We start from the raw sequence: 72089 nt of genomic DNA on the forward strand, positions 1-72089 counted from the left end.
AGGACTCAAGTGCCCTTGGGAATTAAGATAAAAAAGGGAGAAAGTCTTTTAAATTCCGTGAGAGGGCGCTTTCAGAAAATACTTCTGACGTCACCAAGAGGGACAGGAGAGAGACGTCCTACCTAGAAAGTATAGATGAGATGCTGCTTGATAGGTTTTTTTGTAAGTATTGACTCAATAAATGGTCATTAAAAGCACTCCAGACAGAAGAATTGAAGGGATACTTAAATCACATGATCACGGAATAGAGATATGCGTATGACGCATTGGCAGTAGGATGAGGTCTGTTTAAATCGCGCTCAAGTGACTTTAAGAAGAGCTACTGCCTGAAATTCGCAAAACTTGTCGAGAAGAAGATTTTCCAGCTAATTATATAGATTTTATGATAAATGCAGGACTCAAGTGCCCTTGGGAATTAAGATAAAAAAGGGAGAAAGTCTTTTAAATTCTGTAAGAGAGGGCGCTTTCAGAAAATACTTCTGACGTCACCAAGAGGGAAAGGAGAGAGATGTCTTACCTAGAAAATATAGATGAGATGCTGCTTGATAGGGTTTTGTAAGTATTGACTCAATAAATGGTCATTAAAAGCACTCCAGACAGAAGAATTAAAGGGATACATAAATCACATGATCACGGAATAGAGATATGCGTATGACGCTTTGGCAGTAGGATGAGGTCTGTTTAAATCGCGCTCAAGTGACTTTGAGAAGAGGTACTGGCCTGAAATTCGCAAAACTTGTCGAGAAGAAGATTTTCCAGCTAATTATATAGATTTTATGATAAATGCAGGACTCAAGTGCCCTTGGGAATTAAGATAAAAAAGGGAGAAAGTCTTTTAAATTCCGTAAGAGAGGGCGCTTTCAGAAAATACTTCTGACGTCACCAAGAGGGACAGGAGAGAGATGTTTTACCTAGAAAGTATAGATGAGATGCTGCTTGATAGGTTTTTGAAAGTTTTGAAAGCACTTGCGAAAGAAGAATTAAAGGGATAGATAAATCACTTGATCACGGAATAGAGATATGCGTATGATGCTTTGGCAGTAGGATGAGGTCTGTTGAAATCGCGCTCAAGTGAATTTGAGAAGAGCTACAGGCCTGAAATTCACAAAACTTGTCTAAAAGAAGATTTTCCATCGAATTATATAGATTTTATGATAAATGCAGGACTCAAGCGCCCTTGGGAATTAAGATAATAAAGGGAGAAAGTCATTTAAATTTGGTAAGAGAGGGCGCTTTCAGAAAATACTTCTGACGTCACCAAGAGGGACAGGAGAGAGATGTCCTACCTAGAAAGTATAGATGAGATGCTGCTTGATAGGTTTTTGTAAGTTTTGACTCAATAAATGGTCATTAAAAGCACTCGCGACAGAAGAATTAAAGGGATACATAAATCAAATGATCACGGAATAGATATATGCGTATGATGCATTGGCAGTAGGATGAGGTCTGTTGAAATCGCGCTCAAGTGACTTTGAGAAGAGCTACTGGCCTGAAATTCGCAAAATTTGTCTAAAAGAAGATTTTCAAACTAATTATATAGATTTTATGATAAATGCAGGACTCAAGCGCCCTTGGGAATTAAGATAATAAAGGGAGAAAGTCATTTAAATTTGGTAAGAGAGGGCGCTTTCAGAAAATACTTCTGACGTCACCAAGAGGGACAGGAGAGAGATGTCCTACCTAGAAAGTATAGATGAGATGCTGCTTGATAGGTTTTTGAAAGTTTTGACTCAATAAATGGTCATTAAAAGCACTCCAGACAGAAGAATTAAAGGGATACATAAATCACATGATCACGGAATAGAGATATGTGTATGACGCATTGGCAGTAGGATGAGGTCTGTTTAAATCGCGCTCAAGTGACTTTGAGGAGAGCTACAGGCCTGAAATTCACAAAACTTGTCTAAAAGAAGATTTTCCATCGAATTATATAGATTTTATGATAAACGCAGGACTCAAATGCCCTTGGGAATTAAGATAAAAAAGGGAGAAAGTCTTTTAAATTCCGTGAGAGGGCGCTTTCAGAAAATACTTCTGACGTCACCAAGAGGGACAGGAGAGAGATGTCCTACCTAGAAAGTATACATGAGATGCTGCTTGGTAGGTTTTTGAAAGTTTTGACTCAATAAATGGTCATTAAAAGCACTCCAGACAGAAGAATTAAAGGGATACATAAATCACATGATCACGGAATAGAGATATGCGTATGACGCATTGGCAGTAGGATGAGGTCTGTTTAAATCACGCTCAAGTGACTTTGAGGAGAGCTACTGGCCTGAAATTCACAAAACTTGTCTACAAGAAGATTTTCCATCGAATTATATAGATTTTATGATAAATGCAGGTCTCAAATGCCCTTGGGAATTCAGATAAAAAAGGGAGAAAGTCTTTTAAATTCCGGGAGAGGGCGCTTTCAGAAAATACTTTTGACGTCACCAAGAGGGAAAGGAGAGAGATGTCTTACCTAGAAAATATAGATGAGATGCTGCTTGATAGGTTTTTGTAAGTATTGACTCAATAAATGGTCATTAAAAGCACTCCAGACAGAACAATTAAAGGGATACATAAATCACATGATCACGGAATAGAGATATGCGTATGACGCTTTGGCAGTAGGATGAGGTCTGTTGAAATCGCGATCAAGTGACTTTGAGGAGAGCTACTGGCCTGAAATTCACAAAACTTGTCTAAAAGAAGATTTTCCATCGAATTATATAGATTTTATGATAAATGCAGGACTCAAGTGCCCTTGGGAATTAAGATAAAAAAGGCAGAAAGTCTTTTAAATTCCGTGAGAGGGCGCTTTCAGAAAATACTTCTGACGTCACCAAGAGGGAAAGGAGAGAGATGTCTTACCTAGAAAATATAGATGAGATGCTGCTTGATAGGTTTTTGTAAGTATTGACTCAATAAATGGTCATTAAAAGCACTCCAGACAGAAGAATTAAAGGGATACATAAATCACATGATCACGGAATAGAGATATGTGTATGACGCATTGGCAGTAGGATGAGGTCTGTTTAAATCGCGCTCAAGTGACTTTGAGGAGAGCTACAGGCCTGAAATTCACAAAACTTGTCTAAAAGAAGATTTTCCATCGAATTATATAGATTTTATGATAAACGCAGGACTCAAATGCCCTTGGGAATTAAGATAAAAAAGGGAGAAAGTCTTTTAAATTCCGTGAGAGGGCGCTTTCAGAAAATACTTCTGACGTCACCAAGAGGGACAGGAGAGAGATGTCCTACCTAGAAAGTATAGATGAGATGCTGCTTGGTAGGTTTTTGAAAGTTTTGACTCAATAGATGGTCATTAAAAGCACTCCAGACAGAAGAATTAAAGGGATACATAAATCACATGATCACGGAATAGAGATATGCGTATGACGCATTGGCAGTAGGATGAGGTCTGTTTAAATCACGCTCAAGTGACTTTGAGGAGAGCTACTGGCCTGAAATTCACAAAACTTGTCTACAAGAAGATTTTCCATCGAATTATATAGATTTTTATGATAAATCCAGGTCTCAAATGCCCTTGGGAATTCAGATAAAAAAGGGAGAAAGTCTTTTAAATTCCGTGAGAGGGCGCTTTCAGAAAATACTTCTGACGTCACCAAGAGGGACAGGAGAGAGATGTCCTACCTAGAAAGTATAGATGAGATGCTGCTTGGTAGGTTTTTGAAAGTTTTGACTCAATAAATGGTCATTAAAAGCACTCCAGACAGAAGAATTAAAGGGATACATAAATCACATGATCACGGAATAGAGATAAGCGTATGACGCATTGGCAGTAGGATGAGGTCTGTTTAAATCACGCTCAAGTGACTTTGAGGAGAGCTACTGGCCTGAAATTCACAAAACTTGTCTACAAGAAGATTTTCCATCGAATTATATAGATTTTATGATAAATGCAGGTCTCAAATGCCCTTGGGAATTCAGATAAAAAAGGGAGAAAGTCTTTTAAATTCCGTGAGAGGGCGCTTTCAGAAAATACTTCTGACGTCACCAAGAGGGAAAGGAGAGAGATATCTTACCTAGAAAATATAGATGAGATGCTGCTTGATAGGTTTTTGTAAGTATTGACTCAATAAATGGTCATTAAAAGCACTCCAGACAGAAGAATTAAAGGGATACATAAATCACATGATCACGGAATAGAGATATGCGTATGACGCTTTGGCAGTAGGATGAGGTCTGTTTAAATCGCGCTCAAGTGACTTTGAAAAGAGCTACTGGCCTGAAATTCGCAAAACTTGTCGAGAAGAAGATTTTCCAGCTAATTATATAGATTTTATGATAAATGCAGGACTCAAGTGCCCTTGGGAATTAAGATAAAAAAGGCAGAAAGTCTTTTAAATTCCGTGAGAGGGCGCTTTCAGAAAATACTTCTGACGTCACCAAGAGGGAAAGGAGAGAGATGTCTTACCTAGAAAGTATAGATGAGATGCTGCTTGATAGGTTTTTGTAAGTATTGACTCAATAAATGGTCATTAAAAGCACTCCAGACAGAAGAATTAAAGGGTTACATAAATCACATGATCACGGAATAGAGATATGCGTATGACGCTTTGGCAGTAGGATGAGGTCTGTTTAAATCGCGCTCAAGTGACTTTAAGAAGAGCTACTGCCTGAAATTCGCAAAACTTGTCGAGAAGAAGATTTTCCAGCTAATTATATAGATTTTATGATAAATGCAGGACTCAAGTGCCCTTGGGAATTAAGATAAAAAAGGGAGAAAGTCTTTTAAATTCTGTAAGAGAGGGCGCTTTCAGAAAATACTTCTGACGTCACCAAGAGGGAAAGGAGAGAGATGTCTTACCTAGAAAATATAGATGAGATGCTGCTTGATAGGGTTTTGTAAGTATTGACTCAATAAATGGTCATTAAAAGCACTCCAGACAGAAGAATTAAAGGGATACATAAATCACATGATCACGGAATAGAGATATGCGTATGACGCTTTGGCAGTAGGATGAGGTCTGTTTAAATCGCGCTCAAGTGACTTTGAGAAGAGGTACTGGCCTGAAATTCGCAAAACTTGTCGAGAAGAAGATTTTCCAGCTAATTATATAGATTTTATGATAAATGCAGGACTCAAGTGCCCTTGGGAATTAAGATAAAAAAGGGAGAAAGTCTTTTAAATTCCGTGAGAGGGCGCTTTCAGAAAATAGTTCTGACGTCACCAAGAGGGAAAGGAGAGAGATGTCTTACCTAGAAAATATAGATGAGATGCTGCTTGATAGGTTTTTGTAAGTATTGACTCAATAAATGGTCATTAAAAGCACTCCAGACAGAAGAATTAAAGGGATACATAAATCACATGATCACGGAATAGAGATATGCGTATGACGCTTTGGCAGTAGGATGAGGTCTGTTGAAATCGCGCTCAAGTGACTTTGAGGAGAGCTACTGGCCTGAAATTCACAAAACTTGTCTAAAAGAAGATTTTCCATCGAATTATATAGACTTTATGATAAATGCAGGACTCAAATGCCCTTGGGAATTAAGATAAAAAAGGAAGAAAGTCTTTTAAATTCCGTGAGAGGGCGCTTTCAGAAAATACTTCTGACGTCACCAAGAGGGAAAGGAGAGAGATGTCTTACCTAGAAAGTATAGATGAGATGCTGCTTGATAGGTTTTTGTAAGTATTGACTCAATAAATGGTCATTAAAAGCACTCCAGACAGAAGAATTAAAGGGATACATAAATCACATGATCACGGAATAGAGATATGCGTATGACGCTTTGGCAGTAGGATGAGGTCTGTTTAAATCGCGCTCAAGTGACTTTGAAAAGAGCTACTGGCCTGAAATTCGCAAAACTTGTCGAGAAGAAGATTTTCCAGCTAATTATATAGATTTTATGATAAATGCAGGACTCAAGTGCCCTTGGGAATTAAGATAAAAAAGGGAGAAAGTCTTTTAAATTCTGTAAGAGAGGGCGCTTTCAGAAAATACTTCTGACGTCACCAAGAGGGAAATGAGAGAGATGTCTTACCTAGAAAATATAGATGAGATGCTGCTTGATAGGGTTTTGTAAGTATTGACTCAATAAATGGTCATTAAAAGCACTCCAGACAGAAGAATTAAAGGGATACATAAATCACATGATCACGGAATAGAGATATGCGTATGACGCTTTGGCAGTAGGATGAGGTCTGTTTAAATCGCGCTCAAGTGACTTTGAAAAGAGGTACTGGCCTGAAATTCGCAAAACTTGTCGAGAAGAAGATTTTCCAACTAATTATATAGATTTTATGATAAATGCAGGACTCAAGTGCCCTTGGGAATTAAGATAAAAAAGGGAGAAAGTCTTTTAAATTCTGTAAGAGAGGGCGCTTTCAGAAAATACTTCTGACGTCACCAAGAGGGAAAGGAGAGAGATGTCTTACCTAGAAAATATAGATGAGATGCTGCTTGATAGGTTTTTGTAAGTATTGACTCAATAAATGGTCATTAAAAGCACTCCAGACAGAAGAATTAAAGGGATACATAAATCACATAATCACGGAATAGAGATATGCGTATGACGCTTTGGCAGTAGGATGAGGTCTGTTTAAATCGCGCTCAAGTGACTTTGAGAAGAGCTACTGGCCTGAAATTCGCAAAACTTGTCGAGAAGAAGATTTTCCAGCTAATTATATAGATTTTATGATAAATGCAGGACTCAAGTGCCCTTGGGAATTAAGATAAAAAAGGCAGAAAGTCTTTTAGATTCTGTAAGAGAGGGCGCTTTCAGAAAATACTTCTGACGTCACCAAGAGGGAAAGGAGAGAGATGTCTTACCTAGAAAATATAGATGAGATTCTGCTTGATAGGGTTTTGTAAGTATTGACTCAATAAATGGTCATTAAAAGCACTCCAGACAGAAGAATTAAAGGGATACATAAATCACATGATCACGGAATAGAGATATGCGTATGACGCTTTGGCAGTAGGATGAGGTCTGTTTAAATCGCGCTCAAGTGACTTTGAGAAGAGGTACTGGCCTGAAATTCGCAAAACTTGTCGAGAAGAAGATTTTCCAGCTAATTATATAGATTTTATGATAAATGCAGGACTCAAGTGCCCTTGGGAATTAAGATAAAAAAGGGAGAAAGTCTTTTAAATTCCGTGAGAGGGCGCTTTCAGAAAATACTTCTGACGTCACCAAGAGGGAAAGGAGAGAGATGTTTTACCTAGAAAATATAGATGAGAAGCTGCTTGATAGGTTTTTGTAAGTATTGACTCAATAAATGGTCATTAAAAGCACTCCAGACAGAAGAATTAAAGGGATACATAAATCACATGATCACGGAATAGAGATATGCGTATGACGCTTTGGCAGTAGGATGAGGTCTGTTGAAATCGCGCTCAAGTGACTTTGAGGAGAGCTACCGGCCTGAAATTCACAAAACTTGTCTAAAAGAAGATTTTCCAGCTAATTATATAGATTTTATGATAAATGCAGGACTCAAGTGCCCTTGGGAATTAAGATAAAAAAGGGAGAAAGTCTTTTAAATTCTGTAAGAGAGGGCGCTTTCAGAAAATACTTCTGACGTCACCAAGAGGGAAAGGAGAGAGATGTCTTACCTAGAAAATATAGATGAGATGCTGCTTGATAGGGTTTTGTAAGTATTGACTCAATAAATGGTCATTAAAAGCACTCCAGACAGAAGAATTAAAGGGATACATAAATCACATGATCACGGAATAGAGATATGCGTATGACGTTTTGGCAGTAGGATGAGGTCTGTTTAAATCGCGCTCAAGTGACTTTGAGAAGAGCTACTGGCCTGAAATTCGCAAAACTTGTCGAGAAGAAGATTTTCTAGCTAATTATATAGATTTTATGATAAATGCAGGACTCAAGTGCCCTTGGGAATTAAGATAAAAAAGGGAGAAAGTCTTTTAAATTCCGTGAGAGGGCGCTTTCAGAAAATACTTCTGACGTCACCAAGAGGGAAAGGAGAGAGATGTCTTACCTAGAAAGTATAGATGAGATGCTGCTTGATAGGTTTTTGTAAGTATTGACTCAATAAATGGTCATTAAAAGCACTCCAGACAGAAGAATTAAAGGGATACATAAATCACATGATCACGGAATAGAGATATGCGTATGACGCTTTGGCAGTAGGATGAGGTCTGTTTAAATCGCGCTCAAGTGACTTTGAGAAGTGCTACTGGCCTGAAATTCGCAAAACTTGTCGAGAAGAAGATTTTCCAGCTAATTATATAGATTTGATGATAAATGCAGGACTCAAGTGCCCTTGGGAATTAAGATAAAAAAGGGAGAAAGTCTTTTAAATTCCGTGAGAGGGCGCTTTCAGAAAATACTTCTGACGTCACCAAGAGGGAAAGGAGAGAGATGTCTTACCTAGAAAATATAGATGAGATTCTGCTTGATAGGGTTTTGTAAGTATTGACTCAATAAATGGTCATTAAAAGCACTCCAGACAGAAGAATTAAAGGGATACATAAATCACATGATCACGGAATAGAGATATGCGTATGACGCTTTGGCAGTAGGATGAGGTCTGTTTAAATCGCGCTCAAGTGACTTTGAGAAGAGGTACTGGCCTGAAATTCGCAAAACTTGTCGAGAAGAAGATTTTCCAGCTAATTATATAGATTTTATGATAAATGCAGGACTCAAGTGCCCTTGGGAATTAAGATAAAAAAGGGAGAAAGTCTTTTAAATTCCGTGAGAGGGCGCTTTCAGAAAATACTTCTGACGTCACCAAGAGGGAAAGGAGAGAGATGTCTTACCTAGAAAATATAGATGAGATGCTGCTTGATAGGTTTTTGTAAGTATTGACTCAATAAATGGTCATTAAAAGCACTCCAGACAGAAGAATTAAAGGGATACATAAATCACATGATCACGGAATAGAGATATGCGTATGACGCTTTGGCAGTAGGATGAGGTCTGTTGAAATCGCGCTCAAGTGACTTTGAGGAGAGCTACCGGCCTGAAATTCACAAAACTTGTCTAAAAGAAGATTTTCCATCGAATTATATAGATTTTATGATAAATGCAGGACTCAAGTGCCCTTGGGAATTAAGATAAAAAAGGGAGAAAGTCTTTTAAATTCTGTAAGAGAGGGCGCTTTCAGAAAATACTTCTGACGTCACCAAGAGGGAAAGGAGAGAGATGTCTTACCTAGAAAATATAGATGAGATGCTGCTTGATAGGGTTTTGTAAGTATTGACTCAATAAATGGTCATTAAAAGCACTCCAGACAGAAGAATTAAAGGGATACATAAATCACATGATCACGGAATAGAGATATGCGTATGACGCTTTGGCAGTAGGATGAGGTCTGTTTAAATCGCGCTCAAGTGACTTTGAGAAGTGCTACTGGCCTGAAATTCGCAAAACTTGTCGAGAAGAAGATTTTCCAGCTAATTATATAGATTTGATGATAAATGCAGGACTCAAGTGCCCTTGGGAATTAAGATAAAAAAGGGAGAAAGTCTTTTAAATTCCGTGAGAGGGCGGTTTCAGAAAATACTTCTGACGTCACCAAGAGGGAAAGGAGAGAGATGTCTTACCTAAAAAATATAGATGAGATGCTGCTTGATAGGTTTTTGTAAGTATTGACTCAATAAATGGTCATTAAAAGCACTCCAGACAGAAGAATTAAAGGGATACATAAATCACATGATCACGGAATAGAGATATGCGTATGACGCTTTGGCAGTAGGATGAGGTCTGTTGAAATCGCGCTCAAGTGACTTTGAGGAGAGCTACCGGCCTGAAATTCACAAAACTTGTCTAAAAGAAGATTTTCCATCGAATTATATAGATTTTATGATAAATGCAGGACTCAAATGCCCTTGGGAATTAAGATAAAAAAGGAAGAAAGTCTTTTAAATTCCGTGAGTGGGCGCTTTCAGAAAATACTTCTGACGTCACCAAGAGGGAAAGGAGAGAGATGTCTTACCTAGAAAGTATAGATGAGATGCTGCTTGATAGGTTTTTGTAAGTATTGACTCAATAAATGGTCATTAAAAGCACTCCAGACAGAAGAATTAAAGGGATACATAAATCACATGATCACGGAATAGAGATATGCGTATGACGCTTTGGCAGTAGGATGAGGTCTGTTTAAATCGCGCTCAAGTGACTTTGAGAAGAGCTACTGGCCTGAAATTCACAAAACTTGTCGAGAAGAAGATTTGCCAGCTAATTATATAGATTTTATGATAAATGCAGGACTCAAGTGCCCTTGGGAATTAAGATAAAAAAGGGAGAAAGTCTTTTAAATTCTGTAAGAGAGGGCGCTTTCAGAAAATACTTCTGACGTCACCAAGAGGGAAAGGAGAGAGATGTCTTACCTAGAAAATATAGATGAGATGCTGCTTGATAGGGTTTTGTAAGTATTGACTCAATAAATGGTCATTAAAAGCACTCCAGACAGAAGAATTAAAGGGATACATAAATCACATGATCACGGAATAGAGATATGCGTATGACGCTTTGGCAGTAGGATGAGGTCTGTTTAAATCGCGCTCAAGTGACTTTGAAAAGAGGTACTGGCCTGAAATTCGCAAAACTTGTCGAGAAAAAGATTTTCCAACTAATTATATAGATTTTATGATAAATGCAGGACTCAAGTGCCCTTGGGAATTAAGATAAAAAAGGGAGAATGTCTTTTAAATTCTGTAAGAGAGGGCGCTTTCAGAAAATACTTCTGACGTCACCAAGAGGGAAAGGAGAGAGATGTCTTACCTATAAAATATAGATGAGATGCTGCTTGATAGGTTTTTGTAAGTATTGACTCAATAAATGGTCATTAAAAGCACTCCAGACAGAAGAATTAAAGGGATACATAAATCACATGATCACGGAATAGAGATATGCGTATGACGCATTGGCAGTAGGATGAGGTCTGTTTAAATCGCGCTCAAGTGACTTTGAGAAGAGCTACTGGCCTGAAATTCACAAAACTTGTCAAAAAGAAGATATTTCATCGAATTATATAGATTTTATTATAAATGCAGGACTCAAGCGCCCTTGGGAATTAAGATAAAAAAAGGGAGAAAGTCATTTAAATTTCGTGAGAGGGCGCTTTCAGAAAATACTTCTGACGTCACCAAGAGGGACAGGGGAGAGATGTCCTACCTAGAAGGTATAAATGAAATGCAGCTTGATAGTTTTTTTGAAAGTTTTGACTCAATAAATTGTCATTAAAAGCACTTGCGACAGAAGAAATAAAGGGATACATAAATCACATGATTATACTGAATAGAGATATGTGTATGACGCATTGGCAGTAGGATGAGGTCTGTTTAAATCGCGCTCAAGTGACTTTGAGAAGAGCTACAGGCCTGAAATTCACAAAACTTGTCTAAAAGAAGATTTTCCATCGAATTATGTAGATTTTATGATAAATGCAGGACTCAAGCGCCCTTGGGAATGAAGATAAAAAAGGGAGAAAGTCATTTAAATTTCGTGAGGGCGCTTTCAGAAATACTACCTAGAAAGTATAGATGAGATGCTGCGTGTTAGGTTTTTGTAAGTTTGAACTCAATAAATGGTCCTTAAAAACACTTCCGACAGAAGAATTTACGGGTTACAAAAATCACATAATTACGGAATAGAGATATGTGTATGACGCATTGGCAGTAGGATGAGGTCTGTTTAAGTCGCGCTATATGACTTTGAGAAGAGCTACTGGCCTGAAACTCACAAAACTTGTATGAAAGAAGATTACCATAGAATTAGAGCCTATATGGATTTCATGAGAAACGGACTCAAGCGCCGTGGGAATTTAGATATAAAGGGAATATATCTTTTAAATTCCACATGTTAATTCCAAAGAAAATCCAATTTCTTAGCCCGTTGTGTAAATTTTAAGTTGTAGTATTTGTTTTGTGTTTTTACCTTATTTAATACAACATTATTCTTGTAACATTCATTCAAACATTCGTCGCTAGGCCTGATTACTGAACTTCACCTTCGGTAAATATACGCGGAGAAACATTAGTAACTTCTCCTTTATTATTTTCTCTCTCGATTTATTTTTTCTTGTTTTCTGTCATCCTTTCCCTTTCTTTCCATTCCCTTTTCTTTTTCTCATCATTCCCATTCGTTCCTCCCTCTCCTTTTTTAATACTCTGCCGCCCGTTCGTTTCTTTATTGTTCCCGCCGATTAATCCGCTTTTCCTTCTTTCCTCTTGATACTTTCCATCATTTCCGTCACTTTCTCTTTTTCGTTTCCTTAGATCTTTCATTCATATTCCTGTTTTGGGGGTTTCTTTCCGTGTCATTCATTCATTTATTCATTCTTTATTTTCTTCTTTCCTGCTCTTTTTTTTTCTCATTTTCTTTTCCTTTTCTTCCTTAAAGTTCAATCTCTCTTTCCCTTTTAATTTTTTCTCTTTTCTTCTCTCTTCCTCTATGCTTTCCCTTTTTCTTTCACTATCATTTTTCTTTTTGCTTTTCCATATTGCTCCTTTATTTAAGTCTTTTCTTCCATTTTCCCTCCTTTTTTCCCGTCTTTTCATTTCTCCCCTTTTCTAGCGCTACTTTAAATTTTCTTTTTCATTTCTTTTCTGCCATTTCCTTCTTCTTTCTTTCCCTTTCTCCCTCCTTTTTCTTTACCTTTCTCCCCTTTTCCCCTCTCACTTTCCTTCCTTTTCCTCGGTGATTTGATGATTTTTTTCTAGTTTAAATCCTTCGGGGGGGGGGCAGTATGTCCCCGATGCTCCCCCCACGACGGTTGTTACGCCACTGCAAACAACCCCCCCCCAAAAAAAAAAAAATCAAAATGAAAGTAGATTAAAAAAAAAAAAAGAAACCGGATTCGGATCAAATTTTCACTGTTGTTATTTAAGGATACTTTATGTAAGTTTCCTGTGCGTGGATTGATATTAAAAGAGTCTCTTTGCATGGTCGCTTCGCTCATTCACCACATAGTTATAGGTCCTATTTGCATACATTATGTTCATACTTATGATTTATTATAAAGTAGGATCTGTCAATACATTGTACTTCAATTTCCTTATCACAACACATCCTCCGACATCCTCCCTAGTCGGGCACTCTTCCCTTCTCCCCCTTCCCACCCCCTTCCCCCCCCCTGAAGTGCGGGAGAATACCTCCTCCGACATCCTCCCTAGTCGGGCACTCTACCCTTCCCACACCCCTCCCCCCCAAAAAAAAAAAATACCTGGTATGAATGATGCAAGACAATTACTGTAATGCACACAGATTCCATTATGGACCTACAATCCAATCTGCAATGCACAGTTTACTGCGGCACATGATTGCACACAGAGCTGCCGTACACACGCATGCACGAGCGATAAATTTTTAGGAAGATAAACGGTCATGTTTACGTATAAGAGATGTTTACGTTTAGACGTGGCACACCCGTCTCTGTGATACATGTAGGCCTACTGGATACCTGGGCCGGTATTCCATAAACTAGATGAGCATTCTTAAAGCCATTGTAACGAGAATTCAAAATTAGGAAAGTCATACGACAAAAAAAAAAAAAAGGAGTCAAAGCAGAAGGAAATGTCTCCTGAAAGAGATCATCAATATGACTTATCATGAATTAATACAAGATATTCGCGCCATTGAGAAATCGCGAGTTAAAACTGATTGATTCACTTCGTAGATTTTCGCCCCGGAACAGCTGTCTTTTGCCAGCTGAAAATTACTACGTCACGGAATGAGCCAAACCCTCTACGAGTGCAGTGGTACATTGATGCAGTCACTCATAAAGCACGTACAACGTATTCTAAAGCGAGTGACTCCACTGTAGATTACACATGAGAGAGAGGGATGCGGTGTGAATCACCCAAAACCTTAATGATGAAGAGGATCGGAGCTCATTTGCATAAACTAAGTGGTAGCTTCCCAAGGTTTTTTTTTTTTTTTTTTTTTTTTTTTTTTTTAGATCCACTCGTTTCAATCTACTGCCAGAGAGATAGGTGTGGATTAAGGTATACACAGATACTTTTATGATTTTTGCATGGAACAGAGTGATAAATGTGCTGGATAATGCATCAGAATCTTAATATAAAGAGTTTTCTTTAAAGCTGGTTTATTTGAAGAGGCAAAACTTTTCTACGAGATCCGAGCGGGGAGTATAAATAGCGGAGAAAATCCCCAGAAGGGTTCAGCGCTACAACCTCAAGGCAGTTTGCATATTCTCTTCAAGTTTTTGTCAAGTCCATTTCGATACACGCGCATTGCCGACAGCAAACACAGTGAGTGTTCTGATAGGCATTGTCCCGCAAGATTTTGCCACAAAGGCCCAAAATATTGTGACACTTGCGGAGATACTTGTTAGCGTGATTTTTTAATATTCATCGAGCAAAGATTCTGTGTTTCAATTCTTCTTCCGTGTCATGAAATTGGATTGAAATATCAATTGTTAGGCTTTTTCGGACTGAATTTTCATAATGAAGCATGAATTTGTCATCAGTCTGCTACTGTAGCTAACGCTAAAAGACATGGTTCTTGTAGTCACTATAAAGAATCCCCGTGGTTGAGGTGAAACCTCGTTTCTTTTCGGACAAGAGTTTTAACTCTCTGGTGATTGTCATAAAATCATGACATCACAATAAATTCAGATTTAGTTCAGGTCGTGTCACAGTCAGGCTGACTGTTGATATTGCGGCCAAATCTCAGAAGCCTAGCCTCTTCCACGCTTATTCTCGTGACAAGTAGACATTTCGTAAGATGAACTCTGTTTGTAAATGACAATTAACGAGTGGTATCTTTTGTCATTAGGTGATCCGAGTATCCTCTCGGATCACCTTCTGTATCTGTACTGATTCTTTAGGTGATCCGAGTATCCTCTCGGATCACCTTCTGTATCTGTACTGATTCTTTGTTCTTCTTTTTAATCTTCTTTATTTCTGGACAAAATTTGTGCAGAGGTTAGCTCAGAAAGTGCATTGCCTCTCAATGTCAAACTTATACCATATATGTATCATGTCGCAAAGACGACAGCGCAAGTAAAATCATAGTGATCAGTCGACCGTGACGTCACTATGACGTCATTATATGAAAACACATTTTCATGCATATCTCATTAATAGAATGGAATTCTTCAATGAAATTTACGTCACACATATTTCAAGTCAAGTGAATTCTACTCATATTCTCAAAATTCATTTTTATTTCAAAACGCGCGCGTACGCGCGCGTTGAAATATTTGTATGCTCAAATCGAGCTCAAATTTTTTTTGCACACGTTTCAGACCATTTGGAGCATTTTTTGAAAAATTGAAAAAATTCGACGGACGCGTACGCGCGCGCACATATTCGCACACACAGCTCATATGCAATAGAAATTTCCCGTTTTTTTACATTTATCGGATGCCTGAAATGTCAAGGAATATTTCTACCAAGTTTCAAGTCAATCCGACTTAATATGACGTCATACGGGCCCGTCAAAGTTGAAATTCCGCGCGCGCGTCAATGGCGATATACAGTGCAACGATGCCAAAAAAACGCCAATTTTAAATCCGGTTTTACTCGTCAGGATGGACGGTGACCCCCCATTTTCTTTACATATTCTGAAAGCTGATGAGTTGAATATGTTATTTCATGGGTTGGCGATGTTGGAAAAATGATTAAAAGATATCAAATATCTTAATAAAGTAAAAAAAGTAAATTTTCAAAATGACGTCATCAAATTTCAAGTTCACTCAAGCGTATCTCACTTATCCTTTGCCAATTTACACCCAGATTTCAGTATGTTGTAGCTTATTATATGATCTTTCATTAATATAATTACAACATTTTGATTGGATGACGGCATCACCTCGTAAAAATGGATTGAAAGTAATATTGTCAAATTTGACCAGTTTACGTGTTATCTCTATGGGAGAGCAGTTTTTCTGGCAGTGAAAATTGACATGACTCTCTTTTTCGAGCACTAGCTCACTTATGCTTCGGTGAATTTCTCCCAGATTTTAGTATGTTGTAGCTGAGACTTTGGGCTATCGTGAATGTGCCCTCCATTTTTTCATACGATGTCGGCATCACGTCGAAAAACTTGGTTGAAAATGGCACGAGGCTTCGATGCAGCGTCATTTTGCTTAATACACAGGGCCTATGGAGAATGAAATAGGTCATTGCGTAGCGCATCCGACTCGTAATCCTAAGGTCCCTGGTTCGAGGCTCACCCCTGCCAATATTTTTAAAATTTTTTTAAACACTTTTTTCTTCTTTTTCTTTAGTTAATCTTAATCTCCCTTTCCTTACTTTATCTTTTTCTGATTTTTTTATGCTTCTCCTTCAAATTTCTATAAAATAACATAATTTTTTCTTTATTTTTCTTTCTTTCTACTTTCTGTGCAATAGATGAACAACAACAATGGCTATCAATCCCATATTTTGCACATGTTTAGTACATGTCACGTACATTATTTCATAAAATAACAACTACTTGATCGGACACCATCTTGGGTATGTAAATTAGGGTCAAAGGTCATAAATGTTTCATCCAGTATCTTGGTGAATACATGTCCTATCTTTCCCATATTTTGCACACGCAAAGACCATGTTACAAGAATCATTTCATAAAATAATCACTTTTTGCTTAGACGCCATTTTGGGTGTGCAAAGTGAGGTCAAAGGTCAAATATACTTCATTCTGTATTTCCGTTAGTGTATACGGAATTCGGTACCAAAGATGGCAGGTCTCACTCCGTTTTCTAAATGAGAATCCAAATATCACACGGCCAATGTCTCTAAACAAGGATGAAACCTTATGGTCATGCCTATTGTGATCAGGACTCTAATCATTGATTAAAAAAAAAAACGGATCACCTAATTTGTCAGTCTTGACAAATTCCGGGTCTAGTTAGGTGATCCGAGTATCCTTCGGATCACCTTCTGTATCTGTACTGATTCTTTATTTCTGGACAAAAGTTGTGCAGAGATTAACTCAGAAAGTCCTCTGCCTATCAATTTCAAAATTATACCATATATGTATCATGTCACAAAGACGACAGATTTTGTAAAATCATTGTGATCAATGGACCGTGACGTCACTATGACGTCATTATATGAAAGCACATTTTCATTAATATCTCATTAATGGAATGGAATTTTTCTATGAAATTTACGTCACATATAGTTCAAATCAAGCGCACTCTACACATTTTCTCAAATTTCAGTTTACACTTAAACCGTGCGCGTACGCGCACGTTAAAATGTTGACATGCTCCAATCGAGCTCAAATTTTTTTTGCACACGTTTCAGATCATTTGGAGCATTTTTTGAAAAATTGAAAAAATTGGACGGACGCGTACGCGCGCGCACATATACGCACGCACAGCTCATATGCAATAGAAATTTCCCGTTTTTTTACATTTATCGGATGACTGAAATGTCAAGGAATATTTCTACCAAGTTTCAAGTCGATCCGACTCAATATGACGTCATACGGGCCCGTCAAAGTTGAAATTCCGCGCGCGCGTCAATGGCGATATACAGTGCAACTATGCCAAAAAACTGCCAATTTTAAATCCGATTTTACTCGTCAGGATGGACGGTGACCCCCCATTTTCTGTACATATTTTGAAAGCTGATGAGTTGTACATGTCATTTCATGGGGTGGCAATGCTGACAAAATGATTAAAAGATATCAAATTTCTTAATAAAGTAAAAAAAGTAAATTTTCAAAATGACGTCATCAAATTTCAAGTTCATTCGAGCGTATTTCACTAATCCTTTGTCAATTTTCACCAAGATTTCAGTATGTTGTAGCTTATTAGATGCTCTTTCATTAGCGTAATAACAGTATTTTGATTAGATGACGGCATCACCTCGTAAAAATGGATTGAATGTAATCTTGTCAAATTTGACCAGTTTACGTGTTAACTCTATGGGAGTGCAGTCTTTATGGAAATGAAAATTGACATGACTATCTTTATCGAGCACTAGCTCGCTTATGCTTCGGTGAATCTCTCTAAGATTTTAATATGTTGTAGCTGAGACGTAGGGCTATCGTAAGTGTGCCCTTCGTTTTTTCATACTATGTCTGCATCACGTCAAAACACTTGGTTGAAATTAAAGCTTATCTTCGATGTATTGAAGTATTTCTTTCTTTCTGCAACTTTCTTTGCAATAACTCAAGAAAAACGGCCTCTATCACTTCCATATTTTGCACATGTTTAGTTCATGTGACGTGAATTATTTCATAAAATAACAACTACTTGATCGGACACCATCTTGGGTATGTAAATTAGGGTCAAAGGTCATAAGTGTTTCACCCCGTATCTTAGTGAATACATGTCCTATCTTTCCCATATTTTGCACACGCAAAGACCATGTTACAAGGATCATTTCACATAATAACTACTTTTTACTCAGATGCCATCTTGTCTGTACAAATTGAGGTCAAAGGTCATATGTACTTCTTTTTGTATCTTCGTTATGACGTGTTATCTCTATGGGAGGGAATCTTTTTTAATGTGAAAATTGACATGATTGTCTTTATCGAGCACTAGCTCACTTATGCTTCGGTGAATTTCTCCCAGATTTTAATATGTTGTAGCTGAGACTTTGCGCTATCGTTTTGTTTACTTCGTCTTTTCATACGATGTCGGGATTACGATAAAAACTTGGTTGAAATTAAAGCTTATCTTCTATGTATTGAGATATTTCTTTCTTTCTGCAACTTTCTTTGCAATAACTCAAGAAAAACACGCCCTTTCACCCCCATATTTTGCACATGTTTAGTTCATGTCTCGTACATTATTTCATAAAATAACAACTACTAGATCGGACAACATCTTGGGTAGGTAAATTAGGGTCAAAGGTCATAAATGTTTCATCGTGTATCTTAGTGAATACCTGTCCTACCTTTCCCATATTTTTCACACGTATAGACGATGTCGCGAGAATCATTTCACAAAATAACCACTATTTCATCAGATGCAATCTTGGGAGTGCAAAGGTGGGTCAAAGGTCATATGTACTTGTTGCTGTTTCTTCGTTATAGTGTATACAGAATTTGGTACCTAACATGGCAGATATGACTCCCTTTGCTAAATGAGAATGCAAACATCACACGGCCAATGTCTCTAAACACAGATGAAACTTGTATGGTCATGCCTATTGCGATCAGGACTCGAATCATTGATAAAAAAAAATCGGATCACCTTAATTTGTCAGTGATGACAAATTACAATCTCTAGTTGTTCTTCTTCTTCTTCTTCTTCTTCTTCTTTATTTCTGGACAAAATTTGTGCATCTATTAACTCAGAAAGTTCTCATAGTATCAATTTCAAAATTATACCATATATGTATCGTGTCCCAAAGTCGACAAATTTTATAAAATCATAGTGATCAGTCAACCGTGACGTCATTATGACGTCATTATATGAAAACACATTTTCATGCATATCTCATTAATGGAAAGGAATTTTTCAATGAAATTTACGTCACATATATTTCACATCAAGCGCATTCTACTCATATTATCAAAATTCATATTTATTATAAAAAAGCGCGCGTATGCGCGCGTTGAAATATTTGTATGCTCCAATCGAGCTCAAATTTTTTTTGCACACGTTTCAGACCATTTGGAGCATTTTTTGAAAAATTGAAAAAATTGGACGGACGCGTACGCGCGCGCACAGCTCATATGCAATAGAAATTTCCCGTGTTTTCACACTTATCGGATGACTGAAATGTCAAGGAATATTTCTACCAAGTTTCAAGTCAATCCGACTCAATATGACGTCATACGGACCCGTCAAAGTTGAAATTCCGCGCGCGCGTCAATGGCGATATACAGTCCAACAATGCCAAAAAACCGCCAATATTGAATCCGATTTTACTCGTCAGGATGGACGGTGACCCCCCATTTTTTTTACATATTCTGAAAGCTGATGAGTTGTACATGTCAATTCATGGGCTGGTGATGCTGGAAAAATGATTAAAAGATATCAAATTTCTTAATAAAATTAAAAAAGTAAATTTTCAAAATGACGTCATCAAATTTCAAGTTCACTCGAGCGTATCTCACTTATCCTTTGCCAATTTTCACCCAGATTTCAGTATGTTGTAGCTCATTAAATGCTCTTTCATACATGTAATAACAACATTTTGATTGGATGACGGCATCACCTCGTAAAATGGATTGAATGTAATCTTGTCAAATTTGACCAGTTTACGTGTTATCTCTATGGGAGTGCAGTTTTTCTGGAAATGATAATTGACATGACTGCCTTTTTCGAGCACTAGCTCACTTATGCTTCGGTGAATTTCTCCCAGATTTTGATATGTTGTAGCTGAGACTTTGCCCTATCGTAAGTGTGCCCTTCGTTTTTTCATTTTCATACGGTGTCGGGATCACGTCCAAAAACTTGGTTGAAATTCAAGCTTAACTTCGATGTATTGAGATATTCCTTTTGTTTTGCAACTTTCTTTACAATAACTCAAGAAAAACAAGCCCTATCAGCCCAATATTTTGCACATATTTAGTTCATGTCACGTACATTATTTCATAAAATAACATCTACTTGATCAGACTTCATCTAGGGTATGTAAATTAGGGTCAAAGGTCATAAATGTATCATCTTGTATCTTGGTGAATACATGTTCTATCTTTTCCATATTTTGCACACGTAAAGACCATGTTACAAGGATCATTTCACAAAATAACCACGTTTTGCTCAGATGCCATCTTGGCTGTGCAAAGTGGGGTCAAAGGTCATATGTACTTCTTTCTTTATCTTCGTTATGACGTGTTATCTCTATGGAAGGGAATTTTTGTAGATGTGAAAATTGACATGATTGTCTTTATCGAGCACTAGCTCGCTTATGCTTCGGTGAATTTCTCCCAGATTTTAATATGTTGTAGCTAAGACTTTGGGCTATCGAAAGTGTGCCCTCCATTTTTCATACGATGTCAGGATCACGTCAGAAAACGTGGTTGAAATTAAAGCTTATCTTCGATGTATTGAGATATTTCTTTCTTTCTGCAACTTTCTTTACAATAACTCAAGAAAAACAGGCCTTATCACCCCCATATTTTGCACATGTTTAGTTCATGTCACGTACATTATTTCATAAAATAACAACTACTTGATCAGACGTCATCTTGGGTATGTAAATTAGGGTCAAAGGTCATAAATGTATCATCCTGTATCTTGGTGAATACATGTCCTATCTTTCCCATATTTTGCACACGTAAAGGCCATGTTACAAGGATCATTTCACAAAATAACCACGTTTTGCTCGGATGCCATCTTGTCTGTTCAAAGTGGGGTCAAAGGTCAAATATACTTCATTCTTTATCTTCGTTAGTGTATACGGAATTCGGTACCAAAGATGGAGGGTCTGACTCCCTTTTCTAAATGAGACTCCAAACATCACATGGCCAATGTCCCCTCAACACAGATGAAACCTGTATGGTCATGCCTATTGGGATCAGGACTCAAATCATTGATTTTCCAATATATCGGATCACCTAATTTGTCAACTTGATGACAAATTCCGAGTCTAGTTTCTTTTGTCTTTATTAACAACCATTACGTTATAACAGAGGTCAGCATGATAGCATTTCCATGGAGCAGGGTCTTTGACCATGGACTAGACAAGTTTTGATACCGTCATGATAGGTTTAATGGTCACTTAAGTTCTGGAAATAATTGACAACGAAAACAAATTGTGATAGCACATTTTTATTGGTTACCTTGACATTCTGGAAATCATTGACAATACAAATAGCTTGTGATAGATTATTCAGTTAATATGTCATTCTGGCAATGGAATACGAGAAAGAAGTTTACGATGGAATGCAATTTCAAATATGGTGTGCCTCAGTAGTTAGTTAGTGGTAGGGTAAATATTGTAAAACTGTCAGATGAATTAGAAGTAGGAATTAAGTCGGTAGGTGATACTGAGTGGTAAGACACAAATGGCTGGTAAAGGTAAGTGACACCAGTATTTGATATAGGCCTTAGCTGCTGATGTTCGCCACTGACAAGAAACAGCAGCCGATCCCGAACAGGGAGCCCAATAAAAATCCTGAACAAGGTATGAGTAAATTGTCTGTGCTGGTAATTCATCAACGACCGCCATCAAGAACCGGGAAGGGGCTTTGGCGATTGGAGGAAATCATGATTAAGGAATGTTAACCATCGTACAGTGCATCTCAAGCCTGAACAAGGCATGTCGAGATCACTTGCCATGGCGTGGCAGAGTGTGCAGTGCACTCTAAAAACACAAATGTTGAATTAGCATTTAAAAGGGCCGAGGAGTGACAACATTTTCAAAGTGTTGGTTTTCCTGCTAGATTCAACATTTAAAATGTTATTTTAAAAGTTGGACGCAACACTTCAAAAAATGCTGTCACTCCTCGGCCCTTTTAAATGTTGATTCAACATTTGCGTTTTTAGAGTGTGGACGCAGGCGATGGCAGTTGATGAAGTTAGCAATGACCCCCCTTTTTGGAACTAGGTAGCCCCCCCCTTCTATTTTTACCATGCTGCATGTCTATTGATAAAGTATAAAGACAGTTGGGTTACTGTATGTAATACAGGTTATAAAAGTACTGTAACCAGAAACTGGTTTTGGAGTAATGTTGGGCAAGATCTTTGGTCAGTTAGGAATGAGTGGCAAACAAGTCGACGTGTTTGTAGCTAAAGTGAAACCTGAGGTTGATAGTTTTCGTATTGGCATATTACCTTATAGGATTACCATGTTATGTCGACGCTCGAAGCTAGGGTGTAATGGGGGGGGGGGGGGCAGGTGGACGGTATGGTTATGGCATGGCCACCGACGGACTGAGTGGTTGCATGTTACATAGGATACCTGTTGAGTGGTGCTACATTGTTGTTGGTTTATTCTTATTAAACCCGGAGAGGTGACAAGGAACGGTTTATTCAAGGATTATTATGATAAAGGATGCCTTAGTCAGGCATGCCGGTTAGTTGACAAGGACGGGGTCTCAATGTGGCAGACGACGTTGTCACGCAGATGTTGAAAGCTATTGCCTCGGAAGAGTTCGTTCGGACGGCTATTGTATACTGCCAAAAATAACACCAACATTTCCTCCAAAATTCAGAATCTGTTATATTAGGGATATAGTATTAGTAAAAGTCACGGTGCATCTAAGATAATCGTACCTGGGATAAAATAACAGGTCTTAGAATAAATATCCTTAGTGAAGATATAAGGCTACTGATAGGTAGCATTTGTAGAACAAGTAGTAGTTGGTTATGCTACTGACATCTCACAGTTAATGAGTATTACCACTATGCTCAGATGTGCACATACAGCTGTACAACATTTTTAGGCTTAATTGACAGTCATTATTTTGGTAAAGCAATGGATGGGCTGATAATTGAGCCTGCCAGCCAGTGATGGTTATGAATTGTAAATACGTTTTTTTTTTTCAGGCCATGGCAATGGATGGCCGGTGAATAAATGTAAAAACCAACAATGACACTGGTTAAGGGAATTAGACAGAACAGAATAATCTAGGATGAGGCTTGTGATATGGTTTTGGTAAGGATGGCATGTGGTGAATGATAAGTGTAGTGACGTGTGGCATGTTGTAAGTTGCAGGTGGTGACTGCCATGTCTTGATGGCGTGGGAGAGATGGCCCATGAAACGGCATGTAATGACCATGATGACTGGCGTGTCTTGGGCCGCGTTTATGCTTCCCCTTTTCGGGCCAGAATCAGCGTTTTGATACGCGTTTAGTTCAAAACGCGGCTGCGTCCTTGCTCATTTTGATATAAACGCCGTTTCAAAACGTCGTTTCAAAACGCACAAAATAGTGCGTTTACGATCGGCGTTTCTGACTTATCACGTTTGACGGGGAAGCATAAACGCAACTACATCACATACGCGTTTAAATGACGTCATCTCCATCGCCTTTCCGGTTCACTTGAAAATGAGCGCGCCAGGCCAGCCGACCTTTCGATTACTGAGCAATTGGGCAACACAATTTGCAGGTGCTGATCCCTCGAGCTCCCTGTTGGTACATTACTGTACATGGTGACTGACATATTAATGCATGAAGAGCTCACTACATATCATACATTCCAATTCTGTCAACAATTTGTCGATGAAATAAATACTCGTATTTCCCATCATTGTCTTCTACGGAAGCCCATTCGTGCCACGCAAGGATAACAATTTCAGTGGAGCTAACTGGCGGCCGCCACTTAGTTATCTGGCGGCCGCCATTTAATTATTTGGCGGCCGCCACTTAATTATCTGTAGACTGAATTGACTGAATTGAGATCTGTAACGCTACTTGTGGTCGATATTTTTCATAATTATTGTTATCGCTAAACGATAATTAAGTGGCGGCCGCCAGAAAATTAAGTGGCGGCCGCCAGATAATTATGTGGCGGTCGCCAGATAATTAAGTGGCGGTCGCCAGTTAGCTCCACTGAAAGTTTTATCCTTGCGTGGCACGAATGGGCTTCCGTAGTACGGATCGACAGTTCATGTACGTGTGCACTAGTAAAGCAATCGAGAGACATGCTACGGAACATCGAACAATGCACACACTCAGGCCAGAACTTCCATAAAAGCGCGCGCCCCAATTTGACCTGCGCTGCCTCTGCTGAGATCAGCGAAGCAATCGCAAACGCTCTTTCCAAGGCTCAAAGAAAGTGAGCATAAACAGTGCTCCCGTGAACGGCGTTTTGAATCAGCGTGTCAAAACGCTGATTCTGCCTTCGCAAATTGAGCATATTGAACAAATTGAGCATAAACACACCCTTGATGGCATGCAGTATTCTATTTTAGTAGATGGCATGTGTTAATGGCATGTGATACCAAGCGGCAGGTGATGGTGGCGAGTGATAAATGGCGGGTGATAATGACAATTATTACCTATAATTATTATGAGGTAGTTTTGCGGGGCAATTGTAGTTGGTATTTTGATCGGTCAAGGTCAGCGAGCAATATTAGACCCCGTTTACAGTGCAGGACCGAGCCGAGCTGAGCCGCGGCCGAGCTCGGCCTCAATTGCGGTACTCGGCCCCGCAATTTTGTCCGTTTACAGTGCCGGTGTCGGCCCGGGCTTTTAATTCAAACCTTTCAATATTTTGTCGTAGTGGCGCTCTGCTTGTAAACAAACACTATTATTGGGAGGGCGCCGGTCTCAATGTGGTATAGTCTGGTTTCCAGAAGTCGCCGCCTTTGCCGAAGGCAAAACCTCTGCAGGACAAACCACCTTAAACTATACTAGCTTTCGACGTTGAGGGTGTTAATATCCTGAATAGCAAAATACTACGGGCAGAGAGTCTGGAAGCCAGACTAAATTTGGTACGTACCGCATTTGGTCCAGTTTGCGTTTACAGTGAGAAAAGGCAGGGGCGTCACCAGCTTTTTTTTTTTCAAGGGGGGTGCGTTTTGACACTTATGACATGTATCCAGTACACTTATGACATGTACACTTATGACATATACACTTATGACATGTATCCTGCGAGATTTTTTATTTGATTTATTGGATCCTGTATCATGTCCATTATACACTGTACATATTACACATGTATACATACATTGCAAGTGGCACGTATGAATCAAGCATAAGTTGTTTTCAAAGTATTTTTCTATATTACCTTTACAATGTACACATAATAATTTGGGGATGTGAAATTGTGCGATCTGGTGCACACTTGATAGAGTATCATTTTAGACATCATACTTAGAGACATTATTTTTGCATTTAGTATCGGATACGAATTGTCACGGGAAGTTTACATGCACTTTACGTATGGAACTGAAAATTAGTCACGGTTTGATTAAACACACAAAGTGACACACACACCCACCCACAAGCGCGCCGGAACACTTCTTGTTTTTTTTTTTTTTTTTTTTTTTTTTTTTTGGGGGGGGGGGGGCAAAATCTCGACTGGGGCACATTAATTTTCTGTGACGGTGTGAGATCCTCCGGCGAGGGAGCGAAGCAACCGAGCCGGGGGGGGGGGGGGGTTGTGTGGGAGGGGGTATGATTTTTTATACAAGCAGATTACAAAAGTCGCGTTTGTAGAGCATCTAAAACCAAATTTCTCGGGAATTAAACATAGTGGAAAAAATCACTGTGAAGGACTATGATTATAACATACGGGGGTACAGTATGTGACGGTGTGAGATCCTCATCGAGGGTCCCACGATAGGGACTTTTTGTTAAAACAGAGTATAAAAGTCGCGTTTATAGAGCAATTAAAATCAAATTTCTAGGGAATTAAACATAGTTAACAAAATCACTACGAGGGACTATGATCGTAACTTATGAAAACTATTCATTTCACTATAAGTACGGGCAGAGGGAGCGAGGCACTTTCACTTTGCCATTTGTCTGAAATGGATTCATCAAAAGCTTAAACGTGATCGCATTGTTCGAGCAAGGAGGTTTTATACATGGAGTAACAACAGTTTTATTCCCTTTGATCTCATGTTTGATGCCGCCACTAAGAAATACTTAAAGTACGTGCTAATAATAATAATAATAATAGCTGGTTTTTATATAGCGCATTTCACACACACTTCAGGGTTTCAATGCGCTTTACAGACTATTATTACCCCGGTCACTGGATACATTATATCCAACCAGCACTAACAGTGCTCATTCTCCACTCCCTGGGGAGCATTCCAGCCAGTCGCAGCCATTTTACAGGCGCGCACATGCTGATCAACCAACATAAGCTTTCTCATCCTACCGGGTACCCATTTATACTCCTGGGTGGAGAGCAGCAATGTGGATAAAGTGCCTTGCTGAAGGGCAAACGTGTCGGGCTTGGCATGGGCTCGAACCCACGAACCATACCACGCTCATGTCGTTCACAGACGAGCGCTCTTATCCACTCAGCCACGACACCTCCATGGAGCTGCCTCACAGATAGGAAGACAATTGACTAGTGTCTCATTGCATAATCACCAGCCACTTTCAAAGGAATATATGTCTTTGTGATGGTAATTACTTTTCGCTACCCCTTCTTAATAAAAGGTAAGTGGTACAGACACGAGGATGCGCGAACAGAAATTGAGCAAAAAAAATGCTGAAATAAAGTTGAAAATTACTCGACTGGGCATATGTGGACACTAATCTGATATATCTATCAATAAAGAATTATACTTGAAGATTATTCCATATTACTTTTAAATGGGGGAAATTAAGTCGAAAAGTGATAAAACCAGCTTTCCAGGATGGTACAGTTTTAAACATTTTCACATGATACAGCTCTGATTTACACTTTTGTGAAAATTTCTGGACGGAATTGACTTTTGTTTTACATGCTTTATCATTAAGTAAAATTTTATTTCATTTAATGAATAAATAGGCAAAATATGGCCAACATTATGATAACGTTCAAAATAAATCTTCAGATTGCTCAGCAAGACGGCGGCATCGAACATCGATTAACAAAGGCACAAGTACACCTGTGGAATTCTTTTGTACATCAATAGAAATCTAACAACTGTTTGAATAATTACAGCCAGTTGGAACTCCATGTATAAAACCTCCTTGGTTCGAGCAATACAAATTGTTCTTATATTAGCATAAAAGTATAGAAAAGGAAAAATGTAAGGTTTACTAAAGGTTTGTTTCAGGGGGCACAATCGAGGACGCGAGGCTACAATCTATACACTAAATTTACTCATAAATATTAGTGTATAGATATAATAATGTATATTGTTAGTTTATTATTCGCTCCGAATATAGCAGCGAAAAATTTCGCATTTTCAGTTATGAAATTGACAACTTTTAGACGAGAAAAGTGCCTTTTGTTCATTTTGGACCTTAAATGATTGATCAATTATTTGTTTCAGGGGCACTGGGGGAGGCAAAAAACTCGCTCAAAATCACTGTCTCTCACAATCTTCTTAACCAAATTCGATGGAAAACACCATCATATTTACTGTTCTGTTTTGCTTTTCCTCAGAAATACTTTATTGATTCATGTTCATTTGTTTTGATTATCTAGATTGTAATAATCAAATATATATATATATATATATATATATATATATATATATATTTGATTATTAATTAATTAGGACTTCACATTTTCATGAGAAAAATTATGTAATGTATTGCGGTCGATCAGAAGCACAAGAAGACGTTTGGAAATGAGTTAATTCAAGCAATTCTCAATGAACTTTGGTTGGTATGTTTCCAGACACAGAGTGTATAATGGCTGCTAATTGGTATTGTGTTTTGTACTGAATAGGGATCGCTCTTTGATAGTTATTTCTTCTCATAATTATTATTGTCACAACAATCAATGATGAACCTTTCATTTTAACACATTTTTGGCACATTACTTTTTCTGCATAATCCATTCCAGCGGCTTCGATCCGTTTTCATGATTGGGAGGGGGAGGCCCAAACTTGAAGGTGGAATATAGCATATGTGCGAGGGAGGGTGTGTGTGTGCGTGTGTGTGTGGGGGGGGGGGGTATCCCCCTCCCACGCCAGGGAGATTTTGCATTTTGAGACCTGAAATTCATCATTCTAGTGCACACTTTGGGATTTTTTAAGAAGAAAGGAAAAAAGATAACTGCTTGACTAACTTGCGGCATCTCAGCCCTTGTTTCCATGTGTGCAACATCACTGTCTAGGCATAGTGATACATGGAAGTTGGCAGGGGAGAGGGTGTTGGAGGGGGTAGCCCCTTCCCACACGGCGGAGCTTTTGCATTTTTAGAATTGAATCAGAACAATCTGATGCACACTTCTACGAAATACTCCGAAAAATTATCAGTCCCCAAATGTGGGTCGGAACCGACAGGGGGAAACATAAATTAAAGAGGATGAGGGATCGTTGTCGAAATGTTCATTTTGTTAACGAAATGTTGTCATTTCATTACGAAATGGCCGTTTCGTTGACATTTCAAATGACTGATTAAATGACTGATTTTGTTACGAAATAGGCCATGCGAATCTTGGCGCTCCATACAAATTGTCCATGGTTTAAACCATGGTTAAACCATGGTTTCAATTGTACCACCTTCGTGAATTCGGGCCCAAGTGTTACGTCGACAGGTGGAACCTAAGTTATGTGGTCTGCGAGATGACTTCTGACTTGGGTGTCTGTTTACACCAAGTGGGACAGCGCAAGAATTCTCCAGTGACGATGTGGTTGGAGTGCAGGAGTGGGGGGGGGGGGGATGATCGGCAATAGTCACCATTACCACGATTACAAGCCCATAACCGGACCGGCGCAGCCTTGGGGGAGGGGGGGGGGGGGGTTGAGAAGCTTGGTGCCCCCCCACACACACACTTTACAGGGATCGAATGTCCCACTCTCTTGCATGAAATATAAAGTGGGAGGGAAGTGGCAGTAAAAATATGAAGACTTTTTGTTCTTGTTTTTGTTTGTTTGTTTGTTTTTGCTTGTCAGCTTACTTTCTGCGGAAAATCAGACCTTTGAAGACCTTTTTGTTGTTTCTTTTGTATTTTGATTTTCTTTCTTCTTGTCTGACAAGCGATTTTGATTCCCCCCCCCCTCTTTCAAAAACGTATAGCAGTCCTCAATAATGCTCAAATAAATTCAATAAAATGTTAATATGGATTTCCATTTGTTTGTATGTAATAACGTACCCGTAGTAGATATTTTCCGTAGCTATTGTATTTTTCAGTTTTCTTGATTTAAGTCGATAAAGCAATCATCCCAGGGGCATCGTTTCGTTTTAAAGATGGTGGATGGGGGATGGACTTTGAGTTTGAATATCTGTGTGAGGAGACGGAGCGACTGAGCGGGGAGAGAGGTGGAGGAAGATTTTGCATTTTCAGACCTGAAATTCAGCGATCTGGTGCACACTTTTGGTAAAATTTTGGATTTTTTCCTATCAAAAATTGAATGACTGAATCGTGGTATCTCAGCTCTTGCTCCGCTTGTGCGACATCACTGTGAAGGCCTACTAAATAGTGGGGCCTATCACGCGTAGCCAGGATTTGATCTTAGGGGAGCGAAGCGAGCGAGGGGGGAGGGTGTGGGAGGGGGTTTGTGTTTAATGCCCCGTCACTGTACAGGCATGCTAACCTGGAAACATTATACTGCACATTTCTTGATTATGACACCATTCTGAAGCAAATAATTTTCATACAACAATAGATATATAATGTAATCTTAAATGGATCCCACAAGGATTGGAACAACCATTCCCCAGCATTCCCACTGATTCCAACTGATCGGTTACTAGCCACTCCCTTTAAATTGTATCATTTGAATAAACTTCTTGTATTAATTCTTCCACGGAATGCCATGAACGCGACCGAGTCCGAGCGAGAGGAGTGAGCGGGGGGGGGGGGGAGGGGGTGTCCCCCTTCCCGTCATCCCGCCCGTGGTGAGAACTTTTTGCATTTTGATGTTGTAAATGGTGCAATTTTATGCATGTTTGCGTGTTTTATCGACTTCAAACAGTCCCACTTGTTTAAGGTAGCAGAATATTTTGATGTAGATTACAATGAACAATTTGACTCTAAAATGGTATTATTTAAATAAACCCATTGTATTAATTTTTACGATGAATAATTATCATGAACGCTAGCACACGAAGGTGTAAATAGGGGCATTTCTCCTCCCACATGAAGGTGATTTTGCATTTTCAGACCTGAAATGCAGCGATCTGGTGCAAACTTTTGGTGCAATACTTTTTCCAGCGTCCCCCAAAAGAAAATAATAATAATAATTGAAGAAATGAATAGGGCTTATTCAGGGAAGTGTTAAAATCATGGAATTTAGCTCTTATTCCGAGTGTGCATCATCTCTGTGTTATATGTACAAAGTCTAGTGAGGTAGAGCTTAGGGGGAGGGTGTGGGAGGGGTATTCCCCCTCCCACTCGACAGAGCTTTTGCGTTGTTAGAATTGAAATAAAGCGATCTGAAGCACACTTTTTGTGGAAAATTCGGAAATTGTCATTCCCCAAAGTATACGAAGTCTATAAGAGGGGACCAAGCAATGGGAAGGTGGCAAGATACGTCTCCCATATTCAAGAGTTGTTTTTTTTTTGTTTTTGTTTCAGTTTTAGAACTAAAATTCAACAATCTGGTGCACACTTTTGTTGGAATATCTGGAAATTTGTCAATCAGAGAAGGTAGGAGGGGATAAGCCCCATTTCCCCTTCCTTCACTAGGGAGATTCTGTATTTTCTGATTGCATTTAAACGTTTGGTGCACACATTTTGTGGCATATTTGTCTATGTTCAAAGTGTAGCCACAGTCTACTTGTGTATGCATGGGGGCGGGGGGGGGGGAGGGGACGGGCGAGTAGGGAGAATTGCGCGGGTGCTAACACCACCCTTCCCGTACGAGAGAGCTTTTGCCTTTTTAAAGTTGAAATTGAGATATCTCGTATACGCATATTTCATGGAATACTTGGGAAATTGGAAAAAAACAAACTGCTCTGTGATGAGGGGAAGTGAGCGAGGAAAGAGTTGATTAAAAGGGGATATTCCCCTTGTACATGAAGGAACTTTCGAGTTTTCGGAATATAAGTGATAAGTCTTGTGCACTCAGAATTATTCAGAATTTTTTTGCAAATCTGAAAATGTGCTAAGGCTAGGGAAAGGGGCACAGAGGGGAAGGGTTTGGTAGGGAGTATCCCCCTCCCAAGCACGCGAGATTTTGTATTTTATTGAACTGAAATTCAACAATCTGGTGCACACTTTGGATAAGATATTTGGACAAAACGTAAGAAAATGTTCCTAATTTCGGAATTATTGGGGAACAAAATGACATGTTTGCCCCCCCCCCTCCTCCAGGATCGACGTCCCTGCATACGAGTGGGCTTTTGCATTCTTAGAATACAAATAGAAATGAAAAGTTTTGACGGAAAATTCGGAAAGATGTCAATCCCCAAAGTGTACTAAAGTTTTTAATGAGACACAAAGCGGGGAAAGGGCTGATTGAAAGAAGATGTCCCCTCCCACCCGCGGTGGATCTTTTGTGTTTTTGTGAAAGGAAAAGGACCGAAAGGGAAGGGGGTATCCCCCTCCCACGCGTTTTTTTTTTTTTTTTTTTGCATTTTCAGTATCAGCATCATATATGCAAATATATATACAAATTGGTGCTGTTGTTGTTTTGTTCCAGTGTTCCACGTCTTATAAGCTTGGGTGTTTAGTGGAACACTGTTTTCCATCGTTATGATTATTTACTATTTTTGTTGCCATGCCAAAGTGCATTGTTTCTTTTTTTATGACATCATTCGTGCATATACTTTATGTTGTATTTGACCAAAAAAAATGTCTTTATCAGACGAATGTAAGACAAACTGAAAAATTGTACCACTTTGGATCATGTTCCTTTTCCTTTTCTCTTTTGATGATGGAAATAAATAAACTGTTGAATTGAATCGAATTGAATTGAATTGAATTGAATTGAATTGAAAAATTGAAATTCTGCAATCTTTAGCACACTTTGAATAAGATATTTGGACAGTTTTCCTTCGGAAAACGCAAGAAATTTTTCCTCATTTCGGGAATAATTGGGGATCAAAATTATATGTTTGCCCCTCCCCGTCCGCGGGGAGGGGCCGCGGCCAAAAGCGCGGCCAAAAGCAGACCCTAGCAGGCCCTAGCAGGCCCAACCTTCTCCTCCCCTCTGATTTACGGCGCGGGCTTTTGAGTGACAGTGTGCAAGTTGAAAGGCTTTCTGCAGCGGGGATTGGTCGAGATGGCTGGGTTGTTTATGTAAGAGGGCAATGACCTTCAGTAATTACCTCCAGGTCGGCCAAAAAGCAGCTTCTCGAACCCCCTATGCGTTTATACTGCAGTCGAACCTCCTCGAGGCGGCTATCTGTGAAAATTTCAATCTCAGAAGTGTATACTATTTTTTTTTTGGGGGGGGGAACCCTCTGTTAATTGAAAGTACGTTGTATCTAGATATCTCCTCCCACCCATGGAACTTTTGCATTTTTTTAAACTGAAGTAACAGACATGGTGCACACTTTAGATGAAACATTTTTAAATCTGTCAATCTAAAGTGTATTAAGTAGAAAGGACTGAACGGGGAGGGTATAGAAGGGGTTAGGCCTATCCTCCTCTTACGCGAGGGTGATTTTGTATTTTCAGAATTGAAATTCAGCCATCTTTGGGTGAAATATTAAGGCAGTTTTCTATAAAAAGTAAGAACATTTCCACATCTCGGGAGTTACGAGGAGGAGCAAAATGATATGTTTGTCCACAATACTTTTATGGGGGAACCATCCCCCTCCCCCCTCGCCCCCCTCCTCCCCCTCGACGCCTCTGCATATGAGGGAGCTTTTGTAAGTGAAAGATCTGCTGCACACTCTTTGATAAAATATCAGGAAATACGTCAATCTCAAAAGTGTACAAAGTCTATCGAAATGGACCCAGTAGCGGAGCTTTTGCATGTTTATGATTGCAATTCAACGATCCGATGCATACTTCTGGCGGTATTTGGACAATTTTCTATAAAGAAAGTTCGAGATTTGTCCTCATCTCGGGAATTGCTTGGGGGACAAACACTGAACTCTATATGGTTCTATATACTCTATAGAGTTCAGTGGAGACAAAATAGTGATTTGTCTGCCCCCAACATTTCCGTAGGGGCGGGGTAAATGCCCCTTTGCCCCCCCCCCCATATATTCGACGCCCCTAGCTGATCATCCCTGGGTATGCCCATAGATGTATCCTGACTGAGTCATCAGAGTCATCGTTTAAGGAATGATTCAGGAAATGGAGGGGAGGGGATTCAATTATGGCGGTATAGTTAGGTGATACGCTATCAGCGCATATCAACTATTGTGATTGTCAAAATTTCTTTTTAGGTGATACGCTTTCAGCGTATCACCTATTGTGTTTGTCAAAATCTTCCTTTCTTTCTTTTTATTCTTCTTTCTTTCTGGCACATTTTGTGTCGTGAATATCTCAAAATTGACACGACGGAATAACATGACATTTTCAGTCAACATGTCTCATGACAACATCTAGCCACAATAAGGTTTTCATGACAGTAACATATCTATGACGTCATCTAGGCGCCATTTTGTGATTTTCGGACCATGTTACATGATCGATCATAACTTCATAACTAAAGGTCATTTCTGTATCATTTTCATTGAACATAAAGTTCAGGTCACGCTCTATCTTACTTTTTAATGCTAATTACCTAGGACATCATTACGCGCGCATTAGCGCGCGTCAAACTTTTAAAAGGCTCAAAACGACTGCCCAATGGGAAATCTCGAAGTTTCAGACAATTCTAAGCGTTCCGCGCGTTCGCGTCCGTCCGCGCATTTCCGCGCACAGTGCGCGTAAGCAACATGAAAATGCACATTTTTTGACAGATTTGGATTCCTGATACATTAGGTAACAGTATCCATTGATTTCCGATCAATTTCGACCTATAACAAAGGAATGCGCTGGCGTCAAAGTTGAAATTTCGTGTGCGCGTCTATGTGGAAATATAGCGAAAAACATGTCTTTGTTTATTTCGCCATAGCTCTTTAAAACGTCAGGTGACCCTATGTTTTTATTGCATATTACAAAAGCATATGAATTGAAAATAACGTTTCAAGTATCAATATTTCCCTAAATACATCATGACGTCATCATATCATCATCTGAAATCAAAAAAGTGGAATTAATTTTTTGAGGTACTGTTTCTGACATTCATTTGCTCGTATCTCTGTTGTTTAAGCTCAATATTATCCCAAATTCAGATATGTTGTACTTTGAACATTTGCCTTTTGAGTCCATGTCATGGTTATGAAATTTGATGACGTCATCATACCTTAAATTGTGATTAAAGGTAAAGATGCAAAATCGGACCATACTACGTGTTATGTCAATGGGAGGTGATTTTTTTTTCAAACCATGCATTGACTTGACAACGTTTAAGCACCTTTATCTCAGCTGATTTTGCTTCATTTCTTCTGAAACTTAAGTATGTTGTAGCTGAGACAATAAGCTTTAGTAATCATGCATTTTATTTTTTGAAATCCTATCATCAGGTTGACAATTTTGCAGTTTAAAGCTGAAAATGAGAATGGAATGTGGACAAAACGATTCCCGATTCAGCTTTCACATACATAAGTTTACGTTCCTCATATTTTCTCGCCGAGACGTATGGCCGAGTGGTTAAAGGCGACGTCTCAGAGACGTGAGGTTGCGGGTTCGAACCCCACAAGATCACGAAACAAAACACTTAGCTACTTTACTTTTTTTCTTCAATTTTGTATTACATATTCGTCCATGTAGAAATCACGTTCGTATAAACGCACCTATACACACACACAGACACACACCATATCCCTTTTTTTTTGTGTTGGAGACCACATTGCTTCGACTGCTGCACAATTTTGTAGGCTGACTTTGTCAAACCGATCATAGCATGTAATGACGACGACGGAGGTGTTGTACTTTGAACAATTGTCTTTCAAGACCATGTCATTGTTTTGTACTTTGATGACGTCATCACACTGAAAATTGTGATTAAAGGCAAGGTATCAAAACTAGCCGATTATAGGCTTTATGTCTACGGCGCGTATTTTTCCCAAGTTGCCAGAAATGGCATAGCGACATCAGTCGTTACAAGGCCGCATTTCCGTCTAGCAATGCAATACATGTTCACGCGGCCACGATTGTTGAGTGGGCATTGACTTTTTCCCCCTGTAATATCCATACATTTCTTTTTTGCCTTACCATGTCCGGGGATGTCCCGTGGCCGAGTGGTTAGAGAAACGGTTTTGCATGCACGCTCAATATAACTTCAAGGTGCCTATATCACATTCTTTTCTTTGTCGATCACAGATGACCGACACCTGATGACCCCAAGCGTATCACCTAACTCGTCAGCGTGACGAGTTTCATATCTCGTTTTTAGGTGATCCGAGTATCCTCTCGGATCACCTTCTGTATCTGTACTGATTCTTTATTCTTCTTTATTTCTTTATTTCTCCGCAAAAGTTGTGCAAGAGTTAGCTCAGAAAGTGCATTGCCTTTCAATGTCAAACTTATACCATATATGTATCATGTCGCAAAGACGACAGCGCAAGTAAAATCATAGTGATTAGTCGACCGTGACGTCACTATGACGTCATTATATGAAAACACATTTTCATGCATATCTCATTAATGGAATGGAATTTTTCAATGAAATTTACGTCACATATATTTCAAGTCAAGCGGGTTCTACTCATATTCTCAAAAATCCATATTTATCTTAAAACGCGCGCGTACGCGCGCGTTGAAATATTTGTATGCTCAAATCGAGCTCAAAATTTTTTTGCACACGTTTCAGATCATTTGGAGCATTTTTTGAAAAATTGAAAAAATTGGACGGACGCGTACGCGCGCGCACATATTCGCACGCACAGCTAGTATGCAATAGAAATTTTCAGTTTTTTCACACGGATCGGATATCTAAAATGTCAAGGAATATTTCTACCAAGTTTCAAGTCAATCCGACTCAATATGACGTCATACGGGCCCGTCAAACTCAAAATTCCGCGCGTGCGTCAATGGGGATACACAGTGCAACTATGCCAAAAAACCGTCAATTTTAAATCGGATTTTATTCGTCAGGATGAACGGTGACCCCCCTTTTTCTTGGCATATTCTGAAAGCTGATGAGTTGTACATGTCATTTCATGGGTTTGCTATGCTGACAAAATGATTAAAAGATATCAAATTTCTTAATAAAGTAAAAAAAGTAAATTTTCAAAATGACGTCATCAAATTTCAAGTTTACTCGAGCGTATCTCACTTATCCTTTGCCAATTTTCACCTAAATTTCAGTATGTTGTAGCTTATTTAATCATCTTTCATTCATATGATAACATAATTTTGATTGAATGACGGCATCACCTCGTAAAAATGGATTGAAGGTAACCTTGTCAAATTTGGCCAGTTTACGTGTAATCTCTATGGGAGTGCAATTTTTATGGAAATGAAAATTGACATGACTATCTTTATCGAGCACTAGCTCACTTATACTTCGGTGAATTTCTCCAAGATTTTAATATGTTGTAACTGAGACTTTGGGCTATCGTAAATGTGCCCTTCGTTTTTTCATACCATGTCGGGATCACGTCAAAAAACTTGCTTGAAATTAAAGCTTATTTTCGATGTATTGAAATATTTTTTTTCCTGCTACTTTCTGTGCAATTACTCGAGAAAAACATACCCTATCACCACCAAATTTTGCACATGATTAGTTCATGTCACGAACATTATTTCATAAAATAACAACTACTTGATCAGACACCATCTTGGGTATGTAAATTAGGGTCAAAGTCATAAATGTTTCATTTTGTATCTTGGTAAATACATGTCTTTTCTTTCCCATATTTTGCACACGCAAAGACCATGTTACAAGGATCATTTCACAAAATAACCACTAATTGCTCAGATGCCATCTTGGGTGTGCAAAGTGGGGTCAAAAGTCATATGTACTTCTTTCTCTATCTTCGCTATTACGTGTTATCTCTATGGGAGGGAATTTTTCTAGATGTGAAAATTGACATGACTATCTTTATCAAGCACTAGCTCACTTATGCTTGAGTGATTTTCTCACAGATTTTAATATGATGTAGCTGAGACTTTGTGCTATCGTGGATGAGCCCTTTGTTTTTTCACACGATGTCGGTATCACGTCAAAATACTTGGTTGAAATTAAAGCTCATCAACGATGTATCGAAATATTTCTTTCTTTGTGCAACCTTCTTTGCAATAACTTAAGAAAAACATGCCCTATCACCACCATATTTTGCACATGTTTAGTTCATGTCACCTACATTATTTGATCAGACACCATCTTGGGTATGTAAATTAGGGTCAAAGGTCATAAATGTTTCATCCTGTATCTTGGTGAATACCTGTACTATCTTTCCCATATTTTGCACACGTAAAAACCATGTTACAAGGATCATTTCACAAAATAACCACTAATTGCTCAGATGCCATCTAGGGTGTGCAAAGTGGGGTCAAAGGTCATATGTACTTGTTGCTGTTTCTTCGTTATAGTGTATACAGAATTTGGTACCAAAGATGGCAGATATGACTCCCTTTTCTAAATGAGAATCCAAACATCACACGGCCAATGTCTCTAAACACAGATGAAACCTGTATGGCCATGCCTATTGCGATCAGGACTCAAATCATTGATTAAAAAAAAAAATCGGATCACCTTAATTTGTCAGTAATGACAAATTACAATCTCTAGTTTATTCTTCTTTCTTTCTGCCACCTTTTGTGTCGTCAATATCTCAATAATGACATTACGGAATGACATGACATTTTCAGTCAACATGTCTCATAACAATATCTAGCCACAATAAGGTTTTCATGACAGTAACATATCTATGACGTCATCTAGGCGCCATTTTGTGATTTTGGGACCTTGTCACATGATCGATCATAACTTCATAACTAGATGTCATTTCTGTATCATTTTCGGTGGGTTACCCAGGTCATCATTACGCGCGCGTAAGCGCGCGTCAAAATTTTAAAAGGCTCAAAACGACTTCCCAATGGGAAATCTCGAAGTTTCAGACAATTTTAAGCGTTTCAAACATTTTCTCGCGTGCGCGTCCGTTCGCGCAATTTCGCGCGCAGAGCGCGTAAGCAACATGGAAATGAATTTTTTTTTGACTGATTTGGATTCCTGATACTTTGAGTAACAATATCCATTAATTTTCGATCGATTTCGACCTATAACAAAGGAATGCACTGGCGTCAAAGTTGAAATTCCGCGCGCGCGTCTTTCTGCAAATATAGTGAAAAAACATGTCTTTGTTTATTTCGCCATAGCTCTTTAAATCGTCCGTTGACCCTATATTTATATTGCATATTGCAAAAGCATATGAATTGTAAATAACATTCCAAGTATCAATATTGCCAGGAAAACTCGATTACGTCATCATATCGTCATTTTAGATAAAAAAAGTGGAATTGATTTTTTGGAGGTACTGTTTCTGACATTCATTTGCTCGTATCTCTGTTGTTTAAGCTCAATATTATCCCAAATTCAGATATGTTGTACTTTGAACATTTGCCTCTCAAGTCCATGTCATGGTTTTGAAATATGATGACGTCATCATACTAGAAATTGTGATTAAAGGTAAAGACTCAAAATCAGACAAGTTTACGTGTTATGTCTATGGGAGGTGATTTTTTTTTTCAAACCATGCATTGACTTGACAACGTTTAAGCACCTTTACCTCATCTGATTTTGCTCCATTTCCTCTGAAACATAAGTATGTTGTAGCTGAGACAATGAGCTTTAGTAATCATGCATTTTATGTTTTCAAATCTCCTCATCAGGTTGATAATTTTGTAGTTTAAAACTGAAAATGAGAATGCAGTCTGTACGGAACGATTCCCAATTTTTCTTTGCAACTGTATATTGATCGAATCCACGCTGCCACTTGTGGGAAGTTGAATAGCGCCAACACAAGTCAACACAGTCACGAGAGTATTTAGATTTAAGTTTCGCACTCGATCTTCAGGACAGCCGTGTGGCATAATCGCTTAGCGCGCTGGGTGTTCATAACGCCATACCTGAAGGCGAGAAGTTCGACTCCCGCAGGACTTTTTTCCGTTCTTTCTTTTTCTCTCTTTTTTTCGGCAGTTCAGCTTTACTCCGATGTCATTTATCGTGTTATTTTATCAAGTGTACGTAACCCGTGAACACGGCTGCTCTATTTCCCTTGTTTTGTATTGGAGTTTGGAGATTGGGTTTGCTTCATTAATTTTGTCACACTTAATGTTGTAAATTGCCCCTTGTTACAGTGTCCCGCTTGCCACCTTTCGTTTGCTCTTTCTATTTCTCTTCATTGGCTATTGTTATACTGTAACAGGATAGGTAGGAACATGTACGTTTAAATAACTTGCAGGAATGGGAGGTGAATTGATTAACTCTAGTCCAGGTGTATGGCGTCTCGCTCATCTCTTTGAAATTCCAGGTTGTTATTGTTTGACCCAATAACGGAGTTGTAGACAGGTTTTATGTTGCTATAGAGGTATCTTGTGCCACATGAGTGGAAGGCATCACTGTTTAGTATTAGTAATGTACTTTTTCATGTTGTATATGGTACATCCAATCTTCGGGACAGCCGTGAGGCTTTATAGTCGCTTAGCGCGCTGCATGGTCATTATGCACTACCTTAGGACGAGATGTTCGAGACCCGCAGGACGCTATCATTTTTTTTCTCTCTCTTTCTTTGTTTTTCTTTTGGCAGTCCAGCTTTATTCCGATCGATGTCATTTATCGTATTATCTTATCAAGTATACTACCCCACGACACTGTCACTCAAGTTCCCTTTTTTTTTTGTCGGAGGCTGGAGGTTCGATTTGCTTCATTTATCATACGTATTGTTTAAATTGCCCTTGGTACAGTGCCCCGCTTGCCACCTTTCCTTTTCTCTTTCCTTTTCTCTACGTTTGTTCCTGTTACACTGTCACAAGACAGGTCGGAAAATAATTTACATAACTCAACTGGAGTAGGAATGGCAACTGAATGAATTAACTCTAGGCCAGGTGTATGGCGTCTCGCTCATCTCTTTGAAATTCCAGGTTGTTATTGTTTGACCCAATAACGGAATTGTAGACAGGTTTTATGTTGCTATAGAGGTATCTTGTGCCACATGAGTAGAAGGCATCACTGTTTAGTAGGAGTAATGAACTTTTTCATGTCCCTCCATGTCAATTATAGTGTGTTCAAAGGGGTTGTGTGTCTATCTGCCAAAGAAAAGGAAAACCTTATTTTCGTCATGGCTATTTCTTTATACGTAACCGTAGGTGATGAGTGTTGTTGGTATCTGAGCAGTGATTAACACAGCATCAGGCTAAAATCCCCCTTAGTTATGCGCGCTAAGCGTTCAATTTGATATATCTTTATTTATGTAGTCAATCACTGCTAATGGAGTTACAGAATTATGTTATAACACCTTTCACTGAAAGTTTGTAAAGCAAAGTTTATGGACAAGGCAAGCAATTGTACATGAATAATATCAATGATTTCAGAGGGAAATTATGGTATACCTAAATGTAAGGGTATCATTGCTTTGGAATTGCTGAGACAATATCTTGGCACGAGGGCTTCCACCTCTAATAGCTGATCCCTTTGAAGATGTGTCGGTCACGGGTGATCGTCATGATTCATCTTTCACGTAGAAGCTTCCGTTCCACACTCTTAGTTCGAGAAGACTTACCATCATACTTCAAATTGTGATTAAAGGTAAAGACTCAAAATCAGACAAGTTGACGTGTTATGTCTATGGGAGGTGATCTTTTTTAAACCATGCATTGACTTGGCAACGTTTAAGCACCTTTATTTCAGCTGATTTTGCTCCATTTCCTCTGAAACTTAAGTATGTGGTAGCTCAGACAATAAGCTGCAGAAATCATGCATTTTATTTTTTCAAATCTCCTCATCAGGTTGATAATTTTGCAGCTAAAAACTGAAAATGAGAATGGAATAAGGACCAAACGATTCCTGAATCATCTTTCACATATAAGCTTACGTTCCTCATATTTTCTCGTCAAGACGTACATGGCCGAGAGGATAAAGGCGACGTCACAAGAGACGTGAGGTTGCACACGTTCGGGTTCGAACCCCTTAAGAGCACGAAACAAAATACTTACATCTTTTGCTTTTTTTCTTTTATGGAGTATTCACCTTCGTCCATGTAGAAATCACGTTTTCATGTAAACGTACACACACACACACACACATACACACACACACACACAATATCCCTTTGTTTTGTGTTGGAGACCACATTGCTTTGACTGGCAACTTGGACTTGAAATTACAAATGTTAAAGTGAAGATGACTCTTAAAAGACCGCATGGCCATGTTTGATTTTCTTTTACAATATAAGACCTATTGGTAGATATTCATTCACATATCCTTTCCAATCAACTTACTTGGACACGTCGACACCACACGAAATTTTCAATTGGTTGCATGACAGAAACAATTTCATCTGAATTATGTAGGACTGTATGTAAAGAATTGGACTTCACAAATATTTCTCAATATTACTTCAAGTCGCTACTTAACATTATTTTCGTTGTCGGTCACTGAAAATGAGAATGGAATCTGGTCGAAACGATTCCCGATTTATCTTTGCAACTGTATATTGATCGAATCCACGCGGCCACTCGTGGGAAGTTGAATAGCGCTATCAGTCACTTGACGTATATCGCCAAAAAACTGAATATCAATGTAAATTAGTGTTGTGTTTGGCATACATAGATAGATTTAAGTTTCGCAGAAGATCTTCGGATCTTCCGTGTGGCAGAATCGCTTAGCACGCTGCGTGTTTATAATGCCCGACCGGAAGGAGAGAAGTTAATCGAGTCCCGCAGGACTTTTTCCTTTTATTTCTTTTTTTTTCTACAGTTCAGCTTCACTCTGATGTCATGAACACAGCTACTCTATTTCCCTTGTTTTGTATTGGAGTTTGGAGGTTGGATTTTGTCACACGTAATGTTGTAAATTGCCCCTTGAAACAGTACCCCTTGCCACCATTTGTTTTCTCTTTCCTTTTCTCTTCATTTGGTCTTGTTATACTGTAGCAGGATATTTAGGAACGTGTACGTTTACTTAACTAACAGGAATGGGAACTGAATTAATTAACTCTAGTCCAGGTGCATGGCGTCTCGCTTATCTCTTTGGAATTCCAGGTTGTTATTGTTTGACCAAATAACGGAGTTAAAGACAGGCAGGGAAGGAAGTGACTTGATATTGCTTCATAATGAGGAATTTCGGGCAACACCTTTCCAAGTGTAGTGATTATGACGGGGTTCTCTGTCGTTTACTTTCGTCATGGCTGTTTCACTAGTTTAGCCATAGGTGATATATGTTGTTGGCATCTGGGAGAATAGAACAGATCAGTACCAAACTGGAATAGCCCTATAAGCAATGTGGTAAGCGTTTAATTTTTTGCATTATCTTTCTTCTTTAAAGTCAATCACTACTGATCGAAATACACAATATAATATGACACTTTCCACTGGTAGTTTTGCACGATGCAATGATAAATGTGCTACCATTGATTTTAGAGACGTCATTGTGGTGTGGTACTGGTGATGGTAAGGGAACCATAGATTGCTTTTAAAGTAATGCGACAATCATTGGACCTTTGCATCAAGACCGTATTCCCATCTAGAATATAATGCATGTTCGTGCGGCGTTTTTTTTTTAAATCCTGACGTGGACATTTTCTTTTTCTTGTTTTTAATTTAAGAATGTTATATCTGAATTTGTTTCTTTCCCCTAACATTTTTTTTTGTTGAATATAAAGTTGGACGTTCCGTGACCAAGTAGAAGAGCAGCGATTTAGTTACAGTTTCAATGCATCTTGTTTACCATCTTCTCTGACATTAAATTGATGGTTTTTATATTTGACATTGTCTATTTGTCTGTTTATGCTCATAAAACACTGCTATAACAACTAATACATTTGCTTCACTTGTCACACGCAATGATATGGATTGCAGTTGTGCATGCAGTTTTACTTCTGCCACCTCTCGTTTTTTCTCCCCTTTTCCCTCACTTTGGTTTTGTTATACTGCAGATGGGAATGATTACAATAACATAACCAAACTTGAAGTAGGAATGAGAACTGAATAAATTAACTCTAGGCCAGGTGTATATAGCGTCTCGCTCATCTCTTTGAAATTTCAGGTTGTCATTGTTCGACCAACGGAGTTGAAGACAGGCTTTATGTTGCTATAGAGGTATCTCGCGCCACATGAATGGAATGCATACGCTGTTTAGTATTAGTAATGAATTTTTTCATGTCCATCCCTGCCAATAAAAGTGAAGTGTGTTTGACGGGGTTCTGTGTCATTCTGCCTATAGTCCAGTCAAAATATGGAATGACCCAAAACAAATTGCAACAGAAACCATTCCACTTGCATTTAACCTAGAAGAGATATCAAAATAACATATTAAAAGTTCCCTAAAATTCGGGTGGTGGGTCAATGTCTAATTTGCATAAATTCAAAATGGCCGCCATGTAACCTATATAGGCTTATAACTTGGGACGTAAAACCCATAGAAAGTTAGTTCTTGCGTCTAAACCTATGTTTCTTAGGTCAACGAACACAATCATGACATCAGTCACAACTTAAAAGTATACCTTTGTACATAATTTGCATAAGTTTGCATATGAATGCATCCAAAATTGCCGCATAATGGCCTGTTAATATCTCTGTAGAAATTAAATTCTGTTGTCTATACCTATGTTTTTCAGGTCAAGGAAACAATTATGATGTCAGTTGTGACTTTAAAAAAATACATAATTTTGCATATTATATATGCATATAATTATTTGCAAAATGGCCGCCATATGGCTTGTGCATGCCATAACTCCGATTATTTCATCCGTAAGCGGGTCCCTTTGTGTCTGGTATTGCTGAATAATTGCTGCAGTACTTACAGTTAGGAGTAAGTCTCCGAAAATCTGCATAAATATACATATAAATACCCTTATTCAAAATCAAATTAATTAGGATATATATAACATACAACCTGCACAATGTTGATTGTGATGTCTGTGTCTATTATTTCAAGGGCAGAAAACATTTACAGTTCACATCCTTAATGATTATCTTTACACCCAGTTGCATGAATATGCATGAATTTGCAAACAGGCCTACTTTGCCACCCGTGATATCCTCTAATAAAGCCTCTGAACGTTAATCAATTTAAACAGCATTGAACAGAAATGATTTTAATCTAACTTTAACTTCAAATTAGCTTCCAAGTATGCTCAAAAGGTACACAAAAATCGACATCTTTGAATTGTTTAATGCATATTTGTAACTATGTTATAATATTTTTGCAAGAGGGAGGGTGCATCAATTCATTATGATCATGTTTATCTATAAGTTGATATACAAAAGTTACATGAGTGTGGTATATATTGTAGTAGATTTTTTATCTTTGGTCATAATAGTTGGTGCCTTGTCACTCAGTGACTTTCTGAAAAAGAGACCCATAGGTTCAGAGCTCACCTGAGTATCTCAAGTTCACCTTCCATGCAATCTTACAGACTACTAACAAGGGATAACACATCAAAGTTGGAAGCCTTTAGAGACCTCCAGGGCCAAGGAAGACTAGATACAAGTGTAGATAGAATAGACTAGTATAGATATTTAGATACAAGTATGCATTAAACATAAAAATAAATTCTCACATTTTATGCAAAAGTATGAGATGTTTCAAACAATTGAAAGATTGCAAATTTTGTGTACCCATTGAGCGCACTTAGAAGCTAATTTGGAGTTAAAATTAAGTGACAATATTGGTTCTGTTTGATACTGTTTACATTGATTAATGTTCAAAGGCTTTATTTGAGGAAATTATGAGTGGTACAGTACTTGCAAATTCATGCAAATGTATAGGAGTAAAGATAACAATTAAGGTTGAAATAATAGATACAGACATCACAATCAACATTGTGCAGGTTGTACATAATATGTTTATCCTAAAAATATGAGTGTATTCATATAAGTAATTTGAATGAAGGTATTTATATGTATATTTATGCAGATTTTTAGTGACTTACTCCTGAATGCAGGTGCCGGTACTGCAGTAATTATTCCTGGCAGTGAAGATAAGGGACACATAGGGACCCACTTACGGATGAAATAATCGGAGATGTGGCATGCACAAGCCATATGGCGGCCATTTTGCAAATACTGAGTAATTGCAAAATGCACATATATGTAAATAATGTATATAGGAATGCTTTTAAGATACAACTGACATCATAATTGTGTTCCTTAACCTGAAAAACATAGGTATAGACAACAGAATTTAATTTCTACAGGTTTTATTTACACAGATATTAACAGGCTAATATAGATTCAATTATATGCAAATTTATGCAAATTATGTACAAAGGAATACTTTTAAGTTATTACTGATGTCATAACTGTGTTCCTTGACATAAAAAACATAGGTTTAGACACAAGAACTGACTTTCTATGGATTTTGTCTCCCAAGATATAAGCTTAGATAGGTTACATGGCGGCCATTTTGAATATATGCAAATTAGGCATTGATCCACCACTCGAATTTCAGGGAACTTTTGATATGTTATTTTGATAGCTCTTCCAGATCAAATGCAATTGGAATGGTTTCTGTTGCAATTTGTTTTGGGTTGACCCCCTTTTTTTCATATTTTGACTGGACTACTATGAGAAAGCAAAGTTTTATTTTCGCCATGGCTGTTTCTCTATGCGTGGCCGTGGGCGATGGGTGTTGTTGGCATCTGGGCAGTAAAGAACCGAGTATCATGCTATAGTACCCCCCCCCCCGTTAGGTTCTAAGCGTTCAATACGGTGATATATCTGTCTTCTTTATTATGTCAATCACTGCTGATGGAATTATAGAATTATGTTATGACACGTTTCACTCAAAAGCTTAAAAAACAAAGTTTATGCACGATACAAGTAATGGTGCATGAGTCCTATAGGCCATTGATTTTAGATGAGAAATTATGATATGCCTATAGTAGGGGTGACATTGATTAGGAATTAATGACACGATTAAGCACTCCTTCCACTTCTAACTGTCCCCTTTGAATGTGTGTCGATCACGTAAAGTCGTCATAAATTATCATTCACGTATAAGCTTACGTTCAAAGTGTACTCTTAGTTGGAGGAGACCTATAGTTACATGGTTAAAGGCGATGTCTCTTTCGCTGGAGCCGTACGTTTGGCCCGTTTTTCTTTTGCCCTTTTCTCTTTAATTGAGGTATCACTTTCGTCCAGGATAAATCACATTCTCATGTAAACAGACTCACTTGCTCTATATCCCTTGTTTTGTATCGCAGGCTTCATTAGTTTTACTGCCGGTAAATCTCACAGGCTTGTATATAGCTGTAAGAGCTCTCTGAACTGATCATTATGATAGCAAGATTAGAGGGAGTCATATTGGTTATGTAAATAATGGTCAAAGGTCATGTTTTAAAAGGCCACTGTTAAAGCCAGGATGGTTATAAACACTTAATTGTCATGTTTTATTTGTACGTGCCGAGGATCACTTGGACCCCGTTTACAGTCCACCTTCATTTCGGTGTAAACGCGCAAAAGGCCAAATGCGGGGCCAAAATTGGCCTTGCATTAGGCCACGCTCTGGAGGTTCTCTCGGCCGCGGCCGAGCCTCGGTCGCGCCCGGCCTTTTTCTCAGTGTAAACGCAAACTGGGCTAAATGCGCGGCCAATTTTAGTCTGGCTTCCAAACCCTACCCTGTACTATTTCGCTATTCAGGATATTAACCACTTCAACGTCGAAAACTAGTATAGTTTAAGGTGGTTTTGTCCTGCAAAGGATTTTCTCCTTCGGCAAAGGCCTTTGCCCGAACGGCGACTTCGTCGCCACGGAATTCAGTTGGCAAAGGATCTGAAAACCAGACAATACCAAATTGCGTTTGTTTACAAGTAGAGCGCCACTACGACAAAATATTGAAAGGTTTGAATCAAAAGCGCGGCCAAGCCCGGCTGTGTAAACGGACTAAATTGCGGGGCTCGGCCTCGCAATTGAGGTTGGCCTTGGCCGCGGCTCGGCCGCGGCGCGGCCCAGCCCTGCACCGTAAACGGGGTCTAAGTTTATGCACTGTACATACTCAAAAAGTCCGTAAATCGACTTAGTCGCACACGCACAGAATTTCCACTTAGTTTGTGTGACAGAAAAACAAATATGATCTGAATAATGTAGGCCCAAAAAAGTTCAACTAAGAATCTCATTATAACTTCAAGGTGCTATATTACATTATTTTCTTTGTCGATCACGGATGACCGACATCTGATGACCCCAAGCGTATCACCTAACTCGTCTTCAGTGTGACGAGTTTCATATCTCGTTTCTTTTTATTCTTCTTTCTTTCTGGACAATTTTGTGTCGTCAATATCTCAACAATGGCATTATGGAATAACATGACATTTTCAGTCAACTGGTGTCATGACAATATCTAGCCACAATAAGGTTTTCATGACATTAACATATCTATGACGTCATCTAGGCGCCATTTTGTGATTTTCGGACCATGTTACATGATCGATCATAACTTCATAATTAAAGGTCATTTCTCTATCATTTTCGGTGGATATAAAGTTCAGGTTACGCTCTATCTTACTTTTTAATGCTAATTACCTAGGACATCATGACGCGCGCGTACGCGCGCGCCAATCTTTTAAAACAAGGCTCAAAACAACTTTCCAATGGGAAATCTCGAAGTTTCAGACAATTTTAAGCGTTCCGCGCGTACGCGTCCGTCCGCGCATTTTCGCGCGCAGTGCGCGTAAACAACATGAAAATGCACATTTTTTGACAGATTTGGATTCCTGATACATTAAGAAACAATATCCACTGATTTCCGATCAATTTTGACATATAACAAAGGAATGCGCTGGCGTCAAAGTTGAAATTTCGTGTGCGCGTCTATGTGCAAATATAGCGAAAAACATGTCTTTGTTTATTTCGCCATAGCTCTTTAAAACGTCCGGTGACCCTACGTTTTTATTGCATATTACAAAAGCAGATGAATTGGAATTAACGTTTCAAGTATCAATAGTTTCATAAAACATTATGACGTCATAACATCATCATCTGAAATAAAAAAAGTCGAATTAATTTTTTGGAGGTACTGTTTCTGACATTCATTTGCTCGTATCTCTGTTTTTTAAGCTCAATATTATCCCAAATTCAGATATGTTGTACTTTGAACATTTGCCTTTCAAGTCCATGTCACGGTTTTGAAATTTGATGACGTCATCATACTTTAAATTGTGATTAAAGGTAAAGAAGCAAAATCGGACAAGTTTACGTGTTATGTCTATGGGAGGTGATTTTTTTTTAAAACCTTGCATTGACTTGACAACGTTTAAGCACCTTTATCTCAGCTGATTTTGCTTCATTTCCTCTGAAACCTAAGCATGTGGTAGCTGAGACAATAAGCTGCAGTAATCATGCATTTTATTTTTTGAAATTTCCTCATCAGGTTGACAATTTTGCAGTTTAAAACTGAAAATGAGAATGGAATGTGGACGAAATGATTCCTGATTCATCTTTCACATACATAAGCTTACGTTCCTCATATTTTCTCGTCGAGACGTATGGCCGAGTGGTTAAAGGCGTCGTATCAGAGACGTGAGGTTGCACACGTGCGGGTTCGAACCCCACAAGAGCACGAAAGAAAATGCTTATTTTTTTTTTAACTTTTTTTCTTCAATGGAGTAATACACCTTCGCCCATGTAGAAATCACGTTCGCATGTAAACACACCCATACGCACACACACACACACAGTATCCCTTTGTTTTGTGTTGGAGACCGCATTGCTTCGACTGCTGCAAAATTATGCAGGCTGGGTTTTTCAAACTGATCATAGTATATTGTAACAAAATGATATTTATTTTGTGCAGATGAAACGTGCATTTTATTTGGAATTAGTGCAACTCCGATGTTTGAGTGAAATTTGTTCATATCAGTTCAGTAACACAATGTAGTCGTGGTTACTTTGTGCTGATTTATACATGTAACAAGCTATACATTGTAAAAAAAGGTATTTGAATTGTTCCTTTAAGTCAGTCTTCTGTATTGATGATTATTTGTCAATTAGTGGTTTTTGTGGAGATTCAGATAGTGATAAAAAGTATGGATGATAAGTGCAGCGATAATTCCTACATTTAGTTCAGAGTTGTGTTACAGAGGTTTGATACATACATTTAGCATTGTGTGTGCGTATATACGTGTGTATACAGGTTGGCCATATGACACATTGTAAACAATTAATCTTAATTAATTAGCAAACGTGATCAGCTATGGAACTAAATATTGTATTGATGTATAATGTAAATAATTTCAATCAAACTGTGATGAGTTTAAAGGGATAACTTAACTCTGTGTAAAAATAAAGCAATTATAAGTAAATTTTAGGGGAATTTGATAACCATGTTTATAATAATTTCACACAGGTACTAATTGCTGCCTCATCTTCCTGGGTTTGATATTTATTTTGTGCAGATGAAACGTGCATTTTATTTGGAATTAGTGCAACTCCGATGTTTGAGTGAAATTTGTTCATATCAATTGCTCCCTCCGCACTTCATATTTATTTCCCACTTTCAGCAAACTCATCCCGCTATCTGACTGCCCGTGTCCGCCATGGTCAATATTATATCCAACAATCGATCTCTCCATTCATGACCACTGCACAAAGACGTCCCACCCTGAAATGCAAAGACAAACTGCTCTCCAGATAATCAACACTACCTATGCTAAACACCTTCATCTCTACACAGACGGCTCTCACGACCCCACCAGCAACAGGGTTGGTATTGGGATTTATATCCCCCGCCACGAAATAAATATCCACGAAAGAATCTCCCGCATTTCCATATGCCGTGCTGAACTCACTGCAATTTTAGAAGCTCTAACTTGGCTAGAAACTTCTTCTCCACAGAAAGCTGCAATATTCTCAGACTCCCTCAGCGCTCTGTCTTTGTTAGAAAATTATTCCTCAAATAAACTCGACTTAACTTGCGATATTTATTGAAATGTTCAAATTTATTACCTAATGGATTTTCCCTTTCCCTAGTCTGGATCCCCTCACATTGTGGTCTAAAAGGTAATGATTGTGCAGACTCTCTCGCGAAGAAAAGTCTAAAAAAAGATTACATAACCATCATGATCCCTCCTACCGTTTCTGAGATTAGACATTTAATCTCGACAAAATGTCTGGACGCCTGGAACGAGACGTGGCGCACATCCACCCATGTTCGTCATCTATACTTCATTCATAGGCTGCGTTTATCAACTTTCCCCAGTTTAAACGACTTTTGAAAGCCCTTTCGATAGCCCTTTCCATAGCCCTTTCCATAGCCCTTTCGAAAGCCCTTTCCATAGCCCTTTCGAAAGCCCTGTCCACTCCCTGTACTATTAATGTGCCGCTTGTTTTCGTTTATCAACTTTCGATAGCCCTTTCCATAGCCCTTTCCATAGCCCTTTCGAGAGCCCTTTCCAAAGCCCTGACTGCTTGTACTATTAATGTGCCGCTTGTTTTCTAAGAAGGGACGGCGAAAAGCAATTATCATCATGAAGACATATCTTCCTTTGAGAGTGACGAGTCATGATACAATGGCACATGAATCATTGTCTTCTTATCTGTGAGGCAGCTCCAATTTAGCACATACTTCAAATATTTCTGAGTGGCGGCATGAGACATGGGATCAAAGGGAATGAGACTGTTGTTACTCTATTTCTCAAACCTTGTTAGTGAAAGAAACACCTTTGTTCCAAGCATATGCGTGCATTACACACAGCTGTATGTATACACCTGTGTGATACACGTACTCGTGTGCACTTTACGTGGCGCGCGTCTTTTCAGAAACTGGAAACGCATGGTTGCGTAACCGCAGTAGGGCGACCTAAAGGGCTTTCAAAACAGCTTTGCGTTTATCAACTTCGAAAGGCTTTTACAAACAGGTTTCTGATAACCTGTTTAGGAAACCTGTTTGGATCGTCACAAATTTCGGGCTATCGAAAAGGCTTTCCTAAAGGGCTTTCAAAACAGCTTTGCGTTTATCAACTCGTGAAAATTCCTTGAAAGCTGTTTGGATAACCTGTTTCTGCCTAGAAAGGAGAGTTAATAAAGGCGCCCTTTCGTAAAAGGCTTTCCTAAAGGGCTTTCAAAACAGCTTTGCGTTTATCAACTCGTAAAAATTCCTTAAAAGCTGTTTGGATAACCTGTTTCTGCCGAGAAAAGGAGTTGATAAACGCACCCATATAATGTCAAACAGCTTTTCTCCATCGATTGTACTTGCCGCTGAGACGAAATTATCATTCACAGACTCAGAATGGGTCGTGCTCGACTCCCTGCTTTCTTACACTTAATTCACAAACACCCTAATGGCTTTTGTCACACCTGCAACTCCCCGGAAACTGTAGGGCACTACCTGCTATGCTGCACCCGATTCATAAAACAACGTACAGCATTAGCTCAAAGATTACATAAATCTACCCTGCAGCTGTCTGATCTTTTCTCCAACCAGCAGTCCATGGACCACCTGCTTCAATATGTAAAGGACACAAACCAGTATTTCACAATTTGATAACTCTTCCCTTTTATCTCTATGCCACTACCTACATTAATTATCTAGGTATGATGTTTACAGAGGTCTCAAACGACTGCAAGGGAGAACTCCATACGCATGTCATGTAGCATCGATATACTCAATACGCCTTTGTTCTATTCCGATACCACCGTCATATTCAACGCCATCCTTAGTTCTATATCTCTATTCTTTCTCTTCTTCTACACTTATCTGCATTTTTCTCTCAGGTTAGCATTATCAATGGCACGTGACCGACGGTAACGCTTCTCTTAATTGTGATCCATTTTTACATCCCATGCATGTAACCTCGGTAACGGGCTGACCCTATGTCAGAGAGAGGAGCTCAGCACCCTCCACCCCCCTAGCTGTCTGTCTTCTCGTTCTGTCTTCACTCTTTCCGCTATTCTTCTATCAACACTTCTCTTCCACGATGTCTCTGCCTACTAGGCTAATAATAATTAACACCTAGGCCGATAAGACAACTAGAGGCGCCTGACCCCGGGAAAGGCCAAGACATCACCGGCGTCGGCGGGCGGTTCCTATACCTGCTTTGCCGACGGGAACGGCGTAACCCTGCATTTCTCTCGATGCAGAAGTAGGCAGATGACATCATTTCCGGAACCCTGTCCCCTTTCCTTCCGTTGTATATATATCATTGTAAATATAAAAATAAATGTAATTAGGTTTTTTGTATATAATTGAAAGTATTTTAGGTTTTTATAATTAATTTAAGGCATATCTGAATAATTATATTTTTTGGAGCAAATTGCCCACCCGGCAAAGAGCTCCACAATCCAAAAGAACAACAACACTGTGTTTGATCGTCCTGTCAATACCAAACTGACGACGAACGATGAATATGTTATACTTTGAACAATTGTCTATCAAGTCCATTTCGATGTTTTGTAATTTGATGACGTCATACTAGAAGTTGTGATTAAAGGCAAGATATCAAAATCAGCGAAGATTATGTGTTATGTCTATGGGAGGGTTTTTTTTTTTTTTAACCATGCATTGACGATAACGCTCAAGCACCTTTACCTCACTTGATTTTGCTTCATTTCCTCTGAAACTTAAGTATGTTGTAGCTGAGACAATAAGCTGCAGTAATCATACATTTTATTTTTTTTTTCAAATCTTCTCATCAAGTTGACAATTTTGCAGCTTAAAACTGAAAATGAGAATGGAAGGTGGACGAAACGATTCCTGATTCATCTTTCACATACATAAGTTAACGTTCCTCATATTTTCTCGTCGAGACGTATGGCCGAGTGGTTAAAGGCGACGTCTCAGAGACGTGAGGTTGCACACGTGCGGGTTCGAACCCCACAAGATCACGAAACAAAATACTTAGCCATTTTACTTTTTTTTTTCTTCAATGGTGTATTACATATTCGTCCATGTAGAAATCACGTTCGTATATAAACGCACCTATACACACACACACTCACACACACACAATATCCGTCTTTTTTGTGTTGGAGACCACATTGCTTCGATTGCTGCAAAATTTTGCAGGCTGACTTTGTCAAACCGATCATAGTATGTAATGACGACGACGGAGGTGTTGTACTTTGAAAAATTGTCTTTCAAGACCATGTCATTGTTTCGTACTTTGATGACGTCATCACACTGAAAATTGTGATTAAAGGCAAGGCATCAAAACCAGCCAATTATAGGTTTTATGTCTAAGGGACGTATTTTTCCCAAGTCGCCAGAAATGGCATAGCGACATCAGTCGTTACAAGGCCGCATTTCCGTCTAGCAATGCAATACATGTTCACGCGGCCACGTTTGTTGAGTGGGCATTGACTTTTTCCCCCTGTAATATCTATACATTTTTTTTTGCCTTACCATTTCCGTGGATGTCCCGTGGCCGAGTGGTTAGAGAAACGGTCTTTGCATGCACGCTCAATATAACTTCAAGGTGCCTATATCACATTCTTTTCTTTGTCGATCACAGATGACCGACATCTGATGACCCCAAGCATATCACCTAACTCGTCCTCAGTGTGACGAGTTTCATATCTCGTTTTTTATTCTTCTTTCTTTCTGGACAAGTTTGTGTCGTCAATATCTCAAGAATGACATTACAGAATAACATGACATTTTCAGTCAACATGTCTCATGACAATATCTAGCCACAATAAGGTTTTCATGCCAGTAACATATCTATGACGTCATCTAGGCGCCATTTTGTGATTTTTGGACCATGTTACATGATCGATCATAACTTCATAACTAAAGGTCATTTCTCTATCATTTTAGGTGGACATAAAGTTCAGGTCACGCTCTGTCCTACTTTTTAATGCCAATTACCTAGGACATCATTACGTGCGCGTCAAACTTTTAAAAGGCTCAAAACAACTTTCCAATGGGAAATCTCGAAGTTTCAGACAATTTTAAGCGTTTCGCGCGTACGCGTCCGTCCGCGCATTTTCGCGCGCAGTGCGCTTAAGCAACATGAAAATGCACATTTTTTGACAGATTTGGATTCCTGATACATTAAGTAACAATATCCATTGATTTCCAAACAATTTTGACCTATAACAAAGGAATGCACTGGCATCAAAGTTGAAATTTCGTGTTCGCCTCTATGTGCAAATATAGCGAAAAACATGTCTTTGTTTATTTCGCCATAGCTCTTAAAAACGTTCGGTGACCCTATGTTTTTATAGCATATTACAAAAGCATATGAATTGGAAATAACGTTTCAAGTATCAACATTGCCAGGAAATCTCGATGACGTTATCATATCATCATCTGAATTAAAAAAAGTGGAATTAATTTTATTGAGGTTCTGTTTCTGACATTCATTTGCTCGTATCTCTGTTGTTTAAGCTCAATATTATCCCAAATTCAGATATGTTGTACTTTGAACATTTGCCTTTCAAGTCCATGTCATGGTTTTGAAATGTGATGACGTCATCATACTTTAAATTGTGATTAAAAGTAAAGACACAAAATCGGACAAGTTTACGTGTTATGTCTATGGGAGGTGATTCTTTTTTTAGACCATGCATTGACTTGACAACGTTTAAGCACCTTTATCTCAGCTGATTTTGCTCAATTTCCTCTGAAACTGAAGTATGTTGTAGCTCAGTCAATAAGCTGCAGTCATCATGCATTTTATATTTTCAAATCTCCTCATCAGGTCGACAATTTTGTAGTTAAAAACTGAAAATGAGAATGCAATATTTACGGAAATATTCTCGATTGTTCTTTGCAACTGTATATTGGTCGAATCCACGCGGCCACTTGTGGGAAGTTGAATAGCGCCATCTCAGGCAAAACTGTCACGATAGTATTATTATACATGTAAGTTTCGCAACTAATCTCCTGGACAGCCGTGTGGCGTAATCGCTTAGCGCGCTGGGTGTTCAAAACGCCATAACAGAAGGCGATAAGTTAGACTCCCGCAGGACTTTTCTCTTTCTTTCTTTCTTTTTTTTTCGGCAGTTCAGCTTTACTCCGATGTCATTTATCGTATTATTTTATCAAGTATATGTAACCCGTGAACACGGCTGCTCTATTTCCCTCGTTTTGTATTGGAGTTTGGAGATTGGGTTTGCTTCATTAATTTTGTCACACTTAATGTTGTAAATTGCCCCTTGTTACAGTGTCCCGCTTGCCACCTTTCGTTTGCTCTTTCCTTTTCTCTTCATTGGTTCTTGTTATATTGTAACAGGATAGGTAGGAACGTGTACGTTTAGATAACTGGCAGGAATGGGAGCTGAATTCATTAACTCTAGTCCAGGTGTATGGCGTCTCGGTCATCTCTTTGAAATTCCAGGTTGTTATTGTTTGACCCAATAATGGAATTTTAGACAGGTTTTATGTTGCTATAGAGGTATCTTGTGCCACGTGAATAGAAGGCATCACTGTTTAGTAGTAGTAATCAACTTTTTCATGTTGTAAATGATATAAAGATATGAATTTCATATCCAATCTTCGGAACAGCCGTGTGGCTTTATAGTCGCTTAGCGCGCTGCATGGTCATTATGCACTACCTTAGGACGAGATGTTCGGGACCCGCAGGACGCCATTATTTTTTTCCTCTCTCTTTCTTTGTTTTTCTTTTGGCAGTTCAGCTTCATTCCAATGTCATTACCCCACGACACACAGTCACTCAACTTCCTTTTTTTTTTCTTTTGTCGGAGGCTGTAGGTTGGATTTGCTTCATTTATCATACGTAATGTTGTAAATTGCCCTTGGTATACAGTGCCCCGCCTGCCACCTTTCGTTTTCTCTTTCCTTTTCTCTACGTTTGTTCCTGTTACACTGCACAAGACAGGTCGGAAAATGATTTACATAACTCAACTGGAGCAGGAATGGCAACTGAATAAATTAACTCTAGGCCAGGTGAATGGCGTCTCGCTCATCTCTTTGAAATTCCAGGTTGTTATTGTTTGACCCAATAACGGAATTGTAGACAGGTTTTATGTTGCTATAGAGGTATCTTGTGCCACATGAGTAGAAGGCATCACTGTTTAGTAGTAGTAATGAACTTTTTCATGTTCCCCATGTCAATTATAGTGTGTTCAAAGGGGTTGTGTGTCTATCTGCCAAAGAAAAGGAAAACCTTATTTTCGTCATGGCTATTTCTCTATACGTAACCGTATATAGGTGATGAGTGTTGTTGGTATCTGAGCAGTGTATAACACAGCATCAGGCTAAAATCCCCCTTAGTTATACGCGCTAAGCGTTCAATTTGATATATCTTTATTTATGTAGTCAATCACTGCTAATGGAGTTACAGAATTATGTTATGACACCTTTCACTGAAAGTTTGTAAAGCAAAGTTTATGGACAAGGCAAGCAATTGTACATGAATAATACCAATGATTTCAGAGGGAAATTATGGTATACCTAAATGTAAGGGTATCATTGCTTTGGAATTGCTGAGACAATAATATCTTGGCACGAGGGCTTCCAATTCTAATAACTGATCCCTTTGAAGATGTGTCGGTCACGGGTGATCGTCATGATTCATCTTTCACGTAGAAGCTTCCGTTCCACACTCTTAGTTCGAGAAGACTAACCATCATACTTCAAATTGTGATTAAAGGTAAAGACTCAAAATCAGACAAGTTGAAGTGTTATGTCTACGGGAGGTGATTTTTTTTTTTAAACCATTGACTTGACAACGTTTAAGCACCTTTATCTCAGCTGATTTTGCTCCATTTCCTCTGAAACTTAAGTATGTGGTAGCTCAGACAATAAGCTGCAGTAATCATGCATTTTATTTTTTCAAATCTCCTCATCAGGTTGATAACTTTGCAGCTAAAAACTGAAAATGAGAATGGAATGTGGACCAAACGATTCCTGAATCATCTTTCACATATAAGCCTACGTTCCTCATATTAGGGAGGTTTAGATTTTAGACGCGCGGACGTTCAAAGAGAAAAAAACACGATCTGAGCGTGCGCAGTAGCGCGGATCAAGTTACTGCGCACGCTGAGATCATGTTTTTTTCTCTTTGAAGGTCCGCGCGTCTAAAATCTAAAGCTCCCTATTTTCTCGTCAAGACGTACATAGCCGAGAGGATAAAGGCGACGTCACAAGAGACGTGAGGTTGCACACGTACGGGTTCGAACCCAATAAGAGCACGAAACAAAACACTTTTATCTTTTGCTTTTTTTTTATGGAGTATTCACCTTCGTCCATGTAGAAATCACGTTTTCATGTAAACGTACACACACACAGGCACACACACAAACACACACACACACACACACACACACAATATCCCTTTGTTTTGAATTGGAGACCACATTGCTTTGACTGGCAACTTGAACTTGAAATTGGATACAAATGTTAAAGTGAAGATGACTCTTAAAAGACCGCATGGCCATGTTTAATTTTTTTTTTTTTTTTTTTTTTACAATATAAAGCCCTATTGGTAAATATTCATTCACATATCCTTTCCAATCAACTTACTTGGACACGCCGACACCACACGAAATTTTCAATTGGTTGCAAGACAGAAACAATTTCATCTGAATTATGTAGGACTGTATAAAGAATTGGACTTCACGGATATTTCTCAATATTACTTCAAGTCGCTACTTAACATTATTTTCGTTGTCGATCACTGAAAATGAGAATGGAATCTGGTCGAAACGATTCCCAATCTATCTTTGCAACTGTACATTGATCGAATCCACGCGGCCACTCGTGGGAAGTTGAATAGCGCTATCAGTCACTTGACGTATATCGCCAAAAAACTGAATATCAATGTAAATTTGTGTTGTGTATAGCATACATAGATAGATTTAAGTTTCGCAGAAGATCTTCGGATCTTCCGTGTGGCAGAATCGCTTAGCACGCTGCGTGTTTATAATGCCCGACCGGAAGGAGAGAAGTTAATCGAGTCCCGCAGGACTTTCTCCTTTTATTTCTTTTTTCTTTCTTTTTTCTGCAGTTCAGCTTCACTCTGATGTCATGAACACAGCTACTCTATTTTCCTTGTTTTGTATTGGAGTTTGGAGGTTGGGTTTGCTTCTTTAATTTTGTCACACGTAATGTTGTAAATTGCCCCTTGAAACAGTACCCCGCTTGCCACCATTCGTTTTCTCTTTCCTTTTCTCTTCATTTGTTCTTGTTATACTGTAGCAGGATATTTAGGAACGTGTACGTTTACATAACTAACAGGAATGGGAACTGAATTAATTAACTCTAGTCCAGGTGCATGGCGTCTCGCTTACCTATTTGGAATTCCAGGTTGTTATTGTTTGGCCAAATAACGGAGTTAAAGACAGGCAGGGAAGTGACTTGATATTGCTTCATAATGAGGAATTTCGGGCAACACCTTTCCAAGTGTAGTGATTATGACGGGGTTCTCTGTCGTTTATTTTCGTCATGGCTGTTTCACTAGTTTAGCCATAGGTGATATATGTTGTTGGCATCTGGAAGAATAGAACAGATCAGTACCAAACTGGAATAGCCCTATAAGCAATGTGGTAAGCGTTCAATTTTTTTGCATTATCTTTCTTCTTTAAAGTCAATCACTACTGATCGAAATACATAACGTTCCACTGGTAGTTTAGGAAAAGGGAGTTAATGCACGATGCAATGATAAATGTGCTACCATTGATTTTAGAGACATCATTGTGGTGTGGTACTGGTGATGGTAAGGGAACCATAGATTGCTTTTAAAGTAATGAGACAATCATTGGACCTTTTCATCAAGACCGTATTCCCATCTAGAATATAATGCATGTTCGTGCGGCGTTTTTTTTTTAATCCTGACGTGGACATCTTCTTTTTCTTGTTTTTAATTTAATAACGTTATATCTAAATTTGTTTCTTTCCCCTAACATTTTTTTTTGTGTTGAATATAAAGTTGGACGTTCCGTGACTGAGTAGAAGAGCAGCGATTTAGTTACAGTTTCAATGCATCTTGTTTACCATCTTCTCTGACATTAAATTGATGGTTTTAATATTTGACATTGTCTGTCTATTTGCCTGTTTATGCTCATAAAACACTGCTATAACAACTAATACATTTGCTTCACTTGTCACACGCAATGATATGGATTGCAGTTGTGCATGCAGTTTTCCTTTTGCCACCTCTCGTTTTTCTCTCCCCTTTTCCCTCATTTTGGTTTTGTTATACTGCAGAGGGAATGATTACAATAACATAGCCCAACTTGAAGTAGGAATGAGGACTGAATAAATCAACTCTACGCCAGGTGTATATAGCGTCTCGCTCATCTCTTTGAAATTTCAGGTTGTCATTGTTCGACCAACGGAGTTGAAGACAGGCTTTATGTTGCTATGAATAGAGGTATCTCGCGCCACATGAATGGAATGCATACGCTGTTTAGTATTAGTAATGAACTTTTTCATGTCCATCCCTGCCAATAAAAGTGTGTTTGACGGGGTTCTGTGTCATTCTGCCTATGAGAAAGCAAAGTTTTATTTTCGCCATGGCTGTTTCTCTATGCGTAGCCGTGGGTGATGGGTGTTGTTGGCATCTGGCCAGTAAAGAACCGAGTATCATACTATAATACCCCCCTTAGGTTCTAAGCGTTCAATACGGTGATATATCTCTCTTCTTTATTATGTCAATCACTGCTGATGGAATTACAGAATTATGTTATGACACGTTAAACTCAAAGCTTAAAAAACAAAGTTTATGCACGATACAAGTAATGGTGCATGAGTCCTATAGGCCATTGATTTTAGATGAGAAATTATGATATGCCTATAGTAGGGGTGTCATTGATTAGGAATTAATGACACGATTAAGCACTCCTTCCACTTCTAACTGTCCCCTTTGAATGTGTGTCGATCACGTGAGATCGTCACAAATTATCATTCACGTATAAGCTTACGTTCAAAGTGTACTCTTAGTTGGAGGAGACCTTTAGTTACATGGTTAAAGGCGATGTCTCTTTCGCTGGAGCCGTACGTTTGGCCCGTTTTTCTTTTGCCCTTTTCTCTTTAATTGAGGTATCACTTTCGTCAAGGATAAATCACATTCTCATGTAAACAGACTCACTTGCTCTATATCCCTTGTTTTGTATCGCAGGCTTCATTGGTTTTACTGCTGGTAAATCTCACAGGCTTGTATATAGCTGTAAGAGCTCTCTGAACTGATCATTATGATAGCAAGATTAGAGGGAGTCATATTGGTAATGTAAATAATGGTCAAAGGTCATGTTTTAAAAGGCCACTGTTAAAGCCAGGATGGTTATAAACACTTAATTGTCATGTTTTATTTGAACGTGCCGAGGATCACTTGGACCCCGTTTACAGTGCGAGGCTCAGCCGCGCCGAGCCCACTTTAATTTCGGTGTAAACGCGCAAAAGGCCAAATGCGGGGCAAAAATTGGCCTCGCATTAGGCTACGCTCTGGAGGTGGTCTCGGCCGCGGCCGAGCCGCGGTCGCGCCCGGCCTTTTTCTCAGTGTAAACGCAAACTGGGCTAAATGCGCGGCCAATTTTAGTCTGGCTTCCAAACCCTAGCCTGTACTATTTCGCTATTCAGGATATTAACCACTTCAACGTCGAAAACTAGTATAGTTTAAGGTGGTTTTGTCCTGCAAAGGATTTTCTCCTTCGGCAAAGGCCTTTGCCCGAACGGCGATTTCGTCGCCACGGAATTCAGTTGGAAAAGGATCTGAAAACCAGACAATACCAAATTGCGTTTGTTTACAAGTAGAGCGCCACTACGACAAAATATTGAAAGGTTTGAATCAAAAGCGCGGCCAAGCCCGGCTGTGTAAACGGACTAAATTGCGGGGCTCGGCCTCGCAATTGAGGTTGGCCTTGGCCGCGGCTCGGTCCAGCCCCGCACCGTAAACGGGGTCTAAGTTTATGCACTGTACGTACTCAAGTCCGTAAATCGACTTAGTCGCACACGCACAGAATTTCCACTTAGTTTGTGTGACAGAAAAACAAATGTGATCTGAATAATGTAGGCCCAAAAAAGTTTAACTAAGAATCTCATTATAACTTCAAGGTGCTATATTACATTATTTTCTTTGCCGCTCACGTATGACCGACATCTGATGACCCCAAGCGCGTCACCTAACTCGTCTTCAGTGTGACGAGTTTAATATCTCGTTTTTTAAGAAATTGTTTGTTTTCGTACATAATTTGCAGATGGTCCCAAGTTGCTCGCGTCATAGCATGTTTACATGTAGGCTTATACTATTTGACGTTGTCAACGTCTGGACCATACCTTTTGTCGATATAACTTTCTTCGCGAGCGAAGCGAGCGAGCGCTTGAGAAAATTATGTATACATTATCCTACAAGATGAAATACTGTTCAGCTCTGTTACATGTCTGAAGGCGGGCGTACGAACGTCATGCAGTATGCCAATATAATTGACACAATCACACTTCTGCTTCCTCCATTTTCTTCTCTCAAATTTCAGGGGGGGAGGGATGATTGTACAGGCCACCCCCTCCTCCATTTCAGGGGGATTCATCCCCCCCATCCCCCCGGGATTTACGCCCATGGCATGCGGTGACCCCATGGCCGTAAGAGTTTCAGTGGGGGATCACAGGTTGCACGTGTGTATACTCTAGCTAGGGTTAGCAGGAGTGAGGAGTGTGAGCTGATGCTTGATGGGGGCAGACGTATCCGCGGCATCTCTCCGTGTTTTGTAGCGTATTGTAACAAGGAGCTTCTGAGCTCCTTGATTTATACTAAAGGCTTGTATACGCACGCTGTGTGTATCATCCATTTGTGCGGCGAGGACAGTTGTACATCATTTCAGGTGACCGGTCCTGACAGGAAGCCGGATCGGCTAGTTTGGTAATAAAGTTTCTCTTTCGCACGCACTTCGATTGTCATCTTGGTGAATTAATGATGTTGACTCGGCGTGATGATGGAATTTGATGTGATCGTTGCGAGTCTGAGTGAGGTGTCCAAGAACATACCCAAAAAAGATCTCACACAGTAACTGAAGAAATCCGGTTGTATCAATACAGATATACATGTATATAAGTATCTTATTTTTCGGCGTGTATGTGCAAAATTTTTCTTTTTTAATTCGTCATGTCTCTTGAATTTACAAGAATTCAAGCAGTGGGAAGATGGTGTGTTGCGGCACAAATTGTAGCCCCCTGAAACGGGCGACAAATTGTGCGCAGGGAGCTGACGGCACAAACTGTCGCCCCTGCAAAATTTGTCGCCTGGCGACAATTTGTGTAGACGGCTGACGGCACAAATTGTCGCCCGCTTTCGAAGCTAATTGGGGGGGGGGGGGTAATATCATTCGACATAAGCAATGGATTACCAACACATAACTTACATGACTACATCCCTGCAAACATCCTATAGCAAAATAACTGTGGACTGCAGATGGCCATCTGCAGGCCATCCGACAGTTATACGATGCCTATGCCATCCGATAACTATCGCATGGCAATTAGTAGACGGCGAGTTGCAATGTTCTTAAAATTTTCTGTAGATTTTGATTTTTTGTGCTATTTCCCCTATTTTGGGGGTGCTGAACACGAATCCACTTGTTGCCATTTTTCTAACCGACGTCTTCACCCGTTGCCATGGCAACACATTATTTTCCTTAAAAGAACATGTATTCTTCATTAAACACCATAAAAACATGATGTAAACATCAAAATATGTCATTATAAATCCTTTTTAATCAGACTTGAGAAAGAATACATTTTTCATAATGTCATGGTTACCTTATAGCAATGACGGTTACCATGGCAACAACTATTTATAGAGAAAAAATTTATAGAGAAACATGACAAGATTGAGTGGAATATTTATCATAAATTACTATCTAGATTATCAGCTTATTTTTCCACTGTGTTAATTTCACATCATTTTCGTTGCCATAGCAACAACATGACAAAAGCTGCTTTTTAAAGAAAAATAAGCATTGCGATTGAAAGAAAAGCAAGAATACGTCCATAGATGATAAATTTCTGTATAGTGAGATTTTTTGAGCTATCCCCTTTATTTTGTCGGTGCCAAACACGAATCGACCAGTTGCCATATTTCTAAATGACATCTTTAGCCGTTGCCATGGCAACAAATTATTTTCTTTGAAATAACATGTATTCTTCATTAAACATCACAAATGCATGCTAAAAACACCAAAATAAGTCAATATAAACGTATCACGCTTCAATCAAATTAAAACTCACAATTTCCGACTGTCACAGCAACCTCATAGCAATAACGGTTGCCATGGTAACAGCTAATTTTTAAAAGAAAATGATTTTTTTTTCATCAAATAGCATGAAAACATGAAAAGTTTGAGTAGCATACTCATTACAAATTGCTATGATAATTGTCGGCTTTTTTCACTACTTCATGCCACATTATTATCGTTGCTATGGCAACAACTTTTTTTTTTTTGCCCCTAGAAAGGAGAAGTACCCCAGTAAAAGAAAAACTAGATAAATACATAATCAATTTTTGTGGAGTTTAATTTTTCGGCCCTTTTTTTTTTACTCTTTTGGGAATGCTGAAAAGGAATCCACCTATGGCCACTTTTCTAAATGATGTCTTCAGCCGTTACCATGGCAACAAATTATTTTCTTTAAAAGAACATCTGTTTTTCATTAACATAATGAAAACATGTTGGTAAGGCCAAAATATGTCATTATATACATTTTTCCTCAATTAATAAAAACAATCCTTTTTTTTTTCAATTACATTGATACCTCATAACAATGCCAGTTGCCATAGTAACAATTCTTAAAAAGAAAATACTGATATTTTAATGAAAAATTGAAAAAATGACGAGATTGAGTACCATATTCATTACAAATTACTATCAGCTTGTTTTCACAACGTTCATTCCACATCATTTCTGTTGCCATAGCAATAACATGAGAAAAATGTTTTTTAAGGATTAAAGTTCTATAGCAATCTGTTGGAAATTACTAAAGACGAGGTATCATAGTCATTTAAGGTTATCAAATGTCTTGGAGACATTAATGCTGAAACAGAGTACATCATGACGAGAAAATTGGAACTTTCGGGGAGGTTTTTAGACATTTGTATTGCTTATCATTTGTATTTTATGTTTCCTGGGTATATCTATAGTTAAAAAAAATCTATTCCTTAACATGTTGTTGTGATATAGGGACAGAAATGATGTGAACAGAATTATATATGGCTAATAGTCTTGCTCATTTGTAACACTTCAAAAGTTAGGCCATAATTTCACATTTCTTTCTTGAAGATTTTCTTTTTCTACAAAAATTGATGCATTTCCATGGCAAACATGTTAAATATTAACCATTATTTCGGATATTTAAGGTTTTAAAGGAGCAACGTGATCAGAAATTCAGGAAGCTGACTAAACTTTTGTGTTTTTACTTATTTGTTTTTTGTTTAGTGTATTCTTTCCTTCCTTATCTGAGTAACGTTATCTTTTTCTTTAAAAAGCAGTTTTCTCATGTTAATTCTATAGCAACAAGAACGAAGTAGGATGAGTACAGTGAAAAAAAAAGAACTGACAGTAATTTGTTATAAATATGTTACTCAATCTTGTCATTTTTTATGTTTTTCATGATAAATTGTTATTACCATGACAACTGTCATTGCTATGAGGTAACTATGAAATTGAAAAATCGTGATGGTTTACTAAATTAAACAGATATGTTTATCTTGACACATTTTGGTGTTAACAACATGTTTTCATAATGTTTAAAGAAGAACACATGTTCTTTTAAAGAAAATAATTTGTTGCCATGGCAACGGCTGAAGACATCATTTAAAAATATTACCACACACAGGTGCATTCCTGTTCACCATCCCCAAAAGAGATGAAAAAGCACAATTGATCACTTGTTTATTTTATTCTTTCTTTCCTTTTTAAGGAAACAGTTCTTCTTCCTATGAAAGAAAGTTTTCCTCATGTTTTTGCTATAGCAACGATAATGTGAGATTAGCGTAGTAAAAACAAAGCTGACAATCATAGTTAGACCCTAACTGGTAATGAAATAACTTTTTCAATTTTTTCATGATTTCATGCTTTTTGACAAAAAAAAAACAATTATTTTCTTTTAAAAATAGCTGTTTCTGTGGTGACCGTCATCACTATGAGGTAGCTGTGATATTCGAAAATTGTGATATTTAATTTAATCAGAGAAATATGTTCATATTGACATCTGTTGCAAATTACAGTAAGTTTTTATAATGTTTAATGTATATAATGACATATTTTGGTCTTAACATGTTTTTATGATGTTAATGAAAAACACATGTTCTTTTAAAGAAAATAATGTTGCCATGGCAACGGCTAAAGATGTCAATTAGAAATATGGCAACAGGTGGATTCGTGTACGGCACTCCCAAAATAAGGGAAAGAACACACAAAAATCTGACTCTTACAGAAATGTACTATCTACGGATTTACTTCATTCTTACTTTCCTGTTAATTGAAATAAATGTTGTTGCTATAACAACGAAAAGGAAGTGAAATGAACATAATGGGAAAGAGGTGATAGTCATGATAGTAGTTAGTAATCAATATTCCACCCGATCTTGTCACATTTTCTTGCTTTTTCATGAAAGTATCACCGCTTTCTTTAAAACAGTTGTTACCATGGCAACCATCTTTGCTATGAGGTAACCATTGTGTTATAATTACAGATATTGTGATTGTTAATTTTGATTAAAGAGATGTTTAGATTGACTTATTTCGGTGTTTACTGCATGTTCTTATGATGTTTTTAATAAAGAATACACGTTCTTTTAAAAGTAATAATAAAAAATTATAGTATAATTATAGTAAAACAAAAATTGATCATTTATTTATCTAGTTTTCCTTTTAATGGGATACTTCTCCTTTCTAGGGGAAAAAAAGTTGTTGCCATAGCAACGATAATAATGTGGCATGAACGTAGTGAAAAAAGCTGATAGTTATCATAGCAATTTGTAATGAGTATGCTACTCAAATTTTCATGTTTTCATGCTTTTTGATGAAAAAAAATTTTTCTTTTAAAAAATAGCTGTTACCAAGGCAACCGTTATTGCTATGAGGTTGCTGTGACAGTCGGAAATTGTGATTTTTAATTTGATTGAAGCGTGATACGTTTATATTGACTTATTTTGGTGTTTTTAGCATGCATTTGTGATGTTTAATGAAGAATACATGTTATTTCTAAGAAAATAATTTGTTGCCATGGCAACGGCTAAAGATGTCATTTAGAAATATGGCAACTGGTCGATTCGTGTTTGGCACCGACAAAATAAAGGGGATAGCTCAAAAAATCTCACTATACAGAAATTTATCATCTATGGACGTATTCTTGCTTTTCTTTCAATCGCAATGCTTATTTTTCTTTAAAAAGCAGCTTTTGTCATGTTGTTGCTATGGCAACGAAAATGATGTGAAATTAACAGTGGAAAAATAAGCTGATAATCTAGATAGTAATTTATGATAAATATTCCACTCAATCTTGTCATGTTTTCTTGCTTTTATAAAAAATAGTTGTTGCCATGGTAACCGTCATTGCTATAAGGTAACCATGACATTAGGAAAATTGTATTCTTCCTCAAGTCTAATTAAAAAGGATTTATAATGACATATTTTGGTGTTTACATCATGTTTTCATGATTTTTAATGAAGGATACATGTTCTTTGAAGGAAAATAATGCGTTGCCATGGCAACGGGTGAAGACGTCGGTTAGAAAAATGGCAACAAGTGGATTCGTGTTCAGCACCCCCAAAATAGGGGAAATAGCACAAAAAATCAAAATCTACAGAAAATTTTAAGAACACCCCAATATTGTGACAACTCGCCGTCTACTAAATTCCACATGCAAATTAGTTACCATCAGCAGGCCATCCACTAGCAGATGGCCTGCTGATGGGTACATTTTCCCGATGGCTTGCTGATAGTACTGCGGATGGCTATATACCTACTGGCCACCCGATGGCTATCTGCTGGTTATCGGAAGGCTATCGGATGATGTCATCCGATAACTATTGGATGGCAATTTCACATGCAAATTAGTTGCCATCAGCAGGCAATCCGCTAGCAGATGGCCTGCTGATGGGTACATTTCCTGATGGCTTGCCGATGGGTACATTTCCCGATGGCTTGCTGATGGGTACATTTCCTGATGGCTTGCAGATAGCACTGTCGATGGCTATATACATCATTAAATAACTCATGTATGATCTCTTGAATAATCATTGATTTTGAGCTATGGCATATCGATTGTATGATACCAAGATAACATGAGCGGACCATACAAGGGTTTGGCTGATGAGACTACCCCAACAGCTGGGAGATGTCCTCAGGGCTGGCCACTCTTTCAGTCCTGTGGTCAAGAGCATGGATTTAGGTCAATGTCAAGACTGATCGAGTTATAAGACTCTTTACATGGCCAGTAGTTACTCCATATCTTCACATTTTAACTACCTAAGATGAGGTGCACTTTCTACAGTAGACAATACACTGTACAAGATTGTGCCCACACAAACATCAAACTGAACAATTAAGCCTATTACAATGATATGAATGGAGTACTTTCACGATGGGGATAATCTCTTTCACTGCATCTATCTACAGTTATACTATATAGCAGAGACTATATCTTACATTCAAATTCTGGTGTCCCAATTTTTCCATAAGTGATGACAAAACCAGTACTATCTTCCAAACAAAATACTTTTACATAGTTTATTGTCAGTTTACGGACTTCCAGGTCATCAATCAGTGAAGCTAGCTCTTTCAGCATGTGACATTAGAAAAATAACTTGTACATGTAAATGCAGCACCAATGCAACTATTGTTGCAACAACACTTGCTCTGTGATAATTGCAGGCTATTACAGTTTTCACACAAAGTTAGGACATTCTGTTACTGGTGACATTACAATATGTGATAAAATGAGAAACTTGGTTACCTGCTGATGGAGGAGAGACGTATTAGAGTTGTGCATGGAGTTGTGTATGGGATGATGATGGCCAACGGTTAACCCGGTTTGACCAGGGAGGTGGACACCTCATTTAGTTTGACCAATGTAAGGACATTCTGGATGATGACCATTAGGTCATCATCACCCCATACAGTCTCTCCCCCAGACTCTTGGCCTGGCCCATAAATTTCCTTTATGACAAACATATATACTGCTAGCGGGTTTCAGAGCCTCCTCGAGGAGGTTCGAAAGCCCACTCTGAAAAAAGCAGCCTCTCGTCTGTTTATACTGCTCGCCAAAAGCAGACCCTGGCAGGCCCTAGCAGGCCCAACCTTCTCCTCCCCTCTGATTTATGGCGCGGGCTTTTGAGTGACAGTGTGCAAGTTGAAAGGCTTTCTGCAGAGGGGATTGGTCGAGATGGCTGGGTTGTTTATGCAAGCAGGCGATGACCTTCAGTAATTACCTCCAGGTCGGCCAGAAAGCAGCTTCTCGAACCCCCCTATGCGTTTATACTGCAGTCGAACCTCCTCGAGGCGGCTATATAGCCGCCTCTGAAACTTCCCCCTGTAGGTGGTTTCAGAACCCGACCTGATCGGATCTCATTTTCGGAATTCTGTCTGTTTATACTGAGCTGAAATTCGGCTCGAGGCTGCTATAGCAGGCTTCAGAACCCCCTTTTTCCTTAGTATAAACGGGGTACCAGTTTGCTGATGCCTTCCTGGTGATACAAACGGACAGATTTTTTTGAAACTACGAGTTTCCTGATGGCTTCCTGATAACTGTTTTTATTTGCCAATGTCATCTTGATGGCTGGTGCTTAAGTCCTAGCCATCAGTAAGACATCAGCTACCTAGCTACCTAGCTGATGTCTTCCCGATGATTAGGTGAGAAGCTGTTTCAAAAACCGTGTTTGCTGATGTGCTCCTGATTGTTATCAATTGGCCATCGGCTAGCTGATGTTTTGTTGATTATTGGGATAGAAACTATCAGGAAGACATCGGGTAGCGGGTGATTGCTGATAGCTACCACATCACTGTCTAAATGCTATCCAATAATCATCGGATGATCATCAGATGGCGATCGGATAGTATTCTTTTTTGGTATGGGAAGCCATGTGAAACTCACGTTAAAGGGTGTGTACAGTTCTGGTCGAGGTGAGGATTTAGCTTTTAACGTTTTGTGAGATATTCAGAAACCACTCCATGAGATGTCAAAGAGCATGCTGTTCTAAGGGGTATCAAAAGTTTATTCGATGAAAATCGGTTTGAAATGGCCGAGATATCCAAAAACAAGGTGAAACAAGAGATCCTAATAAAGTTGTGGCATGTCGCCTTTTATTATTAGCACTGTTTGGGATATCTCAGCCGTTTGAAAACCAATTTTCATCAAATAAACGTTGAATCCTTCTTGAAATTACATGCTCTCTCATATTTCATAAGAGGCTTTTCATTATCTCACTTAGGAATGTTCAAAACATGAATCCCTACCTCAGCCAGTACTGTACAGTCCCTTTAAAGTTTCGAGGAAGTGTGTATGTTGGCACGAACATGATAATTTAGTGTCCGTTTGTGTGTGTGGGGGTATGTACATGTATGTGTGGGGTACACGTGAAGAGGAGAGTAGATGGATGGGGTGTGGGTTTGAGGACCGGTGTGAATGTGTGTGTGTGTGCGTGCTCGCGTGTGTGTGGAGTGAGTGGATGACGGGTGAGTGTAAGGGAAATGGCTGTGTGTGTGTGTGTGTGTGTGTGTGAGACCTACGGATCAAAAGATTATGAGCCACAATAGAAAGAAAATATAACATTGACCCCTGCCTGTGACCTTTGCCCTTGAAGTGATCTCCATGTTTGTTAAAATGTGAAACATTGTATAACCGCCCTTCCCTCCAAGTTTAACTGAAATTAAAGCTCTGGGTACAAAGCTTTTCAAGTTTTTGTACACACGCACACGTATACACACAGACAAACAAACCACCACCAGTATACAACCACCACACCGTATGCACACAGATTCCACACATATTAGATGTATTATACTCCAAACTTGCACACACATACACAGCTATGCGCACATGTGTATACACGCCACATAGGGTATACGCATCTACACTCCATACACAACACATACCATGCAGCCCTCCCACACACATATACACATCACATTTAGTTTACCAGTTACACCCACCCCACCCAAGCATAACAAAGGAACAATCACCCCTACCACACAATTGGTAGTGGATCTTAAGGGGCGATCACACATCGCCGGTTTAGATGGCGGTTCATGGCGGTTCGGCAATTCGCCGTGCTCCGCCAAAGACCGTGTTCACACCGTACACAAACCCTGGTCATCCGTCACTCAATCCGCCATAAACCCCGAGAACCGCGGGTAATCGCCAGAAAAATTAAACGTTTAATTTTTCGTGGCGGTCTTGGCGGTTTGAAATGGACCGTGTTCAAAACGCCTTTCACCGTGTAAAAACGGCATCCTCCGTGTTTGCGCCGCAAGATCCGTGATAATACCGTGTTAACACCGCCATAACTTTTATGCGAAAACAAATGATGAACTTAAAAGGGAATAATGCCTCCAGCGACACTTCATGGAGATCCGTGATAATACCGTGTTAACACCGCCATAATTTTCATGCAAAAACAAATGATGAACTTAAAGAGAATAATGCCTCCAGCGACATTTCGTGGCGGAGCAATCAAAAAAGAAAAGGGGAAAAAAGCAAAGATGAACCCTAAATACAAGATCGGGTAAATATATCGAATGCTATTTAAAGTTTCATTACTTTTTTATTTGAACAGAGTAACAAAGAAAATTTAATGTTCAAAAAAATGTTAGGTATGTTGAATAGTACATCAGTTACATTGAAATGTGTGTTCATAATTATCAATAAAGCTTAACAGCTTAAAAGATGGCCAGGTACGTGAATCTGTAAGTTATATACAAAAGACTAATAATAATAATAATAATAAACCATTTTTATAGAGCGCAAATTACATTCAAGTCTCTAAGCGCTTTTAGAAATGAGAAAAGACAGATTATACATGTGTAAGAACACACAATACAAAGTAGAAAATTACATGTATATCAACTTAAAACACATCATTAAACAATTTACAGAGCAATGGTTACTTTACAAACAAATGAGACTTCAATAAAGACTTGAACTGATCTAATGATGAACATTCGCTGATATCATTGGGGAGCTGATTCCAAAGTTGAGGTATTGAATATTGAAATGATCGTTGACCGTATGACTTAGTCGATACATGAACCGGTTTTAACAATTGTTTGGTGCTTGAGCGAAGTTGTCTGGAAGGTTGATATTCTTGGAGGAGCTGCTGCAAATAATGAGGAGCTAACTGATGTTGACATTTATATGCAATTACAAGTAACTTATAAACTAACCTATCTTTGACTGGCAACCAGTGCAACTTGTGTAATATTGAAGAAATAGAGTCATATGTGTGAGTTTGGGTAACCAATCTTGCAGCTGAATTTTGAATTCGCTGTAGTCTACCTAACATTGAATCTGACAAACCGTATAACAACCCATTACAATTATCAATTCTACTCATTACAAAAGCATGTATAAGTCGTTCAGTCGCACATTGATCAAGATAGCGTCTAATTGAACCAATTCTATGTAGTCCAAATGACGCTGTACGACATATACTG

The sequence above is a fragment of the Diadema setosum genome, chromosome 5, assembly GCF_964275005.1.
Source record: "Diadema setosum chromosome 5, eeDiaSeto1, whole genome shotgun sequence".
Classification (NCBI taxonomy): Eukaryota; Metazoa; Echinodermata; class Echinoidea; order Diadematoida; family Diadematidae; genus Diadema; species Diadema setosum.